Raw genomic sequence first — 72,089 nt, forward strand, 5'->3', positions numbered from 1 at the left:
ATCTAATAAAGACTCTGAACTGTTTAAGAGGCCTCCGTTTCCTGGCTATCGCGGTCGGAATTATCCCCTCCATCATCCATTATATACTGCCCTGGGGCCATACTCCTCCCGTGGGGAGTTGCAGTATTCAGTGCTGCACATTTATATCAGCCCCAGCGGTCGGCACTGCAGCGGCGGTTAGCCCTGACCGCAATCCACGGGTGGCGTAGTCGGACATTGCAAAGCACATAGTAGACTACCACTGGTCTGACCACCCTAAGCCACGGACCGGGTTGCCACTACTACCCCCATCATTGCCCTGTTGCCCGGATCCGAGTGCCCCACGGCCCAGGGGGCGAGTCACATGTACAATCCACATGCGTTTTTTCTGCCAGGGAGATGCAGAAACGCTCAGGAAAAAATCAACAACAGAAAGTAGTGCACACAAGCAGAGGGTGAGAAGCAGGGCTAAGGACGTGTTCACACAGCATCACAGGTAAGATGGAAGAAAATAATAAGAACCAAAACAACAAAGGGAAAACCTCCCGAGCCCTAAAAGTTAATAAATGGTAGAGGTACTAGGGAGGAAGACGCACAAACAAACCGTAGGAAAAGCAACAGACTGTCAGCTCATGTTGAGTATCAATAGTCCCTCCCAAGATGTAATAGGACAAATCAAATCAGAAAGGGAAAACACCTGCACAAAAGCAACACAGCAAAGCAAGACAAAGACAAGAGTATTATCAGCAGTTGGACAGAGAACAACAGAAGCTGTGATCCAACAGAGAGAGAAACCGACCACCAGACACAGGTCACTGGATCGAGCCCCAGAGTTGAGCGATGACGAACAGTCTCATCGGTGCAGGATAAAGCTTCTCAGCCACTCATAGCACTGACCAGGGAGCACTGAGCACACAGTCACTGACTCACTGCTGGTCATCAGAACAACGCTGCCTCCTGTCATTACTGCTCTGGGGAATGTGACCAGCAGCAGTTATATCTCCCGGTCATCCCTCACCTTGTGCTCTGGGAGGAGAAGAGGCCATAAAACCATAAGTTCAGGTGCACAGTGGCAGCTGGTGGAGACATGCTCTGCACAGGATGGATACAGGAGCAGCGGGAGATGTGACTAGTACAGAGGAGGAGCTGAGCAGACCTGGGGCAGCAGGACTGCACTGAGAGGTCGATGCTATGCAAGTGTGCAAACAAAATAAACTTAATTGAAAATGTGGAAACTGCCTAACCACGCCCATGCTGATGGAACTGTAAAGCAATGCTGTGCGTCTCCTGCATCATAGAACCAGCGGCAGCATCAACACAAGAGGAGAGCCTTTACGTAACAGTTTTCCTCCTGCTGAAGTCCTAGATCCCTCTTTCATTGCCCCCATAAAGTATGATGCCAATAAATGTGCACCCCAAACACAGTATGATACCCCCATGGTGCATTCCTCCGCATCGGCCTCCACATGCACAGTATAATAGCCCTATTGTACCCCACTTCAACTCCCAAGGTAAAGTATGATGACCCTAACACAGTATGATCCCCAATCGGTGACTCCCACACAGCCCTCCAAACAGTATGATGGATCCCACACAAACCTTCACACCGAATAATTGCTTTCATACAGTATAATGGCCCCCCCACATAGCCTTCCATATAGTATAATATGCCACCGATAATCCTACATATAGTATAATGCTCCCCCCATAATCCTCCATATAGTATAATGAACTTCCCATGGACCTCCATAGAATATAATGCACTCCCCATAGTTCTCCATACAGTATATTACACACCCCATAGGGTAAAATGCAGCCCCCATATAGTATAATGCACTCACTGATTTTAAAATACCGTATATTTTAAATAAGCCGACCCGAGTATCAACCGAGGCTCCTAATTTTAACACAAAAAACTGGGAAAACTTATTGACTTGAGTATAAGCCTAGGGTGGGAGATGCAGCAGCTACTGATAAATTTCCCCATCCTAGTACACATTGCTCCCTCATCACAAATCCTGGTATGCATGGCCCCCTCATCCCCCAATCCCCATTCATTCTTCTCCTCCGCCGCAACCCCCCCCCCCTGCTATCCAACAACGGAATTTCTATATACCCGAGTATAAGCCGAGGGGGGCTTTACTCGGCTTATACTCGAGTATATAGGGTAAATACAATACTCACCTATCCTCCCCCGTTGCTTTGGGGCCCCACTGCTCACAGGCCCCATAGCAGTTGCGTGTCCTGCCGGCGGGATTAAATCATCCACATATAACCCCAAGGGGTCTTCACGGGAACCCACCTTAAACCCTTGATACCCTGCAGTCTGATGAATCCTGACAGCTAGTAGTTCCATGGCAATGCAAACAAAAGGGGGGAAAGAGGGCACCCCTGTCTGGTCCCTCTCCCCAAGGGAATCATTGAAGACATAAAACCATGAATCAGGACCCTGGCCTTCGGAGATCGGTACAAGACTACAATCCATCTTTTGAAGCCTGGTCCAAAGCCAAAACGTCAAAGAGCCTTCTCAAGATAGGCCCACTCTCCTGAATCAAATGCCTTAACCGCATCCAAAAATGCCAGGGCCCAATCTTCCTGTCCTTTCCAACCCTCTCCTTATATTATTGGATGTAGATCGACCTGGAATAACTTTACACTGGTCTGGGTGAATAATATTGTGAATTACTTTAGTCTATTTGCTATAATTTTAGTCAATATTTTATCATCTAAATTTAATAAGCATATGGGTCTATATGATGCACAATATTCAGGAGGCTTATCCATTTTTAGTATTACCACAATATTGGCATCATAGAAAGATTTGGGTAGAAAGTCTTGTTTCAATGAGGAATTACCGTATATACTATAAGAAGAAGAGGAGCCAGTTGGTCTGAATATGCTAGATAGACTCCCTTTGGAAGTCTATCTGGACCCGGAGACTTCCTTCGTGCCATACATCTAACATAGTAACATAGTAACATAGTTTGTAAAGCCGAATAAAGACTTGCGTCCATCAAGTTTGACCTGTTAGTTCTGTAATTGCTAAAGTTAATCCAGAGGAGGGCAAAAACCCCAAATGATTTGGCCAATCTTCACCTGAGGAAAAATTCCCTCCCGACTCTGAAACCAGCAGTCAGAATAAATCCCTGTATCAACCTACTATTTTATTTTATTTTTAAGTATATGCTGAAATCTGCCTGGTATCTAGAAATGCATCCAGTCCCCGCTTGAACTGGTGTAGTGAATCCGACATTACCGTCTCCTCACTCAGTGAATTCCATATTCTCACTGCTCTTACCGTAAAGAACCCCTTCCTATGCTGGTGCTGAAACCTTTTCTCTTCCAGTCTTAGTGAGTGCCCTCTTGTTACCGTAGTATCCCTCCTTTTGAACAAATCTCGGGCAAGATCTCTATACTGTCCCCTAACATATTTGTACACATTTATTATGTCCCCCCTCAACCTTCTCTTTTCCAAGCTGAATAGTCCTAGTTTTGCCAACCTCTCTGGGTATTGCAGTCCCTCCATTCCCTTTATTAATTTTGTTGCCCTCCTTTGTACCTTTTCAAGCTCATTTATATCCTTTCTATATATTGGGGCCCATAACTGAGCACAGTATTCCAAGTGTGGTCTGACCAGTGCTTTGTACAGTGGAAGAACAATGTTCTCATCCTTTGCAGCTATACCTCTTCTGATACATCCCATTACCCTGTTTGCCCTTACAGCAGCGGCCTGACTTTGGGCACTCCAATTTAGTTTGCTATCAATCAAGATGCCCAAGTCTTTCTCCATCTCTGAATTCCCCAATGATTTCCCATTCAGTGAGTACTGGTGACTTCCATTTTTCCTTCCCATATGTATGACCTTACATTTCTCCTCGTTAAACCTCATTTGCCATTTAATGCTCCACCTACCCAGCTTATCCAAATCCCTCTGTAGGTCTGCACTGTCCTCTTTTGTATTAATTGTTTTACATAACTTTGTGTCATCTGCAAATATTGATATTTTACTATTTATCCCGTTGACTATGTCGTTAATAAAGATATTAAATAACATTGGGCCTAGTACAGACCCCTGTGGTACCCCACTAGTGACGCTTACCCAATCTGAGTATATTCCATTTATAACCACCCTCTGCCTTCTATCCTTTAGCCAGTTAGCTACCCACTTGCAGACATTTTCCCCCAGCCCCATCATTCTCATTTTGTATACCAACCTATTATGTGGCACGCTATCGAACGCTTTTGAGAAGTCGAGATACACGACATCCACTGGTTCCCCCTGATCTACTCGAGAGCTAACCTCCTCGTAGAAGTCAATCAGGTTTGTTTGGCAGGAGCGATTCCTCATGAATCCATGTTGGTTCGGGATTAAAAGATTATTAGCATCAAGATGCTCCATGATTGCCTCTTTAATGAAGCTTTCAAAAATTTTGCCCACAACGGACGTCAGACTCACCGGCCGATAGTTTCCAGCGTCACTTTTCGCTCCCTTTTTGAATATTGGCACTACATTCGCCTGTCGCCAATCAAGTGGCACAGACCCAGTCTCAACAGAGTCCTTAAATATAAGATATAACGGTCTGTCTATCACATTACTTAGTTCCCTTAGTACCCGTGGGTGTATGCCATCAGGTCCTGGTGATTTGTTTATTTTAATGTTACTGAGGCGTTTCTGTACCCCAGCTTGGGTTAGATTTGTCATACTTAGTGGAGGATTAAGTTTGTCACTTCTCATTTCTCCTGTTAGTTCGATTTCCTTTGTGAAAGTTGTCGAAAAAAAATTATTTAATAGATTAGCTTTATCCTCATCTTTCTCTATGATTTTGCCTTCCTCACTTTTTATCGGTCCAATATTATTCGATTTAATCCTTTTACTATTTATATACGTAAAGAACAGTTTGGGATTTGATCTACTTTCCCTAGCAATACGTCTCCCTGTTTCCTCCTTCGCTATTTTTATTTGTTTTTTACAGGTTCTCGTTTTTTCCTTGTAACACATTAGTGCCTCCTTACTGTTTTCCTGTTTTAATCTCTTGAATGCCTCTTTTTTGCTATTTAACGCCCCTTTTACGTTCTTGTTCAACCATATTGGTTTCCTCTTATTTCTGGCCCTTTTATTCCCATACGGTATATACCTCTCGCACTGAGTATTCAGAATTCTTTTGAAGGTTTCCCATTTACTATTCGTATTCCTTTGATTAAGAACTTTGTCCCAGTCTATAAGTTGAAGGCTTTCTTTCAGCTGATCAAACTTCGCCCTCCTAAAGTTTAATGTTTTTGTTGTTCCCTTATTGATAACCCTACTGAAGGGCATTTTGAAGTCGATAATATTATGGTCGCTATTACCTAGGTGCCCCCCTATCTGTACCTCAGTTATTCTATCAGGCCTATTAGTCAATATTAAGTCCAACACGGCCTTCCCTCTCGTTGGTTCCTGCACTAGTTGGGAGAGATAATTATCCTTAATATTTGTCAAGAACCTTTTACCTTTCTGAGATCTACAGGTTTCTGTTTCCCAGTCAATATCCGGGTAGTTGAAATCCCCCATTACAATCACTTCATTATGTTTTGCTACTTTGTCTATTTGTCCTAATAGCAGATTCTCATTCTCCTCTGTTATATTTGGTGGCTTATAGCAGACCCCCAGTAATATTTTATTATTATTTTTAGTTCCCTCTATCTCTACCCACATGGACTCGACCCCCTCTTCTCCCTCTCCTATATCTTCCCTTAGTCTGGGTTTTAGACATGACTTTACATATAAGCAGACTCCTCCGCCTTTCCCCTGTTTCCGGTCCCTTCTAAATAAACTATAATCTAATAAATTTACCGCCCAGTCGTAGCTATCGTCTAGCCAAGTCTCTGTTATACCTACGATGTCATACCTCTCCTCCGATATAAGCGCCTGCAGCTCATCCGCCTTATTGGTCAGGCTTCTTGCGTTGGTCAGCATGCAAGATAAAACTTTGGGGTTATTTGGCATCCTATTCTTCTCTAACGATCTAACTGTACTATCCCCACCCCCCTCTCCACCCTCATTATATTCACTTCTCCCCTTCCCCCTTGCTTGCCTCACATCCCACCTATTACCTTGGTTTCCCCCCCCCCCGTCTCTAGTTTAAAAACTCCTCCAACCTATTAGCCATCTTCTTCCCCAGCACCGCTGCACCCTCCCCATTGAGGTGCAGCCCGTCCCTACGGTAGAGCCTGTAGCCGACCGCGAAGTCGGCCCAGTTCTTCATGAACCCAAACCCTTCTGCCTTGCACCAACTCTTTAGCCACTTATTCACCTCCCTAACTTCCCGTTGGCGCTCCTGTGTGGCTCGCGGGATTGGTAGTATTTCTGAGAAAACTACCTTGGAGGTCCTTGCCCTAAGCTTCCTACCTAGGTCCCTGAAATCATTTTTAAGGACCCTCCATCTACCACTCACTTTGTCATTGGTGCCAATGTGGACCATGACTGCTGGGTCTTCGCCAGCCCCACCCAGTAACCTGTCAACCCGATCCGCGATGTGCCGGACTCGAGCGCCAGGGAGGCAGCACACCGTTCGGCGATCCCGGTATTTGTGACAGATTGCCCTGTCTGTCACACGCAGCTCGTTCACACTCGCAAACTGAGAGATTTAAAGAGTTTTTTTTTTTTTTTTTCTTCCTTTTCCAGCAATGTACCCTTCACCTCAATGCACTTCCAAAGGACTTGATGTCCAACCAGCTGCCCCTTATAAACCCTTAATTATGACCCCTTCCCCTTAATTAACCCCTTGTGAGTAAATCTACACCTCAGGATTTTATTGCAATGTAGTTAACCCTTAAATACACAGGTAGTAAACTAAGAAACTAAAACTGTAGTGAGAAAATAGGTTTTAAAAAGCCCAATAAATCTAAACAGGTAGAAAAGCACTCAGCAGGTCACAATGCAGCACTCACCGCAATTCACACAAGTATTTTCTGCAGGATTCCCAAATACCTCTTCACTGAAAAACAAGTCACACACTTACTTTCGTTCGCACTTACGCTCCGGACACACGCAGCTCGTTCACACTCGCAAACTGAGAGATTTAAAGAGTTTTTTCTTTTTTTTTTCTTTTTCCAGCAATGTACCCTTCACCTCAATGCACTTCCAAAAAGGCCTCTTTCATTATGTCTTCTACAGTAATAGGAGACTCCAAGACTGGCGCACTCTCCTCTCCAAGGATCGTGAGATTTATACCGCCTAGATATAGCTGTATAGTCTCCTCCGGATAATCAGACCGAGTGGAGTAGATGTCCTGGTGGAAGTCAGAAAATACATACAGAATCTCACGAAAATCGGACAACACCCACCCCCCCTAGAATCATTAACCTTTAGGACCAGAGGAGAGGCAGTATTGCGGTTAACTATACGGGCTAGAAGATGTCCGGTCTGATTGCCAAGCTCAAAAAAGGGTTGTCTAGTAAAGGTTAGATGTCTATCTGTTTCTATTTTAAAAGTTGTAGGTACTGTCTACCAGTCTGAAGCCAGCGGTGTTTGTGTTTTGTCAGTATGGTGGGCCTCAAAAGCAGCCTCTAGTGACCTACATCGTGAGGCCAATTCCTCCTCCTCCCGATAGGATTTTTTTTTTAATATAGGAGATGGTAGATCTCAAGCATCCCCTCAAATAGGACTTGAAGGCTTCCCAGGTCAATGTCACATCTACTGTCATGTCCCCAAATGCTATTAACCTGCAGATAAGGGGATAATTTGCAGGTTAATAGTTAGAAAGCCGTGTGGCCGCCACACTGAAAATCCGGCTACTATGAGGAAATGCACTTTATTATTGTCATAGAGGTGCGGCTGGGGCGGCTTCATTCACATAGTGAGCAGAGGCTGTAACCGCGCCCCGGCACGGACTGACAGCGGCTCAGCAGTGCATCCACACATAGTGAGCAGCGGCGGTAACCGCACCCAGGCACGGACTGACAGCGGCTCAACAGTGCATCAACACATAGTGAACAGCGGCGGTAACCGCACCTCGGCACTTACTGACAGAGGCTCAACAGTGCATCAACACATAGTGAGCAGCGGCGGTAACCGCACCCCGGCACTGACTGACAGCGGCTCAGCATTGCGTCAACACATAGTGAGCAGCGGCGGTAACCGCGCCCCGGCACTGACTGACAGCCGGATCTCTACTGATGCACTGCTGAGCCCGCTGTCAGTCAGGGTTGGGGGCGCAGTTAGAGCCACCACTCACTATGTAATGAGCCGATGGCTGTATGACACTGCGTCTTCAAGCAGCGAAAATACGCAACATCAAAAAATCATTGTGGGCACAGCCTAAGAGTACGTTCACATGGGGTGATTGTACTGTAGATTTTCAGGGGTGGAGGTCTGGTATGTTCAGACTTTTTTTTTCATTCTATTTTCGGTACATAGTTTGTAGACTGCTTCTTGCAAATTTTCACACAATATGTCATGTCATTAATGGAAGATCTACGTTGCTATTCACATGGTCATGGGTTCGTAAGCAGCTACAAGTTACATGTCACTTATCGAAGTGTCGTAGTGGTTTCTGCCCATAAACAGCAGCCATGTGACGTAGAGCCTTTTTTCGAGCTGCATTTGGCTACCGATAATGGTTTCCACTTGGAGACACTTCAGTAAATGACAAGTCATCCAGGAGATTTTTAAATCCGCAGCAGAAAAATCAGTGGATCTGCCGTCTACAGTAAAAAAATGGCAGATTGTTCTACTGGAAAAATCAATATTGTGAATTTACCATTACATTAGGAGATTTTAACATCTTATTCACACTGTGAAATGGACATTACATCAGCAGCATGTCAATCTATGCAGTGGATTTTCACAGCAGATCTTAGGTGATAAATCTGCATGTAACTACTGTAAATTCAGGCCGTGTGTAGCTGAAAACATAGGGGATACAGATATAATAAGATACAATAGTTATTGTGTATTTCTGCCACACATTCTGCTGTGGATCTTGACACAAATCAATTGAAAAATTTACAAAGCTAAGGCTGTGTGCACACGTTGCAGATTTGGTGCGTTTTTGCCATGCAGATTTGCTAGCAAAACCTGATGCCAGCAAAGTGAATGAGAAACCTGACGTGTCATGCACACGTTGAGTATTTTTGACTTGAAGATTTGGTGCAGAAAATAATCGGCAGCTTGTCAATTCTCTGTGCGTTTTTGCCTACGTTTTTCACCCATTGAATGCACTGAAAAAAACGCAGGCAAAATCACGGCAAAAACGCAACGTTTTTGAGGCTGCATTTTCCTTTCAAGACATGCATAAATTTCAGCACACAAAATACTCAATGTTGGTACATACTCTCTATGCATTTTGCCAAGGATTTCACCCGTCTATACTGAATTCATAATTGCAAATCCACGCCACCTCTCTATTATGTGCAGATGAGGTGAAATCTCATCTACTCATACAGATTGGCTAAATTCACACAAAAATCTAAAGCAAAACCAAAGAAATGAGCCGGAATATATGTTAGTATTAGGCTATGTGCCCACAATGCAGAAATGCTCCGGATTTTTTCCTGAGCGTTTCTGCATCTCCCTGGCAGAAAAAACGCATGCGGATTGTACATGCGGATTGTACATGCGGATTGTACATGCGTTTTTCCTGCCAGGGACAAGCGGATGTGAAGCGTTCTTCACATGCATTTCCGCATGCGGGTTGTCAAGCGCTTTCCAAGCAATTTTAGCATCACTTGGAAAGTGCTTGTCAACTTGGTCACACTATATAAATCCATGCAACCTGCATGGATTTATATAGTGTGCCCGTAAAGAATGGTAAAAAATAAAAAATAAATATTATACTTACCTTCCGATGGCCCCCGGTGTCTTTATCCGATGCGTCTCGGCTTTCCGGCAGCTCGCGGTACACTGAAGGACCTGCCGACATCAGCGGTCGCGTGACAAGTCACATGACTAAATGATGTCAGCGCAGGTCCTTGAGTCCACCGCAATCTGCCGGCAAGCGAAGACAAGCACACCGCGGGCCATCAGAAGGTAAATATAATATTTATTTTTTATTTTATTCTTTTTTTTAGAGGTTCTATTATACCCGGGTCCGGAGGAGAGTCTCCTGTCCTCCAGACCCGGGTACCATCCGCACATTGAAACGCATGTAATCCGCATGTACAGATCCAGTGATTCCATGCGTACCATGCGTACCAATGCAAGTCAATGGCGGCGAAAACACAGCGCTTCCGCAAAATAATTGGTAGTGCTGCGTTTTTTTCCGTAATGATAACCCGCAGCAGAAATTTCCGCAGCATGTGCTCAGCACATGCGGATTATCATTGGGGAACATGGCAGACCTTCTACCATGCGTTTTTTAAGCGTTTCTGCAGCGGAATTGCCGCTGCGGAAACGCTTAAAAAACGCATCGTGGGCACACAGCCTAAGTGCAATGTGTAGGTGCACGTTCATACTGTGGCCATTTAACAAACAAAGATAAGAACAAAGTGAGCAAATTGTAAAGGTCTTCATTTCAAAAGGCCTGAGAACAGATTCAAAGTCCATTTGGGCTGGAAACAAGATGTCCATCTCAAGAACAATAGTTTATATTCCAAAGTCACAGGGTTGTGTACAGATGTGACGCGCCCCCTGGGCCTGTGCTGTGCAGGGGGATACCCGGAACCGGATCGCTGAGATGCTGGGGGTTGTAGCCTCCGTGTGGCGGAGACCCGGTCCGTGCCCAGGGTGGTCAAACCAGTGCAGTCTTTGTGTTATAATAAGTGTCCGACTACGCCACCCGTGGATTGCGGTCCCCACTGCGCTGCAGACCGCTGAGGCTGATGTTGTTTGCGCAGCTGAGTATGGGATAACTCCCCACGGGAGAAGTATTGCCTCAGGGCAGCTAATGTGAGAGATGATGGGGGTGATGGTGTGAGCGTCCCAGTGCTAATGGTGCTGGTGCGGCAAGGAATCACAGAGACGTGAGGTGCAGTTCAGGGTCTTTACTGATGGTACAAGGCAGACCCTCCCGGGAGTACTGGCTAGTATGAGGGGCCTGGTCAGTCTGCGAGCAAGCAGGAGTTCCCCTGGCCAGGTGGAGTTGTAGGCCTCCCCGTTTATCTGCACTCTTCCTGGCTACCTTCCTGTCAGCGGTTACAAGTAGCCCACGTCCCTGAGTATACCGTGTGGTGCTCACCCGTATGGCTGGTGACTTGGGGCTTGGGGCCTTCTGTTAGCCTCCGCTCCTGGATGGCGGTGCTGGTCCCTTCTTTGTGACTGAGCCTCCGGGCTTCTATGGCCAGAGGACATGGAATCCCCTGCCGGCTGGTTTCTGCTGCTGGGTGTATATCAGTCCCCACAGCCTCGGACTCCTGTGTCCGGTTTTTAGTGTCCTCAGCCAGGGCGAGCTATATCTCTGCTCACAGCCCCTGGCCTTCTGCTTCTCCTCCTACAGAGCTCCTGTTCTCACTTTCCCTCTCCAGGCTCTGACTGCTCTGCTTGTTCTGCAGGCTCTGTCTCTGTCTGCAGCTTCACTCTCTAATCCCGCCCCAGACCCAATTTATAAGGGCAGATTCCTCCCCTCCCAGGTCTGGGTGGGCCGTGTTGCATGCTTAGGGTTCCTGACCAGAGAAACCTCCCACTTGCTCTCAGACATAATATCTCTATTACCGTGGCAACCAGACCCCTGGGGTGCCACATTCCCCCCTAGTAAATTTTAGTACTCCGGGACTAAACACATTTTTAAAACATAATAACAGGGTATAAACAATAATACGATAACATATTTACAAGAAGCTTTAGTTCTTTAAAGGTCACGGCGTGTCCGCAACCGGGTGTCCATATCACCCAAGGTGAAGTTTTTGAAACAAGAGGGTGTCCATGTCTCCCCAGGTGAAACTTTAAGCGAGGTAGGGGACCTGTCCAAAGCAAACCCCTTGCGTTGGCCTTGGGCATGGCTGCAAGGGTATACTAACTACTTTGGGCCGCAAGGAGGCCACGCCAGACAGGTTTTCTCTTCCGCGGCCGTCTTCGCAAGAGGCACCAAGGTGCAACTATCTACAAAACTGTTCCGGTTATCCAGCGTCCATAACCTGTTAGTCCAAATAAATCTGCAGGGTAACTGAGAAACATAATTAGTAACAGGCAACAACAAATACCATAAACAGTTAACAGATAAATTCACAGTGCATTAGTTTAGATTCTCCAGCGAGCGGGCATCTGACCTCTAGTGACTCTAGTGGACCTACGGAGCTCACTAACTGGTCCTGCACTACAGGGTGTAGGAGGTGTCATGGGTAAGCTGGGCAGCTGTCTGCGCACTCTTTGGCTCACTAGGGGCACGGCAGGCTCACTACTAGCAGAGGGTTGATCCTCCTGTACTGCTGGTGTGGACTCTTTTGCCTCTTGGGCCGGCTGCTCTTCCAGCTCTACCGGTTCCTCTGTAGGCACTTGCGGGGCTGGCTGGAGAAAGGGGAGGACGGGTACCACGACAGCGCCGTTTACTTGTGTCCAAGACCGGGGGAAGTCTCCGAGTACGGTACTGATCATTTCTTCCCTTTCCTCTGCGGGTTGAGGGTTTTCTTGATCTTCTTCAGGGCTTTGCAGCTGCTCGGGACACTTCTTCAGGTGGTCTCTGGAGACAATGGCTGTGGTTTCTCCTCCATCCTTACTGATTACGCAGATTTTTGGGTTCTCATGGCTTGAGGGCAGTACGGTGTACGGGTCCTTCTCCCACTGGTCGTCTAACTTGTGGAGCCGCCTCTTCCTCTTCAAGACCTGCTCTCCAGGTACCAGGGGAACAGCGGGAGCATACTGGTTATAAGCCTTCTCTTGCCTTTCTCTAGCTTGAGACAGACTTCGCTCGACGCTCTCCTGTACTTTCCAATACTGCTGCTGCCGTTCTGTATCCCAGTCTGCCTCTGGCGAGGTGTCCACAGGTATCAGGACTCCCATATCCAGGTCAATAGGCAGCTTACCAGGTCTTGCTCTCATTAGGTAAGCCGGGGTACAGTTGGTGGAACCTACGGGGATGTGGTTATACAGGTCCACCAGATCGGGCAGTTTCTCAGGCCACAGACTGCGTTCTTCCAGGGGCAATGTTTTTAGCAGATCTATCACCACCTGGTTCATCTTCTCGCAGAGTCCATTGGTTTGAGGGTGATAGGGTGTTGTTCTTATCTTCTTGCAGCCATACAGGTTGCAGAACTCCTGGAAGACCTCCGCTTCGAAGGCTGGTCCTTGGTCCGTCAACACTTGGTCCGGGTACCCGTGTGGGCGGCAGAAGTGCTGCTGGAAGGCTCTAGCTGCTGTTTGAGCCGTTAAGTCCTTGACCGGGACCACCACCAGGAACCGGGAGTAATGATCTACTATTGTGAGGGCGTAGACATACCCAGATCTGCTTGGAGCCAGTTTCACATGGTCCAGGGCTACCAGTTCCAGTGGCTGTCTGGTGATGATGGGCTGCAGGGGAGTCTTCTGGCTGGCACGGTCTTTTCTTCTCAGGTGGCACGGGCCACAGTCTCTGCACCACCTCTCGATGGCTCCTCTCATGCCTACCCAGTAGAACCGTTCACGCAACAAGAACTCCAGCTTCTTCCATCCGAAATGCCCTGCTCCGTCGTGGTATGCCTCCAGAACCATAGCCGCGTCTCGTCTTGGGACCACTACCTGCCAGGTCAACTCATGTGTTCGAGAGTTAACCATTCTCCGGCACAGCTTCTCCCTGTAGAGGAACAGCTTACTTTTCTCCTTCCACAGTTGCTTGGTCTCCTCCGGAGCATCTGGGTCAAGACTGGCATCGGCCTGGGTCAGCATTTCCTTCACCAAACGGACTGCGGGATCACTGTCTTGCGTCTCCGCCCAGTTGTAGTGGGGCAAGGGATTGAACGTCACGGAGCGCCTGTCCTTCACACGGTGGGAATACAGGGTAATCCCATGACGGTGGAACGCAGGGAGCTCGACTTCTTCCAGATCTTCTGGATCTTCCCCTACGTCCGGTAAGTTCGGCATTCTAGACAGGGCATCCGCGTTGGCATTTGAGCGTCCTGCCCGGTATTTGATGGTGAATTCAAAGTTGGACAGGTGGGCCATCCATCTCTGTTCCAGGGCACCGAGCCTTGCAGTGTCCAGGTGTGTCAACGGGTTGTTATCCGTGTACACGGCGAATTTGGAGGAGGCAAGGTAATGCTTGAAACGTTCGGTCACTGCCCACACTACTGCCAGGAACTCCAGCTTGAATGAGCTATAATTCTCAGGGTTCCTCTCCGTGGGCCGTAGCTTTCGGCTGGCGTAAGCGATTACCCGTTCTTTCCCCTGCTGGATCTGGGACAGTACGGCTCCTAGCCCGATGTTGCTTGCATCCGTGTGGAGGATAAAGGGCTGGCTGTAGTCTGGATATGCCAGGATTTCATCCCCCGTGAGGGCCATCTTCAGCTGGCAGAAGGACTCCTCTTCCAGCTTTTCCCACCTGAAGGGCGGCTTCTGGTTTTTGGCTTTCCGAGATTGACCTATCAGGAGGTCCTGCATAGGGGCTGCCATTTTGGTGAAACCGGGAATGAATCTTCGGTAGTAGCCTACCAACCCGAGGAACTGCCGCACTTCCTTTATGCTGGAGGGTCTTGGCCAGTCCTTAATCACGGTTATCTTATCAGGGTCGGGAGCCACTCCGTCAGCACTCACCACGTGCCCTAGGTACTGCACCTTTGGTTTTAGGAGGTGACACTTGGAGGGTTTCACCTTTAGGCCGTAGTTTGCCAGAGCTTCAAACACTTCTGCCAGGTGTTTCAGGTGGTCCTCGTAGGTCTTGGAATAGACGATGACATCGTCCAGGTATAACAGGACCGTCTCGAAGTTCCGGTGTCCCAGACAGCATTCCATCAACCGTTGGAAGGTTCCTGGTGCATTGCAGAGCCCGAACGGCATACAGTTAAATTCGCTGAGACCCATCGGGGTGGTGAATGCGGTCTTCTCCCGGTCCGCCTCTGCTACAGGAACCTGCCAGTACCCGCTAGTGAGATCCAAAGTAGAGAAGAAGTTAGCAGATTTTAATGCAGCTAAGGACTCTTCTATCCTTGGTAACGGGTACGCATCTTTGTGTGTGATACGGTTGACCTTCCTGTAGTCTACACACATTCTCATGGTGTTGTCTTTCTTTTTCACTAAGACTAGTGGAGCTGCCCAGGGGCTACAGCTGTCCCTGATTACCCCAGCCTCCTTCATGTCTCTAAGCATCCCCTTGGAGTGTTGGTAGTGTGCCGGGGGTACGGGTCGATATCTCTCCTTTATGGGAGGATGGTCTCCCGTGGGGATGTGGTGTTCTACCCCCTTTACTCGCCCGAAGTCTAGCGGGTGTTTACTAAACACTCTCTCGTACTCTCGAACCACCCGATAGACTCCCTGTTTCTGGTGTGAGGGAGTGGAGTCAGTACCCAAATGCAGTTGCTGACACCAGTCCTCCATTGGTTTCTTAGAGCCGTTACCTTCCTCTGGTTGAGATGGAGGTAAGGGTTCCACGGCCTTTACAGAATTCTGGTTGATGGTGAACAATTTGGCTAGCGTGGCATACCGGGGCAGGTGTACTTCTCTCTCCCCGATGTTTATGATGCGAACGGGCACCCTCCCATGGCGTACATCGACCACCCCCCGTGCTGTCAAAATGGTGGGCCTACTGTCTGAGTAGACGGGTTCTACCATTGCTTGGTAGTCTCTACCTCTTAGACCAATAGCTGCCCGGCACCAAATCATCATCTCACTTTTTGGGGGCATGGCAATAGGGAACGGGTCACACATTCTCACGCTACCTATCTCACCACCAGATAGTTCCACCTGTTGCCGCTTCATCAGTGCCCGGATCTCTTTTTGGAGCACACGCTGCTGGCCGGAACTGGCATTCTTGGCAACCTGCTGTAAAATGAGAATCACCTCTGCAAGACAATTTTCAATCACATTAGTTCCCAAGGTTATTCTAGGGTGACTCTCATGACGGTCTATGTCCACTATAATCAGTCCTTGTGCCGCCAGTTCGACTTTACCGATCTTAATGGTCACCTCCTTGAATCCCACCTGCGGCACAGGCTGACCATTTCTGGCGATGATACTCAGGTCGTCATCTGGGTAGCGGGTTATGTCCGAGTCATTCCAGTACTGCTTAAAGAGCACGTATGGGATAGTGGTCACCTGTGACCCAGTGTCTAGTAGGGCACTCATAGGAATGCCATCCAGTACTACAGGCAAGATTGGACGTCCCCCTACGTATTTATCACGCTAGTTTGATGGGCCTGATGGTCTTATGCCTGGGGGTTGGCCCTCTACCCCAGGTTGTGCCCGTTTAAATGACAGTACCTTGCCACATGTCCGGGTTGATTGCAGCGGCGGCAGATGGGTCGTCCGTCCTCGTTGTATCTGTCGCTGGGTCTTCCTCTGGCCGGTGGGGTCCTCCTCAGTCGGCGCCACGGGACGTCCTCTGGTCCGGATGCCAGCTGGATCTTTCCTGGAGAAGAGACCTGTAAAGACTGCACAGTTCTGGTTAGCGCGGCAACGCTCTTAGTCAGCTCTTGGACCTGATGGTGCAGGTCTGTAGCCGGGTCACTGTTTAAAGCCTGCGCATCAGCTCCCACAGGCCCTGTAGACAAGGGCGCCGTCTCCTGGTGATAAGTGATAGCAGGGCGCCTGTGGGTCACAGCGCCACCTGGTGCCGGTTCTCGGAGCACCCGAATGGCTCTGTCCTTGAACTGTGCAAAGTCCAGGTCAGGGTCCTGTAAGGCCATTGCCCGCAACTGGGTTCGGTGGGCATTGCACAGTAGACCCTCAATAAATTGTTCAGTCAACAGCTTATCTTCATTTCCCACGCTGTCAGGGTCTGCCTGCTTAATGGCTCTCAGGGCCTCTTGTAGGTTTAAAGCATAGTCTCTTATACTCTCATGTGCCCGTTGTTTGCACCCATAAAATCTTAGTTTTATTTCGGCTGAGGTGCGGGTGTCAAATGTGTCCTTCAGCCGGGCTAGTATGTCTCTGACAGTCCTCTTCCTCCCAGGTGGCCAGGACTTTACCTCCCTTTGGGCTGCCCCGATTAATTGGGCCACCAGGATGCTCACTTTTTGCTCTTCTGTGAGGGGGTATACCTGGAAGAGGCTATCCAGTCTTTCTCTAAAGTCATTTAGGGTATGTGACTCCCCTGAGTACTGGGGTAGCCAGGTTGCCCCCGGGATATAGGGCATGGTGAAGGGCATGACCGCAGCAGCGGTTGCGCTGGCGGTGGCTGTGGCAGTGGAGCTCCCCTCGGTATCCGGCATCCTCCTCCCCCCTAGTGGACCGTGGCCTACCTTGCGATGCTCTTCTTCCGTAGGCCGCGGCTCCGCAGTCGATCGTCGGGGTTGAGGACCTGGCGTCGCACTCCGATGACGTCAGCGTCGCTCTTCCTCCCTTCCAGGACCTTGCGCAACGTCACTGTGTGGGGCGGAGCGTGGGGCGGAGCTTCGGATCTCGCGCGCTTTCGGCGTCCACGCCCCTCTTCTTCCTGTGCGGAGTCCCGAAGATGGCGTCCGAAGGCGGGAAGCAGCTGCGGATGGCGGGAAGAAGGCAGCAGACGGCGGGAAACGGTCCAAGATGGCGTCTGATGGCGGGAATCGGCTCCGGATGGCGGGAAACGACTCCGGACGGCGGGAAACTTCACCACAGGTAAGTTGAAAAGTCTTTTTCAGGCACGCAGTACCCGGTGGTTGCGGGCACGAAATCCTGCCGACTACGCCAATGTTGACGCGCCCTCTGGGCCTGTGCTGTGCAGGGGGATACCCGGAACCGGATCGCTGAGATGCTGGGGGTTGTAGCCTCCGTGTGGCGGTGACCCGGTCCGTGCCCAGGGTGGTCAAACCAGTGGCAGTCTTTGTGTTATAATAAGTGTCCGACTACGCCACCCGTGGATTGCGGTCAGTGGGGACCGCCGCTGCGCTGCAGACCGCTGAGGCTGATGTTGTTTGCGCAGCTGAGTATGGGATAACTCCCCACGAGAGAAGTATTGCCTCAGGGCAGCTAATGTGAGAGATGATGGGGGTGATGGTGTGAGCGTCCCAGTGCTAATGGTGCTGGTGCGGCAAGGAATCACAGAGACGTGAGGTGCAGTTCAGGGTCTTTACTGATGGTACAAGGCAGACCCTCCCGGGAATACTGGCTAGTATGAGGGGCCTGGTCAGTCTGCGAGCAAGCAGGAGTTCCCCTGGCCAGGTGGAGTTGTAGGCCTCCCCGTTTATCTGCACTCTTCCTGGCTACCTTGCTGTCAGCGGTTACAAGTAGCCCACGTCCCTGAGTATACCGTGTGGTGCTCACCCGTATGGCTGGTGACTTGGGGCCTTCTGTTAGCCTCCGCTCCTGGATGGCGGTGCTGGTCCCTTCTTTGTGACTGAGCCTCTGGGCTTCTATGGCCAGAGGACATGGAATCCCCTGCCGGCTGGTTTCTGCTGCTGGGTGTATATCAGTCCCCACAGCCTCGGACTCCTGTGTCCGGTTTTTAGTGTCCTCAGCCAGGGCGAGCTATATCTCTGCTCACAGCCCCTGGACTTCTGCTTCTCCTCCTACAGAGCTCCTGTTCTCACTTTCCCTCTCCAGGCTCTGACTGCTCTGCTTGTTCTGCAGGCTCTGTCTCTGTCTGCAGCTTCACTCTCTAATCCCGCCCCAGACCCAGTTTATAAGGGCAGATTCCTCCCCTCCCAGGTCTGGGTGGGCCGTGTTGCATGCTTAGGGTTCCTGACCAGAGAAACCTCCCACTTGCTCTCAGACATAATATCTCTATTACCGTGGCAACCAGACCCCTGGGGTGGCACAGATGTACCTTACAAGAGGCCAGAGACAAGATGTCCATCTCAAGTGTAGATGCACTCTTTAATACATCAACAGAACAAAGGGCAATACACCAGAGGACACACAATTGCCTTCCTGCCCCACAGGTTTTATGACCCCACAGCACATGGTCTATCTCTTTGATGTAGGCCTTTTGATAACCTTTGTTGCTATCCAGAGTTTGTGGATCAAATTGTGAGTTCATTGATTCATATTATACTGTACATATTATAGATATTGTTCATGTTGGCTTCCTAAGTTAATAGTTAAAAAAAGAATAAAAATGGTAAAAAATAAACATAAAAAACATTATACTTACCTTCCGATGACCCCCGGTCTTCTCTCCGGTGCGCCCGGTGTCTTGGGCGGCTCGCGGTGGTGTAAAGGACCTTCCATGACATCATTTAGTCATGTGACAGGTCACGCGACCGCTGACATCGGCGGTCGCGTGACCTGTCACATGACTAAATGACGTCATGGAAGGTCCTTTTACACCATCGCAAGCCACCGGGGAGCCAGGACGCACCAGGACGCACCGTACAGGAGACCGGGGGCCATCAGAAGGTGAGTATAATGTTTATTTTTTATTTTAAATTCTTTCTTTTAATAGGTACTATGGTACCCGGGTCTGGAGGAAAGTCTCCTCTTCTCCAGACCCGGGTACCATCCGCACATTGAATCGCTTAATATCAGCATGTGCACATGTAGTCATGCGGATATTAAGCGATTCAATGCAAGTCAATGGCGGCCATTACGCCGCGTATCCGCAAAAATAATGGACATTCTGCGGATTTTTCCGCAATGATAATCCGCAGCGGAAATTTCCGCAGCATGTGCACAGCACATGCAGATTATCATTGGGGACCATGGGGCACGTATTACCAAGCGTTTTTTAAGTATTTTCGCTGCGGAAATTCCACGGCAAAAACGCTTGAAAAACGCATAGTGGGCTCGCAGCCTTAGGCTATGTTCACACGTTGCGTTTTTTCTGCATTTTTTTAATGTAAATTTTCATCTGTGTTTTACAGTACCAGCAAAGTCTATGAGATTGCAGAAATCTCATGCACATACATTGGTTTTTGGATTTTGTGCTTTGCATGTTTTTTTTTGCAGAATAGAGCATGTCACTTCCTTCAGCGTTTTTCAACCATTGGAAGTAATGGGTAGTGAAAAAATGCCTAGGGTGAACATAGCTTAAGACAGCGGGGAAAAAAAATAATTCAAACAGCAGGATATTTATAAAAAAAAAAATAGCCAATACTCACCTGGCAAATCCCCCACCATTCCAGTTCTGCCCACTGGTCTTTGCTTACTTTGCTCCAATGGTGATGTTACATCCATCCATTTGATCACTAAAGTTGATCACTGGCCTCAGAGGTACACAAAGACATCACCTTAGGGTGGTTTCACACGTCCTTATATTTCCGGTACTGGAGATATCTGTGTCCGTGTGTGTCACACGTGTGTCGCCTGTGTGCCGCATCAGGATCACACAAGTACCGGTGCCTGGGAATCAGTGTACAGTTAGCGCTGTTCCCAAGCGCCAGTGCTTGGGAACGACGCTAACTGTACCGCTGATTCCCAGGTGCCATTACGTGTAAAACTGATGACACATGGAAGTCATCTGTGTATGTTCAGCATGAGACATCTTACGGACCGCACAGTTGGAAAAAAACGGACACGCGCTCCGGGGAAACACACTAACATGTACACAGACCCACAGATTTGAATGGGTCTACATGTGTCAGTGTCTCCAGTACGTGTGGAAACTGTCACAACACTTACCGGAGATACTGAAGTGTGAAAGAGGCTTTAAAGGGATTTCCAATACTCATCAATCATTGCTATTCACTTCAGGGCCCCATTTATAAAAAAAAAACAGTAGATACTCCCCCCCCGAAGTGGCGCAGTTCCAGCCATGCAAGCGCTGCCGTTCCCAGAGGGTGGCATGACATTGTGTCACAGGACAGCTACAGCCAATCAACGCCTCTGATTATCAATATTGCTGTCTGTTCTGATGAAATAATAAAGGTGGCAGTCGACTGATGATGCAGATTGTTTGTGGTGGTCTGGTGACACAAGAATGTTATATGGAGGATCAAACACCGACGGAAAAGGGCCCCTGTACAAGAACCGTATATGAGCCCTTGGAAGTCGTCTAATGTGACTTTGAAGGTGGAAGTGGGCCCCCTTACCTCTTGGGCCCCAGTGTGGCTGCACCAATGCTATGTCCCTACCCCTGGTCCCAATGCCTACAAGGATTATTGGTGCCGGCTTCACTGGAACAGGGCCACTGCGGGAGGGGTCTATTGTTTTTATTTTAAATAGGGCAACTGATGAGCAGCAGTTGTCTAGTAGAGGACAACCTCTTTAAGGCCAGAGTTGGTCTGAGGCATTCAATTGCTGCAGCAAAGTAAACAAAGACCAACTGGGACCATAGGAGCAGCAGCCCTGGAGAGGTGGGGGGTGTAATGGGTAAGTATTGGTTATTCTTTCTATTACATACAATTCCCTGCGGTCAGTAAAATATACAGTATGTATATATAAATTACACATTGTGGGGAGATTCACAAACAAGCTGTACGCCCTGCTGAAAGGGTTAACCAACAAACACATCATCGGATAGGTAATCAATGTAAGATCACTAGGTATGTGATTGCTGAGACTCCCACCAATTATGAGAACAGGGGTCCCAAACTCCTGTGTAAATGGAGCGGTAGCGTACGTGTATCACAACTGCTCCACTAAGTGCTGGCTGTGTTGTATGTTGGGTGCACTTAGCATAAGGAGCATCTGCCATCTTTAAATCAGATGCATGCAGTCAGTGAGCACTTAATAGAGGGGATGACAAAACCAGGGCTGTGGAGTTGGTAACCAAAACCTCTGACTCCTCAATTTCCCTCACTCCCGACTCCACAGCACTGCCTCACTACTGAGCATGTACATAAAGAGCAGCACTGCCTCACTACTGAGCATGTACATAAAGTGCAGTGCTGCCTCACTACTGAGCATGTACATAAAGAGCAGCACTGCCTCACTACTGAGCATGTGCATAAAGTGCAGCACTGCCTCACTACTGAGCATGTACATAAAGAGCAGCACTGCCTCACTACTGAGCATGTACATAAAGTGCAGCACTGCCTCACTACTGAGCATGTACATAAAGAGCAGCACTGCCTCACTACTGAGCATGTACATAAAGTGCAGCACTGCCTCACTACTGAGCATGTACATAAAGAGCAGCACTGCCTCACTAGTGAGCATGTACATAAAGTGCAGCACTGCCTCACTACTGAGCATGTACATAAAGTGCAGCACTGCCTCACTACTGAGCATGTACATAAAGTGCAGCACTGCCTCACTACTGAGCATGTACATAAAGTGCAGCACTGCCTCACTACTGAGCATGTACATAAAGTGCAGCACTGCCTCACTACTGAGCATGTACATAAAGTGCAGCACTGCCTCACTACTGAGCATGTACATAAAGTGCAGCACTGCCTCACTACTGAGCATGTACATAAAGAGCAGCACTGCCTCACTACTGAGCATGTACATAAAGTGCAGCACTGCCTCACTACTGAGCGTGTACATAAAGTGCAGCACTGCCTCACTACTGAGCATGTACATAAAGTGCAGCACTGCCTCACTACTGAGCATGTACATAAAGTGCAGCACTGCCTCACTACTGAGCGTGTACATAAAGTGCAGCACTGCCTCACTACCGAGCATGTACATAAAGTGCAGCACTGCCTCACTACTGAGCATGTACATAAAGTGCAGCACTGCCTCACTACTGAGCATGTACATAAAGTGCAGCACTGCCTCACTATGGAGCATGTACATAAAGTGCAGCACTGCCTCACTACTGAGCATGTACATAAAGTGCAGCACTGCCTTTCTACTGAGCATATACATAAAGTGCAGCACTGCCTCACTACTGAGCATGTACATAAAGTGCAGCACTGCCTCACTACTCAGCATCAGCATGTACATAAAGTGCAGCACTGCCTCACTACTGAGCATGTACATAAAGTGCAGCACTGCCTCACTACTGAGCATGTACATAAAGTGCAGCACTGCCTCACTACTCAGCATCAGCATGTACATAAAGTGCAGCACTGCCTCACTACTGAGCATGTACATAAAGTGCAGCACTGCCTCACTACTGAGCATGTACATAAAGTGCAGCACTGCCTCACTACTGAGCATGTACATAAAGTGCAGCACTGCCTCACTACTGAGCATGTACATAAAGTGCAGCACTGCCTCACTACTGATCGTGTACTTAAAGTGCAGAGCTGCCACACTACTAAGCATGTACATAAAGTGCAGCACTGCCTCACTAATGAGCATGTACATAAAGTGCAGCACTGCCTCACTACTGAGCATATACATAAAGTGCTGCACTGCCTCACTACTGAGCATGTACATAAAGTGCAGCACTGCCTCACTACTGAGCTTGTACATAAAGTGCAGCACTGCCTCACTACTGAGCATGTACATAAAGTGCAGCACTGCATCACTACTGAGCATATACATAAAGTGCAGCGCTGCCTCACTACTGAGAATGTACATAAAGTGCAGCACTGCCTCACTACTGAGCATGTACATAAAGTGCAGCACTGCCTCACTACTGAGCATGTACATAAAGTGCAGCACTGCCTCACTACTGAGCATGTACATAAAGTGCAGCACTGCCTCACTACTGAGCATGTACATAAAGTGTAGCACTGCCTCTGACGCGCCCCTTGGGCCGTGTGTGAGTGTGGAATACCCGGAACCGGACCTTTTGTGGATGCTGGGGGTTGTAGTCCTTGCGTGGCGGGGTCCGGTCCCGTGGCTCAGGGTGGTCAACCCAAATGGCAGTCTATTTATAGGGTTTTGTGATTAAACGTCCGACTACGCCACCCGTGGATTGCGGTCACTGAGAACCGCCGCTGCAGGGCAGACCGCTGAGGCTGGTGTTGTGGGTGCAGCAGAGGATAGTATAACTCACCACGGGAGGAGTATAGCCTCAGGGTAGTAAATAGGGATGTTGGTGGTGATGGTGCGCGGGAGCAGCAGTAACCACACGGAGTCTGTCATGTAATTCAGGGTCTTTACTGTTGGTGGTATTAAGAGACCCGTCCGGAATACAGGTTAACAATGGAGGCCTGGTCAGTCTAAGAGCAACTGGGAAATCCCGCTGGTCAGGGGGAGTTTGTAGGCCTACCGTGCTGACTTCACTCTTTCTTAGCTATCCCGTTGTAGTGTAGTGGTAGCCCACGTCTCTGAGTGTACCGTGTTGTTCTCACCCGTATGATTGGCGACCCGGGCCTTCCGTACTTCTCACCCCTCTGGGGCAGTAGTGGTCCCTCTCGTGTGGCTGAGCCTCAGGGCTTCCTTGGGCCAGAGAACTTGAAGTCCCCTGCGTGGTAGTTTTCAGCTGCTGGGCTTATAACCTAGCCTCAGACTCCAGTGTCCGCCTTACTAAGTCTCTAGCCAGGATGAGCTCTTCTAGCTCCCCTCCTGGCCTCGTGTTCCTCCTCTGCCTACAGGGACTCCTCAGCCTGCTGCTGACCTGTCCCTATCTGCAACTTCACTGGAACTTGTCTCTAGCTGGTCTCTCTAACCCCGCCCCAGATCCAGTTTATAAAGGGCAGGTTTCTCCCCTCCCTGGACTGAGGCAGGAGGTGCTGCAGGCTAATTGTCCCCAACCAGGGAACCTCCCACCAGCTCTCAGACATGACATTGCTGCCACTGTGGCGACCAGACCTGGGGTGCCACACCTCACTACTGAGCGTGTACATAAAGTGCAGAGCTGCCTCACTACTGAGCATGTACATAAAATGCAGAGCTGCCTCACTACTGAGCATGTACATAAAGTGCAGCAGTGCCTCACTACTGAGCATGTACATAAAGTGCAGAGCTGCCTCACTACTGAGCTTATACATAAAGTGCAGCACAGATTCATCTCAACTAATCGCCGAAAACCTTAGATCAGGAACAGAACAGACATTTATAGGATATTTCATAACTTTTCCAAATTCTTTTGCAAATTGTCCCTTCAGAGGGGAAGAAGACTAGAACTCTAGCTCTACCTATAGGAAGTAGCAATACTAAAAGTCAATATCATTAGAGAGTCGATATTGACTTTTAGGATTGCTACTTCCTGTAGGTGGCACTAGAGTTCTAGTCCTCTTCCTCTCTGAAGAGACAATTTGCATATTTCCCAGAGGAGCACTGCGGCTTAAGTCTCCTCACTTTGACATGCTTAACATGTCACTCTCCGCAAGGAGAAACATTACCCCTTGGATCCAAATTCGTATGAAAACATTTACAGCACATCCTGCATTGTACTACTGTACCCAATCTAATATATATAATTGTCTTACCCGTCTGTCTGTCTATCTGTCTGTCTGTCCAGGAAATCCCACGTCGCTGATTGGTCAGGCCGCGGCCAATCAGCGACGCGGGATTTCAGAAAAAGATGGCGGCCGTTAGCGGCTCACCCTCACACGCTCACCCTCACCCGCTCACCCTCACACCCTCACCCTCAGACGCTCACCCTCAGACGCTCACCCTCACGCTCTGACGCTCAAGCTCTCACGCTCACGCTCTGACGCTCAAGCTCTCACGCTCTGACGCTCACGCTCTGACGCTCACGCCCACACGCTCTGACGCTCACGCTCGGACGCTCACGCTGATGCTCACGCTCGGACGCTCACACTCTGACGCTCACGCTCTGACGCTCGGACGTTCTGACGCTCACGCTCATACGCTCACGCTCGGATGCTCACGCTCTGACGCTCACGCTCACACTCACGCTCTGACGCTCACACTCGGACGCTCACGCTCTGACGCTCACGCTCTGACGCTCACGCTCACACTCTGACGCTCACGCTCTGACGCTCACACTCACGCTCGGACGCTCATGCTCTGACGCTCACGCTCGGACACTCACGCTCGGACGCTCACGCTCACACGCTCTGACGCTCACGCTCTGACACTCACGCTCGGACGCTCACGCTCGGACGCTCACGCTTTGACGCTCACGCTCTGACGCTCATGCTTGGAAGCTGACGCTTACGCTCGGACGCTCACGCTCCGATGCTCATGCTCAAGCTCGGACGCTCAGGCTCGGACGCTCTGACGTTCACGCTCAGACACTCACGCTCACGGTCTGACGCTCACGCTCGAACGCTCACACTCAGACGCTCACGCTCTGATGCTGACGTTCTGACGCTCATGCTCAGGCTCTGACGCTCAGGCTGACGCTCACGCTCTGACACTAACGCTCGGACGCTCACGCTCTGACGCTCACACTCACGCTCTGATGCTCACGCTCTGACGCTAACGCTCGGACGCTCACGCTCAGACGCTCACGCTCAGACGCTCACGCTCAGATGCTCACGCTGACGTTCACGCTCTGACGCTCATGCTCAGGCTCTCACGCTCTGACGCTCACGCTCTGACGTTCACGCTCACGCTCGGACGCTCACGCTCGGACGCTCACGCTCTGACGCTCATGCTCTAACGTTCACGCTCACACTCGGACGCTCACGCTCTGATGCTCACGCTCGGACGCTCACACGCTCATGCTCAGGCTCTGACGCTCGGACGCTCATGCTCAGGCTCTGACGCTCACGTTCTGACGCTCATGCTCAGGCTCTGACGCTCACGTTCTGACGCTCACGCTTACACGCTCACGTTCTGACGCTCACGCTCGGACGCTCACGCTCGGACGCTCACGTTCGGATGCTCACGCTCACGCTCTGACACTCACGCTCGGACGCTCACGCTATGACGCTCACACTCCGACGCTCGCGTTCGGACGCTCACGCTGTGACGCTCGCGCTCTGACGCTCACGCTCTGACGCTCACGCTCGGATGCTCACGCTCACGCTCAGATGCTCACGCTCGGACGCTCACGCTCAGACGTTCTTGCTCAGGCTCTGACACTCATGCTCAGATGCTCACGCTTGGACGCTCATGCTTGGACGCTCATGTTCTGACGCACACGCTTGGAAGCTCACATGCTCACGCTCGGACGCTCACGCTCTGACGCTCGGAGAATCACGCTCAGACGCTCACGCTCTGACGCTCATGCTCAGATGCTCACACTCTGACGCTCACGCTCTGACGCTCATGCTCAGGCTCTGAAGCTCACGGTCTGACGCTCACGGTCTGACGCTCACGCTGGGACGCTCACGCTCGGACGCTCACGCTCTGACACTCACACGCTCACGCTCGGACACTCACGCTCTGACGCTCACACTCTGACGCTCACGCTCTCACGCTCACGCTCTGACGCTCACGCTCTGACGCTCATGCTCGGACGCTCCCGCTTGGACACTCACGCTCGGACGCTCACGCTCTGACGCTCACGCTTTGACGCTCACCCTCACACGCTCACCCTCACACTCTCACATTCTCACGCTCCCATGCTCACCCTCACACGCTCCCACGCTCACCCTTACACGCTCCCATGCTCACCCTCACACGCTCATCTTCCGGCTGCTCGCAGCAGAAGTTCCCCGACTGGCGGCCTCGCTCCCCGGTCCTCCAAAATTCATTAGGGGCCCCGGGGGGATACATTGGGGGGTTAATTTAAAGTAGTGCACAACCCATTTAAACCCTGCTTCGCTGATTAGTCGTGCCCGGTCGGCCGCATACATATTCTAGAATACCCGATGCGTTAGAATCGGGCCACCATCTAGTTTATTATATATTTTAGGAGTCGCAGTCGGTCCATTTTATACTGACTCCGATTCCACAGCCCTGGACAACAACACAGTGAGCAAGTTCCATCTCGGACTGTGAGCCCTGGCTCAGCTCTCTTAACCTTTACCACCCAGGGAGAGCTGCTATAGCCCAACCCACGCAGGCGCCATGATTGCCAGGGGCTGCGCATGCGTTGTAACTTCACAATGACGTCTTTGAGGACTTGCCCTTCCACCCCATTACCATAAAACTTCCACAGCTGATTATAGAAGAACGATAAGACAGATTTTTTTTTTTTTTTTTAAAAAAGGGATAATTTTAATCAACTTTAAAGCATCAATACAGCCATGTCTTTAGTTAAAGGGGTCGTCAACTACTAGGAAAACCCGTTCTGAATCCATGTTTCCTCCTGTAAAATAATAACACATACTCATGTCTGGTGCTGTTCCAGTGGTGCCGACAATGTTCTAGTAGCGGCGGCACTTCCTCTCCCGAGGATTGTATGACATTATGTCACGTGATCCCTGCGGCCAATCAGCGCTGGCTTCACTCTACTTTGGACAAATCTGAAGGAAGTGGGAGTTGATCTGTGATCGCTGGTCGCTGATTGGTTGCTATGACAGTCGGGGGTCTGCTTAAGACCCCCGTGCTTGTCATTGCGAAGCTCCTTTGAAACCGTGCCTGTGGCCGGACTTCACAGGAGACCTTGATGTTTACTATATACAGCGATGCATAGCACAAGCAATCAGACGATCGCAGCTAAGGGGCCTATAAAGAACAGTGAAAAGTAAAAAAATATATATATATATATATATGAAAGAAAAATAAAAAGAAACAAAAAAGTTCAAATCAGAACCCATTTGGGCCAGGCTGGAGTGACGTGAATCTGATGTGGGCCATCACTATCTGTGTAATGGTGGTGTGAGAGCAGCGGCCCAAAGTCATTTAACCCTTTCAATAACACCTTTCGTTGCCCACTTTGATGCCCATTTTTGTGCCAGTTTTATCATTTTTGTAGCCGCTTTTGAGCGTGTTCACATCAGAGCACCTCGCTGCATTGTATTTTTATTATTGTGATTTTTTTTATTTGTGTTATACGTGTAAAAAAAAAAAAAATCAGAAAAAAAAATTCAGAATAAGAAACCAACTTCGTCATGGTCAATGTATGATCGCACCTGAAGCTGAGTCTATACCGCAGCTATAGCTCTATTATTAGTACTGGCAATACCCACGCCCTCCGCTGGGGCGGCGCCACCTCTACATGCAGCCCTGCTTGTGAACACTAGTCCTGATCAGTAGTTTAGTGACCTTGAAAACCTTTTAGGAAAAAATGGCAAACCGTAACATGGCACCGTGTGAGTAATATGGCGACATTCAGTGAGATCACTCCTAGACTCGCCCCTTGTGAGGAGCCGGTGAGCGCAGCGCAGAGCCGCCGCCATCCAGCATACTGTGTAGCCAGAACTACATCTCCCACAATCCTCCGGAGGCAGACAGGACGATGTGCCACGCCCACTTCCGGTTTAGGTGAATGATTGACAGGTGTGTGTCGCTGCTGCAGGGCGCAGTATGCAGACAGCTCGGGCCATGGCGAGTGAGTACCGATGTCAGTGCGGGGTGACGGTATAAGAGCCCTCTCCTGGGCTGCCTGGCACTGCCAGGGGGAGATAAGGGGCAGACGGAGGAGCTGCACCAGGCGGCTCTGTACTGCGTGCACTCCTCTCCTGTGTCTCCAGTGCAAATAGTGAGATAATCGTCAGGACAGGAGAATACAAGGTTACCTGAATAGCAGGGGCTGGAGTGGCAGTACTACTCCCAATACTCAGGACCTGCTGGGAGTTGTGGTAGAAGACCCTTTACTGATCCCTGTAGGCGATCTGTCCGCAGTCCGCTCACTGCTGGGAAATACTGCCGAATATGACAATTATGGTACGTGATCCATAACATTTCCCACAGGAGTAACAGAGGACGCTGCTCAGCCAAAGCTCAAGAAAAGATGATCCAGCAAAACTAAAGACCCCACAAACCATTTACCCCACTACCCAAATGTCTGCTGCTTCTCGTTATGTGACCACTGCAGCTAATCACAGACTGTCACCAGCCCAGGGCGTGGAGGGCTCAGTGTCTGCACTGACATGGTTCCCCTAATAGACCCCTAATAGACCCCTATATGCCCAGGAGGCTGTTATTTTGGGTCAGGAGGTCTGCTCCTCTGGTTGTGTATGATCTATGGCCTTATTGGGCCCCCTGTTAGCTCCAGGACCTGGGGGTCCTCTTAGCTCTCACACAGCGGCGGCAAGAAGCTGCGTGATGATTGGTGGAGAGCGGCCCCCTGCAGTGATGTTAGGACCTAGGGATGGAGGATACAGAGTAATCTGCTCCTAGGTCACCTCAGCCGGGGGTGGTCTGTATTGTAATAAACTGGCGTTTGGTCAGAAGTGATGCTGCGTGTGTGCATGATGTGTACTGGGACAAGCACGGCTCATGTAGTGGGGAGGACCACTCCTGCCCAGGGCCCACCCAGGGATACACCGGTTCTCCAGTGGGCTAGTCTGAGCTTGATCGCCAGGTTATAGGGACCACGAAGATAGTTGTGAGGCTCTTATGCTTTTTTATTCATTGGCAAAAGGTAAAAAACATTTTGCTGTGGTTTTCCCTGCAGCTTTGCGTTTCTGCATGTGATGATGTATCTTTTCTCTGCCTGGCTTCCTCCTTTGGATAATAATAGAGGGGGGTTTCTCCTATAATGTCTGTTTATTAGTGATGAGCGAGCGTGTTCGTTACTCGAGATTTAAGAGCATATGAAACTCTACCCCAACACATTAGACTCTCGCCTGCCGTGGAAACCTTCAAAAGGAACCTGAAGACCCACCTCTTCCGACAAGCCTACAACCTGCAGTAACCCTCGCTCCACCATACCGCTGCACGACCAGCTCAACCCTCACCTACTGTATCCTCACCCACCCCTTGTAGATTGGGAGCCCTCGCAGGCAGGGTCCTCTCTCCTCCTCTACCAGTCAGCAACTTGTTTTTGTTCACATGTAAAGCGCCATGGAATTAATGGCGCTATAATAATATTATGCTCGGATGTTCTTGTGTGCATGATTTGCGACTGTTTGACAGTTTTAACCCCTTAAGGACCTTGGGATTTTCTGTTTTTGCATTTTCGTCTTTTGCTCCCTTTGTTCCCAGAGCCATAGCGTTTTTATTTTTTGGTCAATATGGCCATGTGAAGGCTCATTTTTTGCGGGACGAGTTGTACTTTTGAACGACATTACTAGTTTTACCATATCGTGTACGGGAAAACAATCCCAAGTGCAGTGAAATTGCAAAAAAAAAGTGCAATACCACAGATATTGTATTTTTTTTTTTTTCCACGTTCACTGAATGCTAAAACTGACCTGCCATTCTTATTCTACAGGTCATTACGAGTTTGTAGACACCAAACATGTATAGGTTCTTTTTTTATTTAAGTGGTGAACAAAAAAAATCCAAAGTTTGCTAAAAAAAGATGGCGCCATTTTCCAAGACCCGTAGCGTCTCCATTTTTTGGAATCTGGGGCCAGGTGAGGGCTTATTTTTTGCGTGCCGAGCTGAAGTTTTTATTGATACCATTTTGGGGTAGATCCGATGTTTTGATCGCCCATTATTGCATTTTATTGCAATGTTGCGGCGACAAAAAAACGTAATTCTGGCGTTTTAGATTTTTTTTTTCTCATTACGCCGTTTACCGATTGGATTAATTATTTTTTTATTTTGATCGGGCGATTCTGAACGCGGCGATACCAAATATGTGTATGTGGTTTTTTTTGTTGTTTTTTTTATTTTGAATGGGGTGAAAGGGGGGTGATTTCAACTTTTATATATTTTTTATATTTTTAAAAACATTTTTTTTTCAATTTTTGCTTGCTTCTATAGTCTCCATAGGAGACTAGAAGCAGCAACTGTCCGATCGCCTCTGCTACCTAAAGGTGATGAATAGATCACCTCTATGTAGCAGAAATGCTCCTGTGCTATGAGCACTGACCACTAGGTGGCACTCATAGCGATCAGCATATAACCACTGGAGTCTACTGCAGACCCAGGGTTGTCATGCCCACCCATCAGTGATCCGCGATCACGTGACGGGGTCACCGATGGGCGGGGTAAGTGACGTGCTTCTGGCACGGCGTTGTTAAATGCCGCTGTCAGAGATTGACAGTGGCATTTAACATGATTGCGATTCCACCCGCGGATGTTGCGGGCACATGTCAGCTGTATAAATCAGCTGACATGTGCCCGGTTCATTGTGGGCTCAGCGCCGGAGCCCGCGCTGAACAGGGGGTGACAGCCTGTTGCATACTATTATGCCCCAGGCTGTAAGGGGTTAATACATGTGAGGAATGCCTGTTTGTTAGGCATTAGTGTTGAGCGAGTATGTTCTATTAACCCTTTCGGCGAGTATGCTTGGGCCGAGCTCCGAGTATTTATAGCTGCTCGGTGATATGGTTGAATCGCTCCCGTGTGCATGATTTGCGACTGTTTGACAGTTTTATTACATGGGAGGAATGTCTATTTCTTACACATTCCTCACATGTAATAAAGCTGCCAAACGGTTGCAAATCATGTACACGGGAGCGATTCAACCATATCACCGAGCAGCTATAAATACTCGGAGCTCGGCCCGAGCATACTCGGTTTGAACATACTCGCTCAACACTATTAGGCATTCCTCACATGTATTAAAGCTGTCAAACAGTTGCAAATCATGCACACGGAGTGACTCAAACATAACATTCAAGCACGCCTCAAATACTCGGCGAGCACCTGATTATGCTCGCTGAAAGGGTTAACAGAACACTCTTGCTCATCACTACTGTTTATCAAACATGGCACATACAGTTATATGAAAAAGTTTGGGCACCCTTATTAATCTTAAGCTTAATGTTTTATAAAAATTGGTGTTTTTTCAACAGCTATTTCAGTTTGATATATGTAATAACTGTAGGACACAGTAACGTTTCTGCCTTGAAATGAGGTTTATCGTACTAACAGAAAATGTGCAATCTGCATTCAAACAAAATTTGACAGGTGCATAAGTATGGGCACCCTTATTTTCTTGTTTTAAATACTCCTACCTACTTTTTACTGACTTACTAAAGCACTTTTTTTGGTTTTGTAACCTCATTGAGCTTTGAACTTCATAGCCAGGTGTATGCAATCATGAGAAAAGCTACTTAAAGTGGCCACTTGCAAGTTGTTCTCCTGTTTGAATCTCCTCTGAACAGTGGCATCATGGGCTCCTCAAAACAACTGTCAAATGATCTGAAAACAAAGATTATTCAACATAGTTGTTCAGGGGAAGGATACACAAAGCTGTCTCAGAAATTTAACCTGTCAGTTTCCACTGTGAGGAACATAGTAAGGAAATGGAAGAACACAGGGACAGTTCTTGTTAAGGCCAGAAGTGGCAGGCCAAGAAAAACATCAGAAAGGCAGAGAAGAACGGTGAGATCAGTCAAGGACAATCCTCAGACCACCTCCAGAGAGCTGCAGCATCAACTTGCTGCAGATGGTGTCACTATGCATCGGTCAACTATACAACGCACTTTGCACAAGGAGAAGCTGTATGGGAGAGTGATGCGAAAGAAGCCGTTTCTGCAAGCACGCCACAGAGTCGGCTGAGGTATGCAAAAGCACAATTGGAAAAGCCAATTTCTTTTTGGAAGAAGGTCCTGTGGACTGATGAAACCAAGATTGAGTTGTTTGGTCATACAAAAAGGCTTTATGCATGGTGGCAAAAAAACACAGCATTCCAAGAAAAACACTTGCTACCCACAGTAAAATTTGGTGGAGGTTCCATCATGCTTTGGGGCTGTGTGGCCAATGCCGGCACTGGGAATCTTGTTAAAGTTGAGGGACGCATGGATTCCACTCAGTATCAGCAGATTCTTGACAATAATGTTCAAGAATCAGTGACAAAGTTGAAGTTATGCAGGGGATGGATCTTTCAGCAAGACAATGATCCAAAACACCGCTCCAAATCTACTCAGGCATTCATGCAGAGGAACAATTACAATGTTCTGGAATGGCCATCCCAGTCCCCAGACCTGAATATCATTGAACATCTGTGGGATCATTTGAAGAGGGCTGTCCATGCTCGGCGACCATCAAACTTAACTGAACTGGAATTGTTTTGTAAAGAGGAATGGTCAAAAATACCTTCATCCAGGATCCAGGAACTCATTAAAAGCTACAGGAAGCGACTAGAGGCTGTTATTTTTGCAAAAGGAGGATCTACTAAATATTAATGTCACTTTTCTGGTGAGGTGCCCATACTTATGCACCTGTCAAATTTTGTTTGAATGCAGATTGCACATTTTCTGTTAGTACAATAAACCTCATTTCAAGGCAGAAACATTACTGTATCCAACAGTTATTACATATATCAAACTGAAATAGCTGTTGCAAAAACACCAATTTTTATAAAACATTAAGCTTAAGATTAATAGGGGTGCCCAAACTTTTTCATATAACTGTAAGTTTGGGGTTACATGAAGACTTTAGTCGCGGCACGGGTCACACGGGCAAACATTGCTCTATGCCGCTGCTACATCACAGCCTATTGCAGGTGAATGGGGTTGCATTGTGATCTGAAAGCCACAAAAAGTCTGAACCAATAAGATTTTTGGCAACTTGCTAGTCGCGGTATCTTGTTGGTGGTAGTTTGACCCCGTTCACTTGCATTATGATGTGTCGTGGCCAAAGTCACAGTGTAGCCCCAGGCTTAAAGGGGTGGTCCGAGGTGAAACGAAATTTCATTCTAAATCCATATCTGTTTAGCTCTGTAATCTAAGCGATTTTCTAATATACTTGTATTAGGAATTCCCTACCGTTCCCTAACTACACTATTTAACTACTATTCTATTTTTTTTTTTTCATATTTCCTGCGTGATGATGCTGGGATAATCTAAAGCAGGAGGCAGAGGATGACGTCACTGCGGCAGCCCCTGCCCCCTCCCTGAAACGACGTGTCATCAGTGACGCTCATTTCAGGGGATGTGCTCGTCCCTGCTGTGTCCCTCCCTGCGAGCAGTGCGATCTGCACACTGACAACCTCCGCTCTGTCGGCTCAGATCAGTAATAATCAGACTGCAACAGAGCGGTGTCAGGATAGCCGTCATGCAGTGCCGCCCCCCGCCCGTGTTGTCACTGGTCTCCTGCACACCGGGTATTCTGACACCGCTCTGATGCCGTCTTATTACTGATGTGAGCCGACAACAGAGCGGAGGCTGTCAGTGTGCAGATCGCACTGCTCGCAGGGAGGGACACAGCAGGGACGAGCACATCCCCTGAAATGAACTTCACTGATGACACTTCATTTCAGGGAGGGGGCCAGGGGCTACCGCGGTGACCTCAGCCTCTGCCTCCTGCCCTGGTGACGCTTCATTTGAGTATCCCAGCATGCACTGGGATTCTCAAACGAAGTGTCATCACACAGGAGATAGAAAAAAGTAGAAAACTGTAGTCGGGAATTCTTAATACAAGTATATTAGAAAATAGTTTAGATTACGGCACTAAATAGATAGGGATTTATTTTTACTTCAGACCACCCCTTTAAGGAAACAATTGTGCCGTTAAAGGGGTTGTCCGGTCCAAATTGATAAATCTGCAGTCACTCTGAGCGAGGCCGCTCCCCGTCTAGAGACGCACGGCCTCGCTCCATACGAGTGCATGGAACGAGGCTGTGCCCACTGGCCGGGAGTATGTATAACTCATACATACCGCTCAAAAATTAGCGAATTCCCACAGTGCATGGCAATGGGGGGGGGGGGGGGGATTCATAAGTCTGCAGTCACACAGAGTGGCTGCAGACTTATCGGTTTGGACCGGACAACTCCTTTAACGGACCGTTTCTACATTCATGGCCCAGCCAAAGGAAATCTGCTCCATCAGTCGGACACTTGTCTTTCACAAATTTCTGAGTGTTGTAAATGTTAGGGCTCATTCACACGTCAGTTTTTCACGCATCAGTTCTCAGTGTTTTTCACGGATAGAACTCGTGCTCATGACAGTCTATGGGGCTGTTCACATTTCCATGTATTCTTGTGGGCCAAGACGTCTGCACAAAGCCCCAGGGACTTGTCCGATACCAATCCAAGTGTTGAATCAAACTTGCTAATCCAAGTTTATGGATCCATGAAAAAAATGGAATGGCCTCCGTGTGCTGTCTATTCTACCGGAAAACCCGATGGTACAACCTGATACTGACCAAAACGCAATCAAGTCAGATTTTTATTTTTTTTTTAAAACATACAAGAAAAATCACTTGACGTCCGAATGAGGCCTTAGACCCCACAATCGTCACATTCACTTTACAAGGAAAGTGCATCTATTACCAATGTGGAAATCAAGTCAAGGTGTCCGAATGTTTTTATCTTCGGGCAGCTTGTTCCCTCTGGACGTCCTCTTGGTAGGATGAAGGACCAGCTGCATACTGCACAATTTTGCCATAAAACACCTAGAACCCGATTACAGTAATTTTGGGTCATTTGCACCAGGATCTGTTATCACTGATATAACCAGACGTCATAACACTAGTGTGAACAGAGCCTTGTTGCCGGTGACTGTCGGTACCGTTCACCTGTGCTCTACACTGTGATGGTTCCAGCAGATGATGGGTGTAATCTATTTTCACAAATGGCTGAATTCCTTTATTCACTGACATTGCATTGTCATTTGTTAAATATTATTATTATTATAGTGCCTTTTATTCCATGGCACTTTACATGTGAAAAAGGGATATACATAGCAAAAACAATTGCAATAAATTTTGAACAATACAAGTCGGCGACTGGTACAGGAGGAGCGAGGACCCAGCCCACGAGGGCTCACAGTCTACAGATATATGTATAATCAGTCCTCTGTGTCAGAACGTTCCTGGTGACAGTGAAGAACTTCATAGACCACAGTGAAATGTTGGCCTTGCAAACTTTGATCAGGGTCTTGTGCCAGGCGGCCGGATAATGACCTATTACCGGCTGCAGTTGGTTAATAGGTGATTGAGGCCGGGTAAAGATTAACTGTGCCCTCTACTGTAGGGATAGGATATATTTTATTAAATAGCACAGTTACTTGTAGTCATGATATTTTTATTTATTTTTTAGGCCTCATTCAGACGTCTCTGTTTCCAGTATGTGTGATATCCGTTTTGTTTGTTTTTTTCACGGATACAACACATACCCATTATAGCTATTCACTGTGTATTTGCACGGAGACATGTCCGCTTTTTTCCTGGCAGCACGGATAACCAGGGCCAATACTAGTCTATGGGTCCAGGAAAATGAGCTTTGTAATTTTATTTATTTCTTTATCCATCCATGAAAAACGCTGATGGTAAATATGGACACACGGACCAAACACTGATGACACACTGATTCAAAACACTGAAGACACCGGTGCCATTTTTTCATTTACGTGTTTAAACACAGACATACCATAGTGTTTTGTTTTTTTTTCAGTCTACATCTATTTATTTTTGGGCAAAAAACAGGAACAGATTCCAGCAGAGTAAAAAAAAGGTTCATGTGAATGTCCCTGTAAGAACATTATATTAGGGCCTTGCTATTAATTAGGTGCTAGTATTGTGGATTTATTGCAGATTTTCCCCATTGGGAAAATCAAAGGGGAATGCAAATCTGCATCAAACCCAATTGTTGTGCATTGTGCTACAGATTACTGATGAATCAGAAGCAAAATCTTCAAGTCTAGATAAGTTTATAGTAAAAAACAAAACTTTGTTCAAAGTACAAACAATTGCTTTATCCATCTGTGGCAAATCTCTGGTCTCCCTCCGGTGATCAGGTCACATGTGATAACGTCATTGCTAGAGGCTGGGTGTACAGAGACTGCCGGGCGACCAACCTGAGAGCCAAATGTATTGAGTATAAAGTTATTATAGGTTAGGTAATCGGCAGCAACATCTGGACACAGAACCTGCACACTTTGATGCTGATTTGCTCTGCGGGTTTCGCTGCAGCTTTCTCCACATTTACTGCTGAAAGTTCCAGCAACAAGTTCAGTATGCGGGAACGTTCCCTTAGTAAAGTCAGCAGATCACCACCTGCACACCCAGTAATGCCGTAACATAGTATTGATCCTCAGATCGCCATTTCTTTCCCTAGAATTTAAGCTGGCCTTGGTGCAGCTCCTGGTGTCTCCGGTGAAATCTGATAACTTGAAAAAAGCCTCTGAGCTGATCAGAAAGGCGGCACAGCAAGGAGCGCAAATCGTGGCTCTGCCCGTAAGTATGTTTGTGAGCTCAATAGAATCGTTTTTTGGGAACGGTTTCTGGTCTCTCATGTCTTATCTTATTGGGATCAGTTCTCTGTGAAATGCTGTAAATCGGACTCCAAACCGGAGCTCTGTCACCTCTGCCCGTCTTGACCCGACCATCAGTTCTTTAACGATTATATGTCATGCTGCTGAGCAGAGTTAAAATAAACTCTGTACCTTTTTTTTTCTTTTTTTTTAACAATTCTGAAACATTTTCTTTTCTTTTTTTTTAAGTTTATGTTCACATATCCAGTAATCCTCCATTAAAACGTATCCGTTGACAAAAAAAGTTGTCCAGACACAACTTTTTGTCCTCCTGAAAAAACCTGATTTTAACTGGATCCGTTTTTTTTTTTAACATTGAAGTCTATGCAAAACAGATCCGTTAGTTAGCCATTCTTTTTTCTCCTATTTCAAAAGGATCCTTTTTTGATTACTGGATCAGTTTCAAATGAATGATTACTTGAAGGTTCACATGTCCAGTAGTATCTGTAAAATATTTAGTTTTCCATGCAAAAAAAGTATCCTTATCAAATGGGAGAAAATGGATGGCTAATTAACAGATCCGTTTTGCATAAAATGTTTAAAAAAAAAAAAAAAAAAAACGGATCCAGTTAAAATCAGTTTTTTTCAGGAGGACCAAAAAGTTGCGTCTGCACAACTTTTTTGTCAACGGATTGCAGCTTAATTCATTCTAATGGATGATTACTGGACACGTGAACTTAGCCTAAATCTGTATTGTGCTGATCCCTCTGTCTAAGATGAAAATGAATCCATTGTATGAATCAGTGGACAAAAGGGTGTTGTCATTTTCTTTGTGAAAAGCGGGCTTGGCTCTACAGTTTGGCTCTGGCATCACTGATTGGACAGACTTTATATGGTGCATAGACACGCCCCCAACTGGTAACACCCAGTTGTCAACTTATTCTTAAATTCTAGGAGGACTAGTAGAGGAATAGCACAGTTATTAGAAAACTAGATGGTGGCCCGATTCTAACGCATCGGGTATTCTAGAATATGTATGCGGCCGACCGGGCACAATCAGCAGAACGTTGTTTAAATTTGGCGCCAAAATTGCTGATTGGTCGCGACCGGCAACCGCGACCAATCAGCAAAACGGTGTTGAAATTTGGCGGCAATATCGGTGATTGGTCGCGGGTGGGGGCCGCGACCAATCAGCGAACTGTGTTAGTGAGGACCGGAGAGCTTGTTTAAATTTGGCGATAAAATCGCTGATTAGTCGCATCCGCGACCACTCAGCAAAACGGTGTTGAAATTTGGCACCAATATCGCTGATTGGTTGCGGCTGGCGGTCGCGATGAATCAGCAGAGCGGTGTTTAAATTTGGCGCCAATCTCGCTGATTGGTCGCGGTCGGCCGGCAACCTCGACCAATCAACAGAGCGGTGTTTTAAATTTGGCGCCAATCTCGCTGATTGGTCGCGGCCGCCGGCCGACCGCAACCAATCAGCTAAGTGGTGTTTAAATTTGGCGCTAATCTCGCTGATTGGTCGCGGCTGGCAACCTCGACCAATCATCAGAGCGGTGTTTAAATTTGGCACCAATCTCGCTGATTGGTCGCGGTCGGCCGGCAACCTCGACCAATCAGCAGAGCAGCGTTTAAATTTGCCGCCCATATCGCTGATTGGTCGCGGCCGGCGGCGGCGACCAATCGGCGAACCGTGTTAGTGAGTACTGGAGAGCGAGTTTAAATTTGGCGCCCAAATTGCTGATTGGACGCGGGCGGCGGCCGCAACCAATCAGCCGAGCGGCGTCTAAATTTGCTGCCCATATCGCTGATTGGTCGCGTTCAGCGGCTGCGACCAATCAGCGTCGTATTAGCGAGGACCCGGGAGCGACGCTGCCTGTGCGGGTACTTCCGCTGCAAGCAGCTGGGAGATAAGCGGCTGCTCGCAGCAGAAGCATCCCGACCGGCGGCACCGCTCCCTGGTCCTCCGTTCACACTTGCCGTCGGGAGATCAGCGGTCCTAGCCGCTGATCTCCCGACGTTAGCCGCATGGAGGTTAGCCGCCGGTCGGGGTAGTTTTGCTGCTAGCGCCGCTCATCTCCGGGCTGCATCGCCGCTGACCTCCGTCCGGCAGATGAGCCGCTAACGGCCGCCATCTTTTTTCTGAAATCCCGCGTCGCTGATTGGCCGTGGCCGGACCAATGAGCGCCGCGGGATTTCCTAGACAGACAGACAGAAAGACAGACAGACGGGATAAGACAATTATATATATAGATATGATCCAGAATTGTAATTTCATGGAGAATAAAACTCCTTACCAAACGGACATATCAGGAGAGATGAGAGGTCCCCTTGACAGTGAAATTGTTGCTGAATTCTCACCTGAAATCATGTCTGAAGGCTTTGCTGTGTCATCTGGCTCTCTGCTTGGGAGATATACGGAGGCAGCCGAGAGCGAGCGCCCGAGATTTCTCCCCATAAGTGAATGGGATGATAATTCAGTTTTGTGTCTATTCCCAGGAGTGCTTCAATTCTCCTTATGGTACCACGTTCTTTCCTGAGTATGCGGAGAAGATTCCCGGGCAGTCCACCCAGATGCTGTCAGACGTCGCCAAGGATTGCGGGATCTATATTATTGGAGGTTAGACTCAATGCAAAACCCAGATGTGGTGATGTCGTTTGTAGGGAGAATCTGTCATCAGCCCTAAACAGCAAAAAAAACGGTCAAAAACCGAAAATCAGTATTTTGTCAAGAATGTAGTCGCTCTCCCAAACTGCACAACTCCAGGAGCCCATTGGCTGACGTGAAATGGGTCGTTAGATAGCTAATGACAAGGAGTAACTTGTCCTAGGCGTCACTATCCAGCTGATATGATGTAGCAAGGGTAATAGGGATTTGAAATATATCAGAATATATATTGATAGGAAAATGGGGCCGAAAAAAAGGCTGCAGCAACTTTCAAAAAGAAGGCATATATGTGCCACACATTGGGTGTGTATGGTAAGAAAACCCGACACATATTTCCTTCCGCAAATCCATGTGAGGATTAGTCACATTCACTGGGGATAATTTGCCAGCTCTTCACATGGAATCCCTGAGAATAAGTTGTGGCTTTGATATCTTGTGATGTTTATTTTTTCATGGTGCAGATAGAAAACCATATAAACTGTTTGCCGGTGCATGCAGAAGGGTTTACAAAAAACACTTTCACGTGCATTGTGTTCGGATTGATGTTGGATTTGATGAAGATTTATGTGCAGGATTCTTGTCAAATCCTTAAAGATCCTGATAGGAGTTATCCACTGCTGTCCAGAGCTGCTCACTTGAGCGCTGCCAATGGCGCTACGACTCCTCACACCCTATGAAAATACCAGATCGGTAGGAATCATGCTTCTTTCTGCCGGTGGGGCTAGCGTGTCAGCAGGGATCGTGGCTTTTTCTGCCGTTGGGCTAGCGTCTCAACAGGGATCGTGGTGTTTTCTGCCGGTGGGGCTAGCGTCTCAGCAGGGATCGTGACTTTTTTCCCCTCGCCCATGACAGCAGACCTTGAGAGATGGATCCGCCCCACCAAGGACAGGAAACTGAAATAAAAGGGCAGTACCTCTCCCTCGCTTCAGTTGGTTTCCAGTCCTTGATGGGAACCTGTCTGTGAAGACTATGTTGTCAGCTTACCTGGGTCTGTTTCGGTGTGGAAGAGCAGGCTCTGGCCTGTGCATCGGGTTCCAGGCTCCAGAAGCGCCGTCCACAGCTCTCTGGGGCTGTGCCCGAGCGGGCGCTGGCGGTGAGGAGCGCTCCGGCTCCCCGCAGACAGCCGCGCCGCCCTCCCCCAGCCGCAGGCTCCTTGCTGGCTGCAAATGTTGAGCGACATCACGGCGTGGTGCTCGTTGGGAGAGGTGTGCCAGGTGATGTCAGGGGGCGGCGCCCGGATCCAACATGGCGGCGCCCTGTAAGCGCTTGCTGGCTGATTTTTGAAGCCTCGGACGGCGGGTGTCGGGAGGGGGGAGGGCACTTGAACCGGAGGAGGTTCTGCATGTGCCCTTATTTAAAGTGGGGAAAGTCTAGTCAGTGCTGATTATGCTCCAACCACACAGTCTCCGTAGACATGGCAGACAGTCAGGAGCAGCAGCTGACCCCTCCACCTCAGCAACGCCAGCAAAAGAAGCGGTCTGACGCCTCTCACACAGACAGACGCTCAAGTAACCGTAGCAGCAGCCGGAGAAGTAAGGTGTCGGGCGTTTCTGTGCCATCCAGAAGGGATTCATCTCGTATCCCACCACAGCCTCCAAATCCGGTACCCTTCAGTGACTTCAGGGGTGAGTGATCTTCGTGAATGTCGGTTAGTATTAATGGGAAGTTATGTGCTTCATCCCTTAGGAGCCTAAGAAGAGTAGCACCAAACAGAAGAACAGGACATGTCTTATGCCAAATCCCCCTTTCCATAGATTGGCAGAAACAGCGTTATTCAGGCTGTATTAATAGAACCACTGTGGAGAGTACACCAGATTTTGCATCTAATCTGAGGTCCATAGTCCGTGCAGAGGTACAGGGCTCCCTGAAGGGTTTTCTTAAAGGGAAGAGGAGATCCCATAAGGATGTCTTCTCTGACTATGATTCATCCTCCCAGTCAGAGGATCAGTGGCTCAGTGATTCATCATCCTCTTCCTCGTCGGATAATGTTAGACCCTGCTTCCCTATTGAGGGTATGGACAGGCTGGTCAGAGCGGATAGATCAACTATGGGGTTAAGAGAAGAGAAAGCAGCCAGATCCCTAGAAGACATTGTTTGCGGGCCTGGAGGGAAAAACAAAAAGACACCATTTTCCGGTGAACCCTAGAATTCAGGTCCTTATAGACCGGGAATGGAGGAAGCCCGAAAAATTGGGGGCATTACCTTCTTCCTCAAAGAGGAGATACCCCAAGGTTGACTGATTGGTTGCCCGATCATCTAAAAAATCATATCTACGCCTGGAAGATTCGGGCATCTTTAAAGATGCTCTAGATAAAAAAGCAGACTCCTTCCTGCGTCGCACATGGGAAGCAGCAGCAGGGGGCCTTAAACCAGTGGTAGCGGGCACCTGTGTTGCGAGGTCACTCATGGTATGGCTACAACAATTAGAAGACAAGCTCAAAGATAAAAAGACCCCTAGAGATAAAATCCTCTCCAATCTACCTCTAATGCAGGCAGTGTCAGCCTTCCTGGCTGACACATCGGCAGATTCAGTTAAACTCTCAGCCAGGTCAGCAAACCTGTCTTATGCTGCCAGACCCAGTCAAAACATAAATTATGTTCCCTCCCATGTGACGGCAAACTCCTGTTCGGCCAAAAGCTGGACGAGCTTTTGGAGAAAGCTGGCGATAGGAAGTGAGGTTCCCCAGGGTTCACGGGGGACACAAAAAGGTCTTACTTTCGGAAGAAGAGATTTAACTGGGGTCGCCCTCCAGGAGACAGAAAGAGATGGGATTCCAGATCTAAGAAGGAGTCGGGTTAAATGTTTGGAGGACCATCCTCCGCGACTAAGAAATCTTCCCAATGACGCCGGGCTAGAAGTTGGTGGAAGGCTATCCCATTTTATTCCAGCTTGGGAAGCCATTACATCAGATCCCTTGGTGCTGGGTATCGTGAAGGGTGGCCTGAAGATAAGCTTCTTTCAGATTCTGCGCCGAACCTTTGTGATCACACCCAGGAAATCCGTGGAGGAACAGTTGGCCTTGGAGTCAGAAATATCAGATTTAGTGAGGAAGCAGGTCCTTCACGAAGTTCTGGAGTCACAAAGGGAAAGAGGATTTTATTCCTCCCTATTTGTGATAAAAAAAACAAATGGGTTCTTTTAAGGACCATTATCAACCTCAAGAGTCTAAACCAACTGGTAGAAAACCAGACGTTCAAAATGTAATCAGTGAACTCGGCAGTAAAACTCCTGCACCACAATTGCTTCATGGCAGTAATCGACCTAAAGGATGCCTATTAACACGTCCGAATCCATCCATCCATGGGGAACTTAGACCTTTCCAATTCACTGCCCTACCTTTCGGTCTCTCGATAGCTCTGAGAGTGTTTGCAAAGTAATAGCAGAGGGGACAGCCTTTCTACGAATCAAAAACATAGTGATCGTTCCCTACTTATGCAACTTTTTGGTGATAGGGAGATCAGAAGACCACTGTTTCACTCAACTTCTAGAGGTCACGTCCGTTTTACAACACCTGGGATGGTTGATAAATTCTCAAAAATCGAAACAAACCCCCTCAAGGACTCAAATCTTTCTGGGCCTAGTCCTAAATTCTAATCTCCAAGCCTGCTTCTTCCCAGAAGACAAGGTTTGCAAAGTAATCAGTTTGGTCACAAGGGCTATAGTCTCCGGTGATGTCCTTGAGAGAAGCTATGTCTCTACTGGGCTCCATGACGTCCTGGCTCCCAGCAGTCAAATGTGCCCAAGGTCATATGAGGCTTCTTCAGTGGGAGGTCCTGTTGGCGCAGAGATCCTTCAATGGGCGTTTAGAAAGAAGACTATCTCTTTCCTTAGGAACTATAGACTCCCTTTATTGGTGGACAAACAGAGGAAATCTGACCTCAGGCGTGCAGTGGTCCAGACCAGTAGACCATATAATTACAACCGATGCGAACGGTTCCGGCTGGGGGAGTCATCTAGAGCAGGGTTCCCCAACTCCAGTCCTCAAGGCCCACCAACAGGTCATGTTTTCAGGATTTCCTTAGTATTGCACAGGTGATGGAATTATTGCCTGTGCAGGTGATGCAATTATCACCTGTGTAATACTAAGGAAATCCTGAAAACATGACCTGTTGGTGGGCCTTGAGGACTGGAGTTGGGGAACCCTGATCTAGAGGATCTCTCAGTTCAGGGACACTGGGCATGTCACGAGATAAAGGCATCATCGAACTTAAAAGAGCTTTGGGCAGTGGAGAAATCCCTGATAGGCTACCTTTCCCACATTCGGGGTCACCATGTCCAGGTCAGGTCAGACAATCCGGACAACAGTGGCTTACATAAATCACCAGGGAGGAACAAGATCGCGCTCCCTGATAGTAGTGGCAAACCGGATCCTGCAGCTAGCGGAACAGCATCTTCCATCCCTCAGTGCTCTACACATTAAGGGGGTGGAGAATTCAAAGAGTTTTTCTGAGTCGCCACACCTTAAGACAAGGGGAGTGGGCCCTAAACTCTGTAGTCTTCCAGCAGATTATCCATTATCTATAGGGTCCACCGGACATAGATTTGTTCGCCACCAGGGCAAACAGAAAGGTGGAGAAATTCTGTTCACTAGACCAAACTGAGACTCCCTGTGCCGTAGACTCCCTTCAGGTTCCATGAAAGTTCAGGAAGGCCTATGCCTTTCCCCCAATAGTAATGATTCTGACAGTTGTGATGAAAATTCGGGAGGATAGAGCGAGGATAATTCTAATAGCCTCTTTTTGGCCAAAAAGACCCTGGTTCTCCCTGCTTCGTCTAATGTCTGTTTCAGATCCCTGGGTCCTGCCGAAAAGGCCGGACCTTCTCAACCAGGTGCCGGTATTCCATGCGCAGGCCAAAGGATTCCATCTTGCGGCGTGGAATTTGAGAGGGCATTACTGAGTAATAAGGGGTTCTCACCCGGGCCTAGTTTCTACCCTATTGGGTAGTAGAAAGCCCATAACTAAAATTTATAGCAGAATTTGGGGGAAGTTCCTAAATTTTATAAATGCCCCATTATCGGATAAACTTTCAATTAATGATGTGCTGGAGTTCTTGCAGAAAGGACGTGACCTGGGGTTGGCCACAGGAACACTCAAAGTTCTGGTATCAGCTCTGGGGGTGCTTTTTTATTGTAACCTGGTAGGGAACAGGTGGGTCTCTAGATTCATTAAATACTGCGCCAGATCTAGACTAGTTTGGACTCCCAGAATTCCTCCCTGGGACCTGAATTTGGTTTTAAACGTGCTCACTATTGACCCATTTGAACCCCTGCAGGCTATCTCTCCAAAGATCCTCACCCTTAAAACTATTCTCTTAGTGGTCTTGACATCAGGCTGTATGGTGAGTGACCTGCAGGCCCTTTCCGTTAATCCTCCATACACCCAAATTTATGATGACAGGATCATCCTACGTCGAGATACAGCATACCTTCCTAAGGTAGTGTCCAGATTAAACTGTAATCAGGAGATTGTATTACCCTCATTTTGCGTCAGTCCAAAAAACCCCGGGAAAGTTAGATTTCACAATCTGGATGTCAGGAGATCCTTGTTACAGAACATAGACATGACTAGTCATTGAAGGAAGGATCATTCCTTGTTTCTGACCTTTCAGGGGAGTAGGAAAGGTCACGGGGTATCAAAGGGTACTATTTCCAGGTGGCTTAGGGAGGCCATTAGTCTAGCCTACATATCTACAGGAGTTCCGGCCCTGGACGGTATGAAGGCTCATTCCACCAGAGCTGTAGCAACCTCTTGGGCGGAGAGAGCGGACGTCTTGATTGACCAGATGTGTAAAACTGCTATTTGGTATGCACCATCCACCTTCTACAAGCACTATAGGTTGGATCTATCCTCCTCTGACCTCACCTTTGGGAGAAGGGTACTTCAGGTGGTGGTCCCTCCCTAGAGTGCTCAAATTCTCTCAAGTTGTACTGTCATGGGTGAGGGGAAAATGCCAAGGTTACTTACCGGTAGCTGTTTTTTCCTGAACCCATGACAGCACTCGTAGTTTTCCCACCCTGTTTTTCACGCACTGGTGTGCACTTTCTTTTGGATGCTTATGTATATTGTAGGTGTTGGTTATTTGTCTAACCTTTTCTGGAGGTCCTCTCAATGCTCTGTAATCAACTGAAGCGAGGGAGAGGTACTGCCCTTTTATTTCAGACGGTTTCCTGTTCTTGGTGGGGCGGATCCCTCTCTCAAGGTGTGCTGTCATGGGTTCAAGAAAAACCGGCTACCGGTAAGTAACCTTGGTGTTTCTGCCTTTGGGGCTAACGTCTCAGCAAGTGTGGGGTTGTAACGCCATCGGCAGCGCTCCTTTCGGATGAGGAAGTGAGCAGCTCTCGGTGACAGCTAATACCCCTTTAATCAAGAAATGATGGAGATTTAGCCCTAAGCTCATGGAAAGGATGAGAATTGGGGAACATGGTAGATGAGGGGTGGAACTGAGATGTGCACACTTATTGTGTTGGTTATGCTTTTCTGCCATAATATATTTATTAGGACATCGGATGTTGCATCGCCCACATCTCATCTGTTACCTACTCTACTGGTCACCATACTGTCCTGTACGTGTCGCTAGAAATGTTATGTCTAATTATGTATTTCTTCTATAGGTTCAATTCCAGAAGAGGATTGTGGGAAATTGTACAACACTTGCACAGTTTTTGGCCCTGATGGTAAATTGCTGATAAAGCACAGAAAGGTAATGGAGTGTCACCATGGTACATACAGGCAGCGGCCTCATTGGATGTTACACTATAAATGATTCAGTCACAGAATCACCTACTTTCCTTTTTTGGAAGCCAAATTAGTGTAATCAACACAAAATCTAGCAGTTTTTTTAACAACATTATAGTAGTTGGAGCTTTGTCTTTGTGTTTTCACAGCCACCAGTAGTCTGGGGTTACACGGGAACTTTGGCCGCAGCACAACTCGCGCAGCCAAAGATCGCTATGTGCCACAGCGTAATTCAGCTGAATGAGGTCGCATTGCAACCCCCAGGGTACCGCGACAAGCAAGTCACAAAAAGTCAGACACAGTGTTTGGAGTTTTTGTGACTTTCTTCTCGCAGTACCCCAGGGGTTGCAATGCGACCTCATCCACCTGCATTACCCTGCGATTTGGCACCGGCACCTAGAGATCTTTTTTCGCGCAGCCGGTGTCCGTCAGTCCCCGTAGAGGCCCAGCTTTGGGGTAGTTTCAGAGCTCACTGATTAAGTTCAGTGGGATCTGTATAAGTCTATATGTGATGTGCTTCCCCTTAGCAGCTGCATTCAACAGGGTTTTTATCAAATATTTTAATAAAATAAAAATATTAAACTCAATAAATATAAGCCATTAAAAAGTAATACAATATAATTACATTGAATATTTTTATGTGGCATGCATTCTTTATGGAAATATCCAGTTGGGCCACATCACACATCCACAAACACCTGTCATTATATAATGTGCAGTACTCACAACTTGAATTAGTGATGATGTGCACTTTCCAAACCTCTCCTGTGTCCTGGATTTTGTACTGTGCACCCTGTGACCTGCAGTGCAGAGCCACAACGCTTCACACAGTGACTGCTCTGCACATGCGCTTGTCCAAGGCTGCGGGTCAAGCTGGAAGCTGATGATAAAAGTGCAGTGGAGCCGTCCACAATGTGGCAGCTTGTATATATTAAAACCTACTGACTGCCTTTATAGTTCATTTGCACCTCAGAATCTATTACGCTTGTAGCCAAAGTAGCAAATCTGATTTCTTCTTTTTTTCTGTTTGCTGTTAGATCTCATGAAATCTCACTTTCTCTATTTTTTGGCCTCCACAGATCCACTTATTTGACATTGACGTACCTGGGAAAATCCGTTTTCAAGAGTCAGAAACACTAAGTCCTGGAGACAGTCTGTCTGTATTTGATACACGTATGTGAGCACGTTGGAGTACAATGTAGAATGATCTCTCCTCTCTAGATTCCAGGTCCCAAACATTTGGCATCATAAGGCTGCTCTTACACCTCACTTTTGCCGTATGCTTAAAGGGGTATTCCCATCTGCAAGATCCTATCTTAATATGTAGTAGGTGTAATAATAATAATATTAGCAAATACCTCCAATAAGAAATGTAGTATGATTTTTCTGATTTGCTATGTCTCTTTCCTCATGTGCAAGCATTGCAGGACCTTAGCTAGTTGTCATAACCATGGATACCTAAGGTCCTGCAATGCTTGCACATGAGGAAAGAGACATAGCAAATCAGAAAAACTATAGTACATTTCTTATTGGAGGTATTTGCTAATATTATTATTATTATTATTACACCTACTACATATTGGTATAAGATCTTTAAGATGGGAATACCTCTTTAAGTTGGTTGGGTGCATGCTGCTATACTGTTGACCACAGTATCCAGACATATAGTAGATGGTGAGTCCTACGGTAAGTCATGTATGAGCAAAATAGAAATCTCTCAAATCCTATTGCTCAAAAAATTTCTTGATGGCATAGACAGACTTTCCAGCGACTTAATACTTTCCTATGGCCAAACTGTTGAGCAGAGCAATAAAACTTAATTCTGCACAAGCTAGATCCCTCAATACGGTTGTCAGAGGGCAAATGTACTTTGATTAGGAAAACAGGTGATACCACGAAGAAAAGTGATGGTGTTACTGGAGGATATCACGGGGAAAAGACCTCTTTGTGCAGCTTCACCCTCAGTACAATGGGTGGACGGGACTATCGTTGTGCAAGGAAAATCCGTGAACCCTTCATACTGTGCACTGTGTGGGTCACTGCAGTTGGACCCCGACCGTTCAAGAATTGAGCCAATTCCTAATAATCCGCTATCCTCTGTTCACTATTTTTTTACTCAGCTGGTAACTTCATGTCGGTCTGTGAAACACTCCACCCCTCCTCCCCGTTGTCCTTGATGTATAGTTATACTGTAACCAGTGCAAACCTTTTGTACAAGCACTGAAAGTTGTTGAAAGTCATGTAGCTGGATGTCAGCAATTTAGTAGAGGGCTTTAAAGCTTCACAAACTTATGGTGAAGCTTTACTTTTGTTTTCATCTTACAGTACTATTCAAAAGTTTGGATCATGCAATGGTTTTCCTTGTACTTATTGGAAGGTGCACACTGTAAATTCAGCCTGGAGGCAGCAAGAGTGAACACTTATGCAGACATGTTTTATTGAAAACATGTGAAACAACCCAGAATATTTGTTAAACCGTAGATTCCACACAGGTCCCTTTTATAACTCCGAAGAAGGCTTTACAGCACCTTGGAAATCTCTTAGGCAGCTTCATGAGGTCACCTGGATTGGCTTCCAGTAGTCATGAAAGCGTTTCCAGAGGTGCTCAGAACTTGTTGGCTGCTTTGCTTTCAGTTTTTTGTCCAACTCATTCCAAACCATTTCAAATGAGTTGGAGTCGGATGATTGTGGAGGACAAGTCATCTGATGCAACCTCCATCCCTCTTCTTCTTGGTTACATAGCCCTTTCATAATATGGGGGTGTGTTTGAGTCATTGACATGTTTCAACACCAGTGATGGTCCCTAAGTGCAGAGTAGATGGGTTGGCAAGTAGTTGCAGAACGCAAAATAACCAACGGTGCCCCAAGCACGCCCACATCACAGCTCCCACTTCATGCTTCAAGGTGGGTACCACACACAGAAACCATTTGCTCACCTTTTCTGCATTTTATAAACACATGCAAGTTAGTACCAAAAATCTCAAACTTTCTCATCAGACCAAAGCACAGATTTTCACTGTTCTAACATCCAACCTTTGTGCTGCTTGACCCAAACAAGTCTCTTTTTTTCTTGTTCAGTAGTGGCTTCTTTGCAGCAACAAGACCATAAACCCCTGCTTCTTGCAGTCTTCTCTGGACAGTTGTTGTTGAGATGTGTCTGGTACTTGAAGTCTGTGCATCTTTTATCAGGGCTGTTAGCTGAGGTGCTGCAATTTGCAGTCTTCAGGCTGGTAACTTTGATGAACTTATCATCTGCAGCAGAGGTTATTCTTGGTCTTTCTTTCCTGGGGCGGTTCTCATTAGTCAGTTTCATCATAGCAATTGATGAGTTTTCACGACTGAGGACACCTCCAAGGTTCTAGCAATTTTCTGAATTGACTGACCTTCAGGTCTTAAAGTAATGATGGACTGTCATTTCTCTTTACTTAGTTGAGTACATCTTGCCATGTTATGGCTTACAACAGTTGTGGAATAGGGCTCAGCAACGTATGGACCTGTGTACCATCGCTGTCTCTGCAAAACACATCTGACGGTCATAAATACTTTGACGGCCGGTGATTACGCAAATTAAACTTTTGATAAGGCTGACCTATTCATTTTAAGCAATTTTAAGTGACTACGTGTGAAGCTGCTCAAGAGAATGCCATGAGGGTGTAAAGCTGTAATCAGAGTAAAAGGGAATGCTATGAGAAATCTAAAGGTTCTGGTTTGTTTTGCACTTGTTTCTTTATTTCTTGTTTCCATTTGTGTTACTTTGCAATTTTGCTGCCTTCAGTCTGAGTCTACTATGTGCTTAAGGAGAACAAGCAAAACTATTGCATGAATTGGTGTATCCAAACTTTTTTTTGACTGTTCCTGTACATTCAGCTTATGTACCAGTAAAGCTCCTGGTGCCAACACTAAATGTATTCATAGGACCCCATGGACCCAGCGTAATCCAAGAAGTTTTTATGCACAGAGGGATATAGTAGAAATGTGTACCACACTTATATATGTGTTTTACGATGACCGTCAGCCTGTGGCTATACCGTGGGTAGATTAAGGGCTTCCTGATGTTTACCTCCAATAGAAATAAAAAGTGAGATGTGAACAGCGCCCATACAGGATCTGTCATATCACGGTTAAGTGAAGCCAGAGAACTCGAGGACCAGCCGTACTGTATGATACACAATGTCACTGACTATAAGAGAAGACATCAGTGATGCCACAAGTCGCTGGTATTTGCTGTTCAGCAATGCCAGTGTAGCACTGTAGTAAAACTGGGCTGTACGTCTTCAGTAGAAACCTTAACGTTAATCTTTAATATTTTTAACAGCATTTTGCAAAATTGGAGTTGGGATCTGCTATGACATGCGATTTGCTGAACTCGCCCAGATATATACCAAAAAAGGTGAGACTAGAATTCATGATATTTTGCTTTTTTTTACGCTTTCATTTGAAGATTTTCAGGTTATTTTATGCAACATTTATCCTGTTTATTTTTCAATGTTAGTACATCTGAGATGTCATTTACTAAAAAAAATATCTATAGTGGTCGCATCACAACTGATCACTTATCCACAAGATAGGAGATAAGTTTTTGATCACTGTGGATCCCACCTACCAGGACCCCCCATCATTCACAATAATCTGGGGTTCTGATTCTCTGAACGAAGCGATGGTCAGACATTCACATTACAACTCTATTGGTTTTCAATCAGACTGACCCAGAGCACTGAGCACATCACTCTGCAGAATGCATGTTCGACCACCGCTTCATTCAAACAGGAGACTTGGGACACCATTCCTTGTGGGACCCACAGCGATCAGTAACTTATCACCTATCCGGTGGATTTGTAATAAGTTGTCCTTGTTGCAAAACCCTTTCAAGACGCTGTCTTGGCTGTTTGCCCTGTTAGTGCATATAGACATTTTAAAGACTGGTCACCCCCAAATGGAGAGCATCTCTAAGAGTATGAATCTGTAACGTCCATGCATGTAATACTACATTGCCCTATGGTGGAAATATTTGCTTGGATGTGGTGAGATAAGACTGATCTGCAGCGATCAGATGATCGCTTTAAGGCTATGTGCCCACGATGCAGAAATGCTCCGGATTTTTTCCTGAGCGTTTCTGCATCTCCCCTGGCAGAAAAAACGCATGCGGATTGTACATGTGGATTGTACATGCGGATTGTACATGCGGATTGTACATGCGGATTGTACATGCGGATTGTACATGCGGATTGTACATGCGGATTGTACATGCGTTTTTCCTGCCAGGGACAAGCGGATGTGAAGCGTTCTTCACGTGCATTTCCACATGCGGGTTGACAAGCGCTTTCCAGGCGATTTTAGCATCACTTGGAAAGTTCTTGACAACTTGGTCACACTATATAAATCCATGCAAATGGCATGGATTTATATAGTGTGACCCCAAAGAATGTCAAAAAATAAATCTATGCTTACCTTCTGATGGCCCCCGGAGTCTTGCTTCGCTCCGTCCTGGCTTGCTGGCAGTTCGCGGTACACTGAAGGACCTGCCGTCACATGACTAAATGACGTCAGCGCAGGTCCTTCAGTCCACCGCGAGTTGCCGGCAAGCGAAGACAAGGAGACCGGGGGCCATCAGAAGGTAAATATAATATTTTATTATTTATTTTACTCTTTTTTTTTTTTTTTTTTTTTTTTTTTTTTTTTTTTTTTACAGGTTCTATGGCTCCTCTCCAGACCCGGGTACCATCCGCACATTAGAACGCATGTAATTCGCATGTACAGATCCAGTGACGCGGATTCCATGCATTCCAATGCAAGTCAATGGCGGCGAAAACGCAGCGCTTCCACAAAATAATTGTTAGTGCTGCGTTTTTTTCCGCAATGATAACCTGCAGCGGAAATTTCCGCAGCATGTGCACAGCACACGCGGATTATCATTGGGAAACAGGTCAGGCCTTCTACCAAGCGTTTTTGGCACTGCGGAAACGGTTAAAAAACGCATCGTGGGCACACAGCCTAAATAGGATGTTCTATTTGAGAATATAATGTCCTGTTGTCCCTGTAGAAGATAAGGTCTTCTACCAGAAGTTCTCTCTTTTTTTATAACAGCTCTGGTAGTATAATCCTACTGGAACAAGGGGATGGTTTGGTCATAAAAGGATTACTTAAGATTTTATTTGTAATCGCAATTACATATAAAGGGGTATTCCCATCTCCAAGATCTTATCCCAATATATAGTAGGTGGTAATTCTGGGCTGTGGAGTCGGAGCCCATTTTGGTGGAGTCGTTATAAAATGGACCGACTCCTAAAATATATAATAAATTGGGTACAGAAGTTCAATGCAGTTTGTGGGGAATATTTTTTCATAAGAATCTGGGAAAGTTATGAAATGTCCTATAAATGTCTGTCCTATTCCTGATCTAAGGGTCTAGACTTTTAGCGGAGATGAATCTGTGCTACAGTAAATTTATCACTTAAACATGAGCCATATGTGAGGGAGTCAGGAGTCGGTGACATGGAAATTGAGAAGTCGGAGGTTTGGCTTACCGACTCCACAGCCCTGGGGATAATAATAATATTTGCAAATAGAAATTAGAAATGAAGTATAGTTTTTCTGATTCGCTATGCCTCTTACCCCATGTGCAGGCATTGCAGGACCTTAGGTATCCATGGGTACGACCACTAGCAACTAGCTGTCACTATATCAGTGGACGTAACCATGGATACCTTAGGTCCTGCTGCAATGCCCTGCACATGAGGAAAGAGACTTAGTGAATCAGAAAAACTATACTACATTTCTAATTGGAGGTATTTGCTATTTTATGATTATTAGGGTCTTGGATGTGGGAATACCCCTTTAATGGTGAGAGAACACGGGTTGGCGGACCGTACAGACAAAACTCTGCTCGCCCACCTTGATTAGCGGCCACGTGATTTTGATTGATCATTGGGCATCCATTGGGCCGTGGCAGGTGAGCACAGCTGTGGCCTTACAATGTTGTCTCTTCCTAAAGTTTCAAGACTCCTAAATTAAATAGATCACCAGTTGTTTTTGTGTGATTGTGATGTCTAGCGTGACCCCCTGTTGTTATATTTAGGGTGTCAGTTGTTGGTGTACCCGGGGGCATTTAATATGACGACTGGTCCGGCACATTGGGAATTACTACAGAGAGCTCGGTAAGTATAAAAGAAATGGATTTAGACTAGTGTTAGATCGATACTGTACGATCAAACCTATATGTACATCTGGCATGTAGGGGCAGCTCGTGATTTGCTCCCTGTGACCCCAAAGTATACGCAGACTTTCCTGAATTTCATGTTCTAAGTGATTGTTTGAGGTCCTTAGTACGACGGACGGTTATCCCACCCCACATGTCCCCACACTCTGTACCCAATATACAGGGTTATTGCATTGCCAGAAATAAAATTCCTACTGTAATTCTGCCAATCTTGGGATATTGGGATTTAAGTTTTTGGTTGTTTTTTTAGCGCCTATATATGGGCTCCTTAGGATCCTTGAGCTGTCTTATTCAAATGTATCACTAGTGGATGAACTGTGGACATTTCTATTAATTTATTGAATTGTTCTGTCTTTTTAGGGCTTTAGATAATCAAGTCTACGTAGCCACAGCGTCGCCTGCTCGAGACGATAAAGCCTCATATGTAGCCTGGGGACACAGCACGGTGGTCAGCCCATGGCAAGTACCTCTTTACCTTATGTCATACATCATTCTTATTTGTTAAGGGTGAAGGGGGACCATTATTTCACAATAATAAGATACAAGTGTTAAGCTCCGGCAAGTAATGCTTTATTTTTCGTACGGTGGCACTGCAGGGGTCCTATTATTAACATATAACCTTTCGTACCAAATTAATTAAAGGTCATACTTGTGACCTCGGCCATAAACACCCAAAACCTGAAAATACCCCAAAGAAAAATGTACAATGCTTAAAACCAAATCAGATTTATATACAGCAATCCATCTTTATGACCCTTGCATGCCCCTATTTCTCTCCCCTTCCTACCAGCGGAGGTTGGCACCCTATGGGGAAATCGTTGGTAGAAGGGTCCAGCTTGGCGAGAGTCTGAATGGATGGAGGAAGGGAAGACCCTCAGGAGAACCGCAATGCGCGGAATGAGAAAAAGCATCGAGAGGAGCCCATCGAAATCAGTCTGTGCTCATCACATTTATTGATTTCTGCTTTCTGAAGTTCTCTGTTGGCAGCAGCCACTCTGGATCCATTTTAGTTGATAGAAATGCAGGACCCCCTTCCATTATCAACAAAATGTTTCAATACAGTATCACATATGGAAGCAGAAAAACAATTCCGACTTTATGAAGATTACTTGTGGGGCTCATGATTATTATTTTTTGCAGGGGAGAGGTAGTTGTAAAGGCTGGAGCAGAGGAGACCGTCATTTCTGCAGATATCGGTAAATACTATGTTTCTTCAATGGCTCTCTATAACTTTCGTCACATGCAATTTTTTTTGTGACGTTTTTTCATTTGTCTTGTAAAGATTTTCAGGCGTTTTACATGGATTTTTTTCACTCGTCTTATAGAGTTATAAAGTGCAAAAATGGCACACACAGATATTGCTGCATGTTGAGAAAGTCACTAATGTAAAAAAAAATACAATTTATTAAAAAAAAAAAAGTACAACACTTGAAGCCAAATAGTGCATTTTTTTCTGAAATTGTTTTTCAGTTTTTTGGGGTTTTTTTAAAGCTTTTTCGCCCTTTTTCTTTGGGACAAAAACACTGTGGCCTAATGTTTTCTGTGAGTCATTAGGAAAATGTGAAACTTTTTTTGTATTGTTTTTCTGTGCCCCTGGCATTCTGTCCATATGCGGTTTGTTCCATGTATGGCATTTTTTCATGTATTTTCCATAAGGTTGAATTCACACGTCCATGTACAAGACTGGCTGCGGGTTTCTTACCCCAACCTCAACAGCCTGCGGATAAGTTTACACCTCCGTATTTTCTGAGTGACATCCCGCAGACAGCACAGATGAGCTTTTTTTTTTTTCACAGACCCAATCTTCTCGTGACTCGCCTATGGGTTTGCAAAAAAAAATCAGATCCCATACAGACTGAGCTCGGACTGTAAAATATGGATGTCTGAAACCAGCTTTAATCTTCTTTATAGGAAGAAACGTGTGCGTGCATAAATGTGGATTTGTAAAAAAAATATATAAATAAAATGAAAATTGTGCAAAAATATACACCGCGTGCAGAATTATTAGGCAAATGCGTATTTTGATCACTTCAATACTTTTTCTACATGTTGTCCTACTCCAAGCTGCATAGGCTTGAGAGCCAACTACCGATTAAGTAAATCTGGTGATGTGCATCTCTGTAATGAGGAGGGGTGTTGACTAATGACATCAACACCCTATATAAGGTGTGCTTAATTATTAGGCAACTTCCTTTCCTTTGGCAAAATGGGTCAGAAGAGAGATTTGACGAGCTCTGAAAAGTCCAAAATTGTGAGATGTCTTGCAGAGGGATGCAGCAGTCTTGAAATTTCCAAACTTTTGAAGCGTGATCACCGAACAATCAAGCGTTTCATGGCAAATAGCCAACAGGGTCGCAAGAAGCGTGTTGGCCAAAAAAGGCGCAAAATAACTGCCCATGAATTGAGGAAAATCAAGCGTGAAGCTGCCAAGATGCCATTCACCACCAGTTTTGCCGTATTTCAGAGCTGCAACTTTACTGGAGTATCAAAAAGCACAAGGTGTGCGATACTCAGGGACATGGCCAAGGTAAGGAAGGCTGAAAAACGACCACCTTTGAATAAGAAACATAAGATAAAACGTCAAGAATGGGCCAAGAAATATCTTAAGACTGATTTTTCAAAGGTTTTATGGACTGATGAAATGAGTTGGACTCTTGATGGGCCAGAGGCTGGATCAGTAAAGGGCAGAGAGCTCCACTCCGACTCAGACGCCAGCAAGGTGGAGGTGGGGTACTGGTATGGGCTGGTATCATCAAAGATGAACTTGTGGGACCTTTTCGGGTTGAGGATGGAGTGAAGCTCAACTCCCAGACCTACTGCCAGTTTCTGGAAGACAACTTCTTCAAGCAGTGGTACAGGAAGAAGTCGGTATCGTTCAAGAAAAACATGATTTTCATGCAGGACAATTCTCCATCACACGCATCCAACTACCCCACAGCGTGGCTGGCCAGTAAAGGTCTAAAAGAAGAAAAAATAATGACATGGCCCCCTTGTTCACCTGATCTGAACCCCATAGAGAACCTATGGTCCATCATAAAATGTGAGATCTACAGGGAGGGAAAACAGTACACCTCTCGGAACAGTGTCTGGGAGGCTGCGGTGGCTGCTGTACGCAATGTTGATCGAAAACAGATCAAGCAACTGACAGAATCTATGGATGGAAGGCTGTTGAGTGTCATCATAAAGAAAGATGGCTATACCGATCACTAATTTTTTTTTGTTTTTGCATGTCAGAAATTTTTATTTCTAAATTTTGTGCACTGATATTGGTTTACCTGGTGAAAATAAACAAGTGAGATGGGACTATATTTGGTTTTTATTAAGTTGCCTAATAATTCGGCACAGTAATAGTTACCTGCACAAACAGATATCCTCCTAAGATAGCCAAATCTAAAAAAAAAACAACACTCCAACTTCCAAAAATATTAAGCTTGGATATTTATGAGTCTTTTGGGTTGATTGAGAACATAGTTGTTCATCAATAAAAAAAATAATTCTCTAAAATACAACTTGCCTAATAATTCTGCACACAGTGTACTTCTGACATACCTCATCATATATCATGGTAATAAGCCTTTTCTGTGTTTTTTTTTTTTTTTTTAGATTTGAAGCACCTGGCAGAGATTCGCCAGCAAATACCTATTCACACGCAACGTCGCCATGATCTCTACAGTGTGGAAGAGAAGAAGTGAACATTGTATCCACCATGATGGAGGTTCACATCATAACAAGTCACAGGAAGATCTAATAAATTGCTTCTGATGAAAAGGAAGATTTTCCTGAAATGAAGGGCACATTCACATGATTGCGTTTTTCTTCTATGGTACAATACGAGGGTAATCGGGATCTGTGCCGGGTGTTTGGGCACACATCCGGATATCCAGTGGAGTTATATATATATATATATATATATATGGCTGTGTTTCCTTATGAGGCACGTGTATGGCAGAGCATTGGATGCCTTTGGGAAGGGACTAGATCAATATATGATGAGTGATCCAGACATTAACTTGTCAAAACATGGTGCACAATATGATTTTCTACAAATCTTCCCACAAGGTGATCTCCACCCCATTATAGCGGGGAGGAAGAATCTGGGATGGTGTAATGAAGTGATCCTTGCAGTCTGTACACCTATCTGTTACAATATCTTATTATGGAAATCTAGCACAGAATTATTACTTTTAATAAAGATATCCTATAAACCTTTAGCTATAATCTGTCATTATATTATGTATTACTTGTCTGTGTGACGGGCAGATATCTTGCAGCTGCCTCACATGAAGTATCCTATAATTTGTATATCGGCATTTATTATAGTTCATCCCCCTCCATGTCGACAATCCTGCCAAACATGCCAAAACTATGATTGTTAGGGGAAGAGCAGACATATTTCTTATGAGGAGTTATTTATGGTGCTAGGCATTAAAGGGGTATTCCCATCTCAAAGATCCTATCCCAATATATAGTAGATGTAATAATATTAGCAAAAACCTCCAATTAGAAATGTAGTATAGTTCTTCTGATTAGCTATGTCGCTTACCCTATGTGCAGGGCATTGCAGTAGCTTAGGTATCCATGGTTACGACCACTAGCAACTAGCTAACTAACTGTCACTACTGCAGTGCCCTGCACATGGGGTAAGCGACGTAGCTAATCAGAAGAACTATACTAAATTTCTAATTGGAGGTTTTTGCTAATATTATTACACCTACTACATATTGGGATAGGATCTTGGAAATGAGAATACCCTTTTAAGTTATCAAACTGTCCCCATTCCATGTAGTGGAGCTCCAGCATAAATTTGTGTGTGGTTTAACTTCACCGGGATTAAAGGGAAGGTGTCCTCAGAAAATGGCATGTTAAGTGTAAGAACTCCCTGTTCTGCTTGTATACAAGTATAAACTGCTCATGTTGTAATCTGGTCAAAGGTTGTTGTACAGAAGGGGGAGGAGGTGAGCTGTGATATCTATTGTGAATGGGGCATTGTACATTATCTATTATACAACCCCTGGCAAAAATTATGGAATCACCGGGCTCGGAGGATGTTCATTCAGTTGTTTAATGCTGTTGAAAAAAAAGCAGATCACAGACATGGCACAAAACTAAAGTCATTTCAAATGGCAACTTTATGGCTTTAAGAAACACTAAGAGAAATCAAGATAAAAAATGTGGTCACTTCATGGATCCCCTATGGGTAATATGGTGTTTCAGCTTGTACTTACCTAAAATACAGGCAGTGGGCCTGAAAGTGATCTGCAGCAGCTTGCAATATCCAGGGCTACTTAAATCCAGCAGGGCCTAAAGTTACAGCTCTCCAGAGCATGCGCACTGCATAGGTGGTGGTCTGCCAGTCAGATCTCAGGGTCATTATTTTTTTCTTCAGACAACCCGAACCATAGATTGTCCTCACTGCTGTAAAAAAGCCCCCCATGCACATTAATGTTGGGCCGAACCCGCCGATATCAATGCGTTCGGCAGATAGTCTCGGATAATTGGGGAAAATATCAATCCGGCAAGCCCAATTTCAGACTGCCGATTGTATTGTCTCCTGGAAATAAGCAGTTGCCAGAAATGTCTGACTGTGGCTCTTTCATAGAGAGCTCTATCTGGGCCGAACAAGTGCTAATGTGGATGGCAGAGCTGGCCGGAGATTGCTGCCGGCTTATCCATAGTTCGGCCCACGGCGATGTAATGTGCATGGCAGCCTTAACTCAGGAGAGGTACACCCTAACTAACCATAGTCATTAGCTCACTATATTTCTGACCATAGGGCATGCTTAGCTGCGACCATATATATGGAAAAAAAAATGTACTGAAACATTCTTTATTTCTACACTTAAAATAGGACAATCTGAGATCCACTGCAATTAAAACAATTATTTGGCTGCACACATAAGATATAAAGTGTAACCCTTATAGAGAGATATAGCACGAAGTGAAAAGCTCTTTGACAGCAGAGAGTTTACAAAAGAGATGAAAACTCTCCCTATTACACTGCAAAGTCCAACCTGTCTCACTATTCACCAAGCTTGGGTTAACTCGCTGCAAACAATTCAGGCTAGACATATTTATGCCGAAAGGGCAGCATAGACCCGATGACGTCTCCATCATGGATAAACTTCTGATTGGTCCCTAACGGGACGTCATGGTGAGGACGGCGGCTCAGGCGTGAATGATCTGACAATCGCCCCGCCATTGTCATGGGCACCAGCACATTCTACGAGTAAGTATTAACTAAAACTGTACCCAAAGCAAGTGACCCACTAATGAAGGTCCAAGTAACACAACCGGACTTAATAAAGAGATTGAACCGACGAGAAGGAAAGTGGAGAGATTAAATGAAGGCGTAACGCTAGTATACCTCATCATTGAGATAAAGTCATAATTATTACCGCAGAGTTGCCATTAAAAGATATCAAAATAGAGAAATAAATAGGAAGCCAATACATAGGGACATCAATGCATTTATACTAGGTATAATATATGTAATATTATATATGACGTATATACAGAGGGTGAAATAAGTATTGAACACGTCACCAATTTTGTAAGTAAATATATTTCTAAAGATGCTATTGACATGAAATTGTCACCAGATGTCTGTAACAACCCATCCAATCAACACAAAGAAATCCAACCATAGATGTACATAAATTGTGTAATAATGAGAAATGACACAGGAAAAAAGTATTGAACACATGAAGAAAGAGAGGTGCAAAAAGCTATGGAAAGTCATGACACCATCTGAAATCTATCAGTAATTAGAAAGCAATCCTGACACTTAGTGAAAAATAATATCAACTGGTTCAACTGATGGCCTATAAAAATGTGTCTAATTACCAAACATATCATGATGGGTAAAACCAGTGAGCTGTCTCAAGACATTCGGAATCTAATTGTTGCAAAATATGACCCACAGATTGTCCCCCTTATGGTACACGCCCTTTACACTGCCCTCTCCTTTCCATACTGGGCCTCCTCACACTGTGTCCCCGCTATAGGGCCCAGTCTCTATACTGTGCCCCCTCATCACACTCCGCTTTCTTGGCAGGCATACTGTCCAGTCCTGGCTGTGCCCTTACACTGTCCCCCCATGATACCCCCCACACTACTCAGACTCTATTCTGTGTCCATTTACACTTTTCTCCCTCATACTGTCTCTGCATACTACTCACCACAACAGTCTCCTCACACGTTTCCCCCTCGCCCTCATACTATCTCCTCTCACAACCCCCTGCTAACTATACTATCTCCTATATTTCCCCCCTCGCATCTTGCTCTGATTTCTTTCTGCAAACACTTTCTATGTGGATAATGTTTTCTGATTGTTTAAAATGGTGCTAAACTAAATCAGTGATGGGAGTGATAGACACCAAATTGGGTGGTCTTCTCTTGAGGCCCACCAGCCATGTATCTGTTACCCATGAAAAAATACATGAAGTCCAATATAGAAAGAATACATGAAGCTATAAATTATCATTTGATTTTTATTAATATTATATATTAATACAATTACTATTTGATATTATTAATATACTACCAGGGGCGTGACAATTGCGGTCACAGGGTGTGACTGGGCTGGTGGGTGAGGGGGGACTGTTGAGGCCAGAGACATTTTCCACTGGAGGGGCCTATCGGACTGTGGTTGCGCCTCTGTATTAGTAATAATGTTATTACTATATAATATTAGTAATAATGGTAATATTTAATGGTATAATATCCTGAAGTTACATGGCAAATTCTCCACCAGCATTAAAAGTGATGACATCAGATGAAGGACACGTTCACCATTCTGTCAGTCATTACTATCTGATATTAATGGTAGAAATAAGTCTCGTTGTTGATGGGATTTTCCTCCAGTGGTTAATATGTATGAAGATCACGTTCATCACGTTTGTCACATTCATTTCCATCTTCTCTGATATTCTCTTTGTCTATTTGTTCTTCTTGAGGTATCTGCTGGCAACAAATTAGACAATTATCAGAAAGATTATTATTATTGAATTCCTGTATGTGATAATAAATGTCTCTCTTGTAAAATATTAATTTTCCTATAAAAGGACAGGTTATCATTATCACTAACTTTAAAAAACTAAAAGAAATTTTTTATATTCACTAAAATGGCAAGAGCAGGTCAACTCCAGAGCCAGTCTTCAAATGGAGATCACGACTTTATATTATAGAATCCTAAAAGCTAAATCTCACCCCACAGAGCAGAGTACTGGGTTGTTAAAGGATCAGACACTGGGCGTGCAAGAACAATATATGGGCCCTTTGTAGTCCAATAGCTCATTATAATGCCCAGTTCCTCCTGTTTTGGAGGCAGTAGTGGCCCCCTTACCTCTTGGGCCCCTGTATGGCTGCACAGGTTGCATCAATAATATGTCCGCCCTTGGATTACCCCATAGACAACTCAGCTGTCAACAAACAACAGAAGATTTCCTCTCTTCTTCCTGTACCAATCACAGAGATCAGTGGCGGAAAGCGGAAGCCTCATGTGTCCGCCTACATCGATGGGATAAAGTGAAGCTTCATGTCAGCATAGAAGTAGTGCAGAACCTGCTATATGTACCTGATTGTATAAGCTCCTCCTTGTAATTATAGACATGTCTGCTCCTCCTGATGGTATAGGCATATTGTCTTCGCAGATAAGGTGGATGACTATTTCTCAAGTTGGTAAGGGCACCTCTTCTGCCTCAAGGAAGCTTCCTCCTCAAGATTCAATAAGTGAAATTTTTTTCCACCAAGTTAAGGTGACTGACTCTCTGTCTAGATTGTAAGATTCCACTGCCTCAAGATGGCTATGGCTTCTCCCTGCTAAAGATAAGATGGTGACTGCTCATCAAGGTGGTTATGATGCCTCCTTTGCCTTCAGATGATTGAGTGCACTTTCAGAAAGTGAGTGTGCTTCCTTTGATTTTTGATGATAAAGGGGCCTCCTCATCCAGACTCAATATTATGGGAGTCTTTTCCTCCAATTCCTGACGGTGAGGGGGTCCTCCTCCTTCCCCTATGAGACAAATGACTCCTCCAGATGATAGCGGGACCTAATTTGTCTAAAGATTTTCTGGCGCCACCTTCAGACTCCATATGTTATGGTAGTCTTCACCACCATTCTATGACCTAAAGACGAGGTATATCAATATGTTAGCAAACTACTACAATGATAACTTTTTAGAATTGTAAGGAAATCATAATTTACAAGCTCCATATCAAAATAAAAATAGCAAAACCGCGATCCCCGGCGTCCCTTAATTTCTATCACAGAATTTATAAAGTCTTTCTTGTTGTTCATGTGCGCCTTTATTTAGATTCTGAGAATGGTTTATCACTTGGACAGACTGACACTAACACAGGAGAAAGGTTTTTCATTCAGCCTCAGGTGCAGAACGGCCTCTTGTGTTCTGATGAGGATTCTGGGTACTTACTCTTAAGTGATGGTTTATGTTCATTCTGATTCTAGTTCCATCCGTGCAGCATTTATTCCCAGCGCTGATCTCTCCTGCAGTAGCAAAGTATTCACTGTCTCACCAGCAGATCTGCAGGAATGATTGATATCATTTATAACATTTATGCCCAAATAGAAGTTGAGACAAAAACTCTATAGCCCTGATTAATCAAGGCTGGTGTTTTATTATTCCTTAATATGGTAAAAACAGTTCTGTTTCAGAAACAGTCTTTAAATGGAGAGAGAATCAACCTTATATTGTGAAGTCCTAAAAGCTGAACTATATCCTGTTCCCACTTTATGGTTAACAGTAGGAAAAGAGAGAATCTGACCCCACAGAGCAGAGTACTGAGTTGTTAAAGAGATATTCTCAAGATCTTAAATTACTTTAATTATTTAGACAGCATGAAAATAAGAAAGTTTGCAATTGACTTGCTTTTTCTAACTGCTGTTATTCTCTTGTTGTGAGAGCTTTTATCTTTTATAATGTACACCTCGTTTCCATAGATCCCAGCCTCTAGTGCCTGGCTGAGAGTGCACAGTCGTTACATTCAAAAAGAAAGGTTAACTCTTATCATCCCAGTCAGCTCTCTCCAGTTCATTGATTTCTATACAGCAGTAACCAGCTCACCTTCCTCCTCTCCCTCTCATCTTCTGAAGAGATGCAGTTATAAATCACCAGCCCAGCATATACTAGAGCAAGTCTGCTAGGCTTGGCTCTCTCCTCTTGTCTGGATCTGTGTGCTTGTTCAAAATGCCTTGTTATCACTATACTTACACTGAGAGATAATAATGTAACTGAATATGTTATAGCAGAACTTGTGCTGGGTTTATAGTTCTACTAATACTACAGTTCTATTCACCAGAGCTGTCACTCAAGGAGGTGAACCCACCCTGCTAGAAACCAGGAAGTAAGGAAATTGAAAGGAGGCTGCATTCCTCTGTAATGTTTAAGAGACAACTTAAGAATGCATCTTAAAGCAGAAGTGCAGACACTGGTTATCTCATAGAAAATTCAGCACTAAACAACCAACAGGAGCTTTACTCTCTTCTTCCTGTACCAATCACAGGGATCAGTGTCAGAAAGAGAAAGCTTCATGTGTCTGCCTATCAAAGGATACTTTGAAAATTCATGTCAGCATAGAAGTAATGCAGAGCCGGCTTTAAGTACCTGGTTGTACAAGCTCCTCTTTGTAGTAATAAGCATGTCTGCTCCTCCTGATGGTATAGACATATTGTCTTCATATTGTCTTCATAGATAAGGTGGATGACTACTTCTCATGATGATAACGGCACCTATTCAGCCTCATGGATGCTTCCTTCTCAGGATTCAATAGGGGCAATTTTTTTCTAACAAGTTAAGGTGACTGACTGTCTAGATTGGAAGGCTCCACTGCCTCAAGACAGTTATGGCCTCTCCCTTCTAAAGATGAGATGATGACTGGTGGTCAAGGTGGTTATGGTGCTTCCTTTGCCTTTAGATGCTTTGAGGGCACTTCCAGAAAATGTGCTTCCTCTAATTCTTGATGGTAAAGGGGCCTCCTCCTCTGGACTCAATATTATGGAAGGCTTTTCCTCCAATTCTCGATGGTAAAGGGGGTCATTACCCCTTTTGAGATAACTGTCTCCTCTAGATGGTAACTGCGCCTCATTTGTCTCATGATGTTCTGGGCACCACCTCCAATTCCAGACTCCAGATAATATGAGAGTCTTTTCCTCCAATTCATGATCGTAAAGGGGGTCATTACCCCTTGTGAGATAAATGTCTCCTCCAGATGGTAACTGCGCCTCATTTGTCTCATGATGTTCTGGGCACCACCTCCAATTCCAGACTCCTGATAATATGAGAGTCTTTTCCTCCAATTCATGATCGTAAAGGGGGTCATTACCCCTTGTGAGATAAATGTCTCCTCCAGATGGTAAAGGTGCCTCATTTGTCTCAAGATGTTCTGGGCACCACCTCCAATTCCAGACTCCAGATAATATGAGAGTCTTTTCCTCCAATTCATGATCGTAAAGGGGGTCATTTCCTCTTGTGAGACAGCTGTCTCCTCCAGATGGTAAAGGCACCACATTTGTCTCAAGATGTCCTGGGCGCCACCTCCAATTCCAGACTCCAGATAATATGAGTCTTTTCCTCCAATGCTTGATGGTAAAGGGGGTCATTACCCCTTGTGAGATAACTGTCTCCTCCAGATGGTAAAAGCGCATGATTTATCTCTAGATGTTCTAGGCTCCACCTCTACCTATAGACTTCTGATGTTATGGGAGTCTGCTCCTCCACTGATGGTACTGTATGACCTAGATTGGAGAGAAAACTATTTTTAAAACTATTACCATGAGATCTTTTTAAAATTGTAAGTAAATCATGAAGAAAAGCTCCATATCAAAATAAAAAAACAAGAAAACTGTGCTCTCCATCACCCCATCAGCAATTTATATCACAGAATATACAGGTCTGGTTTGTTGTCTATGTGTAATTTTCTATGGAGTATAAAAATGGTTTATTTCTTGGATAGACCGACACTAACAGTGGAGTAAGACTTTCCATTCATCCTGAGAAGAGCAGTCTGTTGTGTTCTTAAAGAATTTTAGTTACTCACGTTTTAGTGATGGTTTCTGCCCCAGCAGCTGAAGAACAGAAATCTTAGTCTAAAAAAAAAATAAAACAGCATGGGCCCGATTCATCAAAGCTTTTACACCAGTATTCTAGTGCAACTGGCGGCTGACCTAAAACTACGCGCCTGGCGTTCTAATGTAATTTTCGCCCAACTCGTACAAAGTGGGCAGAGCTGGGGTGGGATTGGGGCATGGCCCCACCGCTTGTCATGAATTTGACTTGAGTAAGAATTGTAGGGGGTCGCACACTGAGGTGCACTACACTCCTCCGGCTCTCCTTATTCATGAGGAGGCATACGCCTTTTCATGAATCGGAAGTGTCTGACTGCAGCACATCTACTCATCAAGACCGGCCTGAACAACGCCGATCTTATGAATCGAACCCCATGACTTTCGTGAGATCAGACAAATCTTCTGGAGACACAGGACTGATGGGAGAATAGACTTTATGCAGGAGAGAAGGGAGTCAGGGATTTACATTACAGCCATTACTGCACTTGCATGTACCTGGATAAGAAGCCGGTGTTCCTGCTGTTCTTCCTGAAGAGAAAAGACAAGAAAATTACATAAGATAGAAAGAACACATACTGTATTCCTATAGTCAGGAGATCAGCGTCTGCAGCTTATTTTATATTATGTACATTCTGATTCTAGTTCCATCCTTGCAGCATTAATTCCCAGCGCTGATCTTTCCTGCAGTAACATAGTATCCACTGTATAATCATCAGATCTCCAGGAATGAGTTATATAACATCATTTATTCAATTCGTTCCCAATAGGAGGTGAGAGAAAAACTCTACGGCCCCAAATTGGCAGCCTAGAGGAAGGGTGCACTGGCGTAAGATGCTCCAAATTCATAAGCATGCGACTTGCCTCTTAATGAATTTGGAGCATCTTTCAGCCCCACGACAAGAAATGTTACTCTATTAAGGGACTTAAGAATTTTTTGTCAAAAATTCTATGCCACTTTTTTTGGCATTAGTAATGAAGAATTTGTCAGCTCTTCTTAACCATACCCCTTTAGGCTAAGATCTCCCACAGTTCAAAAAGTTATTATAGTTGACCGGGCCTGGGGTAAAAAATGCCAGAAGTTGAACAGTTACGAGTTGCTCAAAAAATTTTCAACTGCTGGATGAATTGGGAGCACAGTTTTCTGATAATGAATTATTATATTACACAGTGTTTTCATTATTTTCAATAGGACACTGTAATAGTAAGGTAAGAAATGCCGTATAATACGTAAAAGTGTTGACTCTGATTTATCATAGGTGTGAACTGGACAACCCGTTTAGACTAAATTTTTGTTTTAAAATATATTTAAAATATCTCATTACTAAGATGTTGGGATGTAAAAACATTAAGAAAAATCCCTAACTACAGCACCTCCCATCCCATCCTCTCACTACTCTTCTCCATGCAGGCTGCATTCACAAAGTTATAGGTCTTGACTCCTCACCTGGGGATCATCACGGGTTCTTCCTCATCCTCCTCTATAGCGACTTCACTGTATAAGAACATAATGCAGCTGATATATGAATATGTACTTATTATAGCAGCCAGTGGAAATATACAGAGATGGGGAAACTATAGAGCCAAACACACAGCCGGTCACAGTGGTCTCATATATATATATCTCAACCACAGACCCCTGCAAAGGAGTGCAGCTCAGCTTCTTCTTCATACTTACAAGATGGTCTTCAATTTTGGCCGCCATTCATAAGGGGAAAATTTAAAAGGTCTGTAATAAAGAACACATTGCAGGTTAGGATTATTGACACTTTGTTCTTTCTGAAACTTATAGAAAATCTTCTTGATCTTGATGTCTTTATAAAAATAAAGTAAAACTCATGACTGTTGGTCTTCTGTTCCCCATGGATTATAATGGCACGTATCGCAGACTATTCCTATATCCTTGCATTGTGAGATAATTACCTGAATGCCCGTGGTGCTGCCATCGCTTTCTTTTTCCATCTAAGACAGAGACATAATATGGTCACAAGATATATCTGATGCATCAGACTCATAATTCTGAATAATGAATCTGGAAGTATAGGTATGGATGTCTGGGCACTTGTCTCACAATATATATGATATTGGATCTCTACAAAATAAGATATGCCAGTCGTAGCAGGTCAAGCGTTGAAGCTATGTGCAAATTAATCTGGAAGTGCACTGGGGTGTGTCAGGGCACTTAGAAGAAGCCATCTTTGACAAATCCCCTGTGCACTTCCATCTGACTAACATGTGGCGTCCATGACTGGCACATCAAAACTCTACAATAAATCCATCATTTTTATTGAAGGACGATCGTCTACACTGCCATAACACTACTTCCATATATAAAAGAATTGCTGACTGATTCCCTTTAACTCATCTGGAAATGTGGCTTATGAGGTTATCCAGCTTTTTAGAGCTTTTTTAAAAAATGCTGCAAATGTTGGAAAACAAAAAAGAATCATTACTCCCCTATTTTTTCTCCATTAGATGTAGTACTGATGTTCCGGGGTCTTCTAGGTCTTTATTTATGAGTAGCTGGCATGTGACCACTGCATTCAATGCTTCAGCAGTCACGTGCCGCATTACTGGCATCATGGCTCACTTCACTGAATGCTGATGTCGGTACTATGACTGTGACCACTGATTAGCTGCAGCGGTCATGTGCTGGCCGCTTGTAAAGAAAGGCCTGGAGGACCACTGAAGCATCTTCAATGGATCTACGGGAGGAATAAAGAGGGGAGTAAAGTTTCTCTGTTTGTTTCTAATATCTGTTGTAAATGTAAATGTAAAAAGTTGGATAATCCCTTTGAATCTTTTGGTCATTTTTCTATTTCTTACTGTCTTTTCATTCATTTTTTCTGATTAGACCAGGGTTGAATATAGTGATGGGTTTATGTATATACACAATATGTATATATGTCTGTATATGTATTATATATGATACTGGGCAAAAATGCAGGCAGGTGTGGAAAATGCTACAAAGTAAAACTGCTTTCAAAATAGAATTGTTAATAGTTTATTTTTGTAAATTAACATAATGCAAAGTAAATGAACAAAAGAGAAATCAAAATCAAATCAATATTTGGTGTGACCGCCCTTCGCCTTTAGCATCAATTCTAGGTATACTTGCACATAGTTTGTGAAGGCACTGAGAAGGGAGGTTGTTCCAAACATTTTGGAGAACTAACCACAGATCTGTGAATATAGGCTTGTGCAAATCCTTCTGTATCTTCTTGTAATTCCAGACATACCTGATGATGAGATCAGGTCTCTGTGGGGCCATATCATCACTTTCAGGACTCCTTCTTTACCCTACAGATAGTTCTTAATGACATTGGCTGTATGTTTCCGGTTGTTGTCCTGCTGCAGATTAAATTTTGGAACCTGTCAGATGCCTTCCTAATGGTTTTGCATGATGGATAAGTACCAGTCAGGATTCATAGTCATCAATTCTGAGAAATACTTATGCATCTTGCAATACCATCAGGGAAGCGTCTGATTGGCTCCAAAAGTAATTTGCAGCAAGAAAGAGTCCAAACATACAGCCAATGTCATTAAGAACTATCTTCAGCATAAAGTAGAATCTGGAAGTGGTGATATGGCCTCCACAGAGCCCTGATCTCAACAACATCGAGACTGTCTGGGATCACATGAAGAGACAGAAGTATTTGCATAAGACTACAGCCACAGATCTGTGGTTATTTCTCTGAGATGTTTGGAACAACCTCTCTGCGAAGTTCCGTCAAAACCTGTGTAAGTGTACCTAGAAGAATTGATGTTGTTTTTAAAGACAAATGGCAGAAAATATTTGATTTAGGTTTTTCTTTATTCACTAATTTTTCATGAAATTTTGATAAAAATGAAGGTTTAACACTTCTATATTTGAAATCATTCTTACTTTGCAGCATTTTATTTACACCTGCCTAAGACTTTTGCACAATACTGTAGATATGTATATATATATATATATATATATATATATATATATATGTATATGCGGGAATTCTGAAATTCTGTATATGTGAGCAATATCTTGCAGATAAACTTACATCAGGTCTTCATCGTCATAAGTCCTGTTAGTCACAGAATAGAGAAGACAGTGAGAAGCCGACACACAGCAGATGTTCATTACTACTATTGGGATATAGTGGATTGTGGTGTAAATCCATCAAGGAAAATTCTGTTATTTATTAATCTCCTTCCAGCAATTATACAGTCAGTCATCATTGTGTCTGAGGCTACATTCACACCACATTCGGGGCTTATATCTGGCAGGACAGGCTAATATGATCATAGGATCTCAATGAACCCTGACCAAATATATCCAAAAGTGCAGTGTTTTGTGACATGTTTGCCTATAATGGGCTATGGGCACCGACAATGGTGGTTCACAGAGTTCACATTTACAATGAAGATTTACTCACCTGATTTCTGGTTCCTCATCTGAAAATAGAAATATTTCATATTAAAATGAGATTTGTACAAGTAATTATATGAAAATAGGAATAAAGCTAAAAGTCCGTCATCATGTTCCCCATGATCCTTGGTAATCACTGAGCTCTGGATCATATGATGATATTGTGTCTCCATTTTACCATCGATATTATGGAGATCAGACCATCGGACGCCACATGACAGCGTATTCTCTCCTAGACACATTAGTTGGCGTCACTTCTCAATATGGCGCCATTTATATCCAGGAGGAGCAGGTGCTCATGTGTCTCCATACAGGATCTATAGGTAGCGCCATCTGCAGGAGGCCTATTGTGATGTTGGGAAATGATGAATATTCCTGCATCATAAAGTTTCAATCTAATCCAGGGATTTGATCAGCACAACTATAATGGGGAATGTATTTAACTTTAATATGAATCTTCCACTTTAAAAAAAACACAATGGGGGCGATGAAGTAAATATACGACAAGGGAAATGTGTCGGTAGAAGATGTGAAACTTGGAAACTATGAAGATCAGGAATTATATGATGGCAGAACTCACCCTGTACTCCGGTCACTGCCGCCTGGAATAATAACAGAGTCAGCAGAGAATATCATGCATCTCGTGGCAGAATATTATAGAAAAGTCCGATTACCTTGATGTTACATGGCGTCTGCAGCTCCTTTATGTACTTAGATGCTGGAATCTGTACATGTAAGAAACACCATGTCATCTCCAGACCTAGAACGTGACGTCCATCTATATCCATCTGATCTACTGGACGTATGTGATGATGTAGGGGCGAGAACACTGGGGTCACAGGCAGAGGAGGCCTCTGTATAAGAACAATATATGGGCCCTGTGCAGCCCGATAGCTCCTCATAATGCACAATTCCACCTGCTTTGGAGGAGGTAGTGGCCCCCATTACCTCCTGGGCCCCTGGTTGCTCCAATGATATGTCCGCCCCTGGGTTAGAAGTAAAATGCCCTCATGTTTGTTAGATCCGCTCTCGGGGTCTTTGTATATCAGGAGGAGGATTGGAGAGCAGATAGGAGAGAGGAACGTTTCCTCCTACAAATCATTAGGGAATGTCTCTCTTCTTCCATGAGCCGTGGGCCGGTCCTTCATTAGGTCCCATCTTTTTTTTTTTCATGATATAAAAAGGCCTGATTGTTCATGAGTCTCGTAT

The 72,089-nt window shown here is 45.6% G+C and overlaps 1 protein-coding gene and 1 long non-coding RNA gene across 2 annotated transcripts; one reads left to right on the forward strand and one right to left on the reverse strand.

Moving 5' to 3' along the window:
* The first annotated feature begins 28,947 nt into the window (after positions 1-28,947).
* Positions 28,948-58,607, forward strand: NIT2 (nitrilase family member 2). The gene is made up of 10 exons (XM_073668089.1): positions 28,948-29,066; positions 37,636-37,754; positions 40,274-40,394; positions 47,057-47,145; positions 48,260-48,353; positions 51,496-51,570; positions 54,256-54,334; positions 54,757-54,855; positions 55,537-55,592; positions 58,000-58,607. Exons 1-10 carry the CDS (start codon positions 29,042-29,044, stop codon positions 58,086-58,088), a joined length of 846 nt encoding a protein of 281 aa, XP_073524190.1. The 5' UTR covers positions 28,948-29,041; the 3' UTR covers positions 58,089-58,607.
* Positions 58,608-62,199: 3,592 nt separating this feature from the next.
* On the reverse strand, positions 62,200-63,897 carry LOC141253038 (uncharacterized). The gene is made up of 3 exons (XR_012314201.1): positions 63,828-63,897; positions 62,972-63,522; positions 62,200-62,355 (listed from the first exon to the last, which is right to left on the reverse strand). It is a non-coding gene; the product is annotated as an uncharacterized lncRNA (long non-coding RNA).
* Positions 63,898-72,089: the final 8,192 nt, after the last annotated feature.

This window comes from Phyllobates terribilis, unplaced genomic scaffold (genome assembly GCF_046119375.1).
Source record: "Phyllobates terribilis strain yellow unplaced genomic scaffold, ASM4611937v1 Scaffold_2__4_contigs__length_985480577, whole genome shotgun sequence".
Lineage (NCBI taxonomy): Eukaryota > Metazoa > Chordata > Amphibia > Anura > Dendrobatidae > Phyllobates > Phyllobates terribilis.

Coding starts and splice junctions, on each gene's coding strand:
- NIT2 (XM_073668089.1), top strand. CDS start 29,042: ATGCAGACAGCTCGGGCCATGGCGA. Junction 47,146..48,259: donor TGCTGATAAAGCACAGAAAG/GTAATGGAGTGT, acceptor TGGCCTCCACAG/ATCCACTTATTTGACATTGA. Junction 51,571..54,255: donor CCAGATATATACCAAAAAAG/GTGAGACTAGAA, acceptor TGTTATATTTAG/GGTGTCAGTTGTTGGTGTAC.